Source organism: Lycium barbarum, chromosome 4 (genome assembly GCF_019175385.1).
Source record: "Lycium barbarum isolate Lr01 chromosome 4, ASM1917538v2, whole genome shotgun sequence".
Classification (NCBI taxonomy): domain Eukaryota; kingdom Viridiplantae; phylum Streptophyta; class Magnoliopsida; order Solanales; family Solanaceae; genus Lycium; species Lycium barbarum.
This window is the reverse complement of record NC_083340.1, coordinates 132,314,581-132,386,669: the sequence shown is the minus strand read 5'-3', so window position 1 is coordinate 132,386,669 and position 72,089 is coordinate 132,314,581. Positions and strand designations below refer to the sequence as shown.

Sequence of the window (72,089 nt, the reverse complement as noted above, 5' to 3'; positions counted from 1 at the left end):
TTAGAATGCGGTTCAATGCGCTCAAATTTCAAACTTGCATGAATGTTGACATTCTCACCCAAAAATGCACTAGAGTCTTCAAAAATCATTTCATGAACTTTTTTATGCAATTCTAGTATCATTTCTTCAATCTCGGCATCCTTCATTAAAATTGGGTCGGTTGGTTGGCATTCCACAATTAGCTCTTCAAAATCAATCTTGACATCCTCTTTCATGGAAATCAACTCAAAACTACTATCCATGACCATTTGATATTGAACATTGCATGTCTCAATTTTTGCATTAATTAATTTGGCCTCCAATTCCTGGATAGCAATTTCAAGTAGCTCCACTTCTTGACTTTGCTCAACGTGGATTTTTAGAAATTCTTCCATCATTCGTGAAATGTCTTCACGGCGATCCCCATAGACTCCAAGTTGTTGAGCTTGATTCATCAGCCAATCTTGGCTCACAATTTCCACCTTGTCAAGTTTTTCTTCAAGTTGAGAGTCGTTCAAAGCTTGTAAAAGTCCTCCCATGGTGAAATCCATGTTTTGGATACTTTCACCATCCTCATGTTGGACTTTTTCCCACCATTTGGTCAAGAGTTGCCCACACTTTTCACTCCTTCCCATTATGCTTTTCAACAACTTCTTTAAGAGAATTAGAGATATCTTCATCAAAATTTTGCTCTTCAAGTTCAACCACTTCTTCACTTCCACAACTCTCGTTATGGTCATAAGAATTTTCGGGCTCATCTTTTAAATTTGAAATCTCTTCTTCAACCAATTCATTTTGAGGATTCGACACTTCCATGACAATTGAGGAATTGACATCCTCAAATGAATCATTCATTCTTTTTATAGCTTCTCCATTTTCCAAAATGGATTGTTGGACGAGTTTTCGATCCTCCTCCATTTTAGCTTCCCGATCTTAGTGTGTTTGGAGCATTGCCATGATGCCTTCAAATCCGACACTTTGTCCTTCACTTGCCATGTCATTGTTCTTATCAAACTCAAAAGCACAACTAGCATTTTCGTTAGAACAACTTGGGGGAGGGGGAACAAAATAATTGAGAAAATCACTCCAATGTCCATCTTGACCATCACATATATTACAAATATTCCCATCATAGGATTGAGACGGTGCACACGTCTCTCTCCCAGGAGGATTTTCACAATCTTGCCAAAAATGGGGTCCTCCACAATATGGACATAGGTCATCAAAATAGGGGTTGCAACCATCAAACTCATTTTCATTCCATGATGCCATAGTAACACAAGTAACAAAAACAAATAACAAAAATAAAAACTAACACAAAGAAACTCGAAAAATGTCACAAACACATATTCACAAATTTGGACCAAAGCAAGTAAGTTTAAATACCAAACTAACCCAAATGCGTCAAATTGTTCCCCGACAATGGCGCCAAAATTGATAACGTCCAAATCCACTCCTCAAAGAGAAAGTGTACACGGTCGTCGAAATATAATTTACCCAACTATGAGTCGGGGTCGAATCCCACAGAGAACGATATAAAGGTGATTAATTAAGTAAAGGATTTATCACCAACTAAGCTAAGACAAACAATTATTCAATATTTGATTTTTTTTTTTATTTAAAAACTAACAAAGATAAAACTAACCTAGAAAGCAAGTAAACTGATCAATGGCCACAAGCATGGATACAAGGGAAATTACTCTCAAGTAACGATCCAATGTATTTTATGATTTTACAACTTAGAGCGAATTTATGTTACTAGATAATGGTTTCTAAAATCTCATTCAAAGTCTTTTAACCAAATCAATGAATTTCACTCTAAACTTTTCCAAGCTTTAGAGTGTGATATTAAACACTACTAATTGAATCTCAAGTTAACTTTCCTATTCCTAGCTCAAGTTATTAGATGAGGTTTGAAGCCCCAAATCCTTGTTAGTTAATCTTTCCCAACCTCAATTTTCCTCTTCCGAGCTCAAATCGAAGTAATGGGCGAGTCCTAGGGTTAGCTAATCCCTTAAGAAATATTAAGGAACAAGATTAATTAAAGAAACTAAAACTCACTTCATTAGAAATAAAAATCATTCAATACATAAGCATAACAAGAGTTCTAATCCAAACTTTAACAATGTATATTTCAATAAACAAGTTTCAAGTGATGGAATAATATGCTACACACTTAGATAGTCAATACATAGCAAGGAAAAGAAGAAATGAGTAAATGATTAAGAAATTCTCATGAAAGTCTTCAAATCTTCATTCCGCAAGTGTGAGAGTAAGAACCCTAGCTCTCCGAGACTTGTATGAATGGCCAAAGATGAGAATAATGTCTCCAAGTCTTGTTTTTAAAGTTCCCCCCTTTTTCCAAGTCCAAAAATAACAAAATAAGTCCCAAATTCAAATTTTGCAGATCTGGCCAATTTTCCATTTTTAGTCACTTTTCTCATTTCTTCATTTTGGTATCTTTTTGACTTGTTTTTGACTTGGTTTCTTTCAAAGCTCTTCTCAACCATATAAACCTACAAAATTTAAGCAAACCATAGTAAATGCACTATTTTTTCAATCAAACATAACAAAAATCTAAGCATAAAGAAGATATAAGTTGGTAAAAATACCGACTTATCAGTCATTAAAAATCAAAATCAGGCCCCTTTCTTCTCCGGCCGTGGTTTCACGTCTCTCAATCGTGAAATATTTACAAAACAAGATAGATAACACATCCAGCCTAATACGGCTAAGGCTATGTCTTTTATGGATTTTGAGTTTTGATGTGTGTTTGAAACTTTTTCATTTGAAAATGATGGAAGTTGTAATCAGAGACGGACTCAGGATTTGAAGACAGTGGAGACACCACCAGGGGGAGGATGCATGTTAATCGAAGAGGTATCATGCATCAATGCTTCATCTAATTTTTTTATTTGATACATATAAAACCGATACACTAACGAATAAACATGAGTGAACGACACAAATTAATCAACATTGTTCACTTTAAGGTTTGATGGTTATAAACACCAATACCCATGTTAAGGTCACCAGTACAAAATTCACGAGCTACATATGTATTTTTTGAGTATCTTTGAAAGAACGCTAAAGGATGCCGTTAAGCCCCGAACGATAGCCTGGGCGTAACACGGCACTCGGTGCCTTGCTGCATGTGACCTAGCGAACCACATGGCTTGTTGAATCAACATAGGGCATGAACTGATGTGGAATATAATATAAACATGCATGGTGAAAGTAAAGCATGAGATTAAATAATCACAAGTCTGAAATATATAAAATAAATGTTGAGCCAATACTGGTTATACAACTTTGAACATTTGACATGACATAACTGAACTAGTCTAGTCTATGAAACCTTTGACATGGGTCTGACTGCTAAACTGTTTACCGGGACAAGGCCCCCGGCATACCTTGACTACATAATTGACATGAAATAAATAAAGATAAAACCCCGAATGAGATGGGGCTCGCCAATAGCTGATACGTGCAATGTCCTAACGAGCTGATCCATCGTCCTGTAAATCAGCATCTTGAAATGCATGCCCCAAGCAATATAAAAGGGGACGTCAGTACATTCGAATTGTACTAGTATGTAAAGCAACTGAATGAAATAAGCATGACACATGAAATAATAGAACTGAAACTGAAATAGTATCTGTAAGCTGAACATGAACATGAGTATTATCTGACATGAATATATGTAAAACATGAGTAAAATATTTTAAGTACATATGTACATATCTGTAACTTGTGGGAGAGCCGTAGTATAACCGACAACATGAACTCACAACATGGGTACATGGAGTTTGGTACCTAGCCCGACCAGCAGAGCAGCCTCACACATTGTCAGGGTATGAGATATAAGCATGACATGAAAATGGATCCAATTCAACTGTCTGAAGGTGTCGTCCTAATCTGGGCGGATTGACCCTTTCTTACATTGGCATACGTAGTTTCAGGCTATTTGAGCCTTCTCGGTAAACCTATGCTACTCCCAAAAACATGAACATGAAAATAAGTGGCATTGAGCCAATGGTATGTATAACATGGCTTATAAGCATGACTTGTAAACTTGATTTATAAACATGGCTTGTAAATATGATTCGTGAGTATAGTATAGCATGAATATAAGTATATAGTATAACTTGTATGAAAACATGGAAATCATGTAAATTTTCATGAAAAACAAGCATAATAGTTCATATCTTGCATTTAAGAACCCATGGAAAGCAAAGCATGTGTATTCATGGATTACGGACAGATTCCCAATAACCAAGAATAGAATATTAAGAACACACTAACGAATTATTACTACAAGAATGGTGTATTATGGTACATGTACTTAGGGTTATCATAAATGTGTCTTGAACCCCAGTTGTTTATGGAATTTAGTATAATTATAGGAGAACGTGGCGTGGGGAAAAACAATGATGCTCCCACACGTAGATAGAAACCCTACATACCTTAATCGCTCCAAAACTTGTAAAAAGGTTTGAACTTGAAGAAGAAATCCAAAAGCTTTAATCTTGAATCCTTGTGATGGGTTTTCTTGAAAACCCTAGGTTTAGAGCAATGATCCTTTATTAGAATTCCTGTATGTGTTACGGTTCACTTTTATGTGGGTGCGTAAAAGCTACTAAGAGGTTGTTGGTGCTCTAAATGAATTTTAGTATTTTTAGAGTCGCCACCTAATTTATTTAAGGAAAATTAGAAAATCGGGTTAAAAGTGTTTATCAAGCAAGAGAAAAATCCTTTTAGGACCAGAGTTCGAGGTAAGGGTTCTGATGATCTCCTAAGGAAGGTTTTAAGCACTCTAATATTAAGGATCAGTAGAATATGGTTGACCTACGAGCTTCAATTTGATTAATGTAATTATTTGCTTAAGTGTGTTTACTTTATCGCAAAATGTAAACGTGCGGGAAAACCGACGGACAGGGTCGGTTTTGTCCGTCGGTTTTTCTTTAAAAACAATCCAGACGGGTTTTCATACTCATTTCTTCTCCTCTTCCCAATTAAACTCCCATTCCCCTCAAACCCTAGCTACCCGCCGCCCCCCTCCCCGCTGCCCAGCCCCGCCGCCCACGCAGCCCATCCCCATCAACCCCAGACCCGTTTTGAAGTTAATTAATTGAGGTTAGTTTCCCTTAAATTAGGGCTTTTAAAATTCTTTCAATTTTAGTTTTATTTGTCGATTTTAGGCCTAATGCTAATCTATTTATCTTTGTTAAACATCATTTGCAATGTTATTAATGTTGAATTTGTGAAAAAAATGTAAACTTTATTTGACTAGTTTAGTTGTCTTTTTTTTTTTTTTTGGCTTGAGATTGTGCTATATTTCATGTCTTTGTCAATGTATTTGTGTTAGCTTAGTTATCATTCTTTGTAATATTATTGATGTTGAATATGTGCAAAAATGTATACTTTAATTATTTGACTAGTTTTTTCTTTTTGATGGATTGTGCTTTTTGTTAGAATTCCATAAGTTATTAGAATTCATAAGTTATTAAAGTTAGAATTGGTTGAGATTGTGCTTTTCAAAGTTAGAATTGTTAAGTTATAGTATTTCTATAACCTCAATACTAAAATGTAGATTTTATTTTCTCTAGATTTACTTTTCAATTTTTAGAATTGGTTGGAATTGTGCTTTTCAAAGTTAGAATTATTAAGTTATGTTAGAATTATTAAGTTATAATATTTCTATAACCTCAAAACTATAATGTAGACTTTATTTGACTAGATTTACTTTTCAATTTTTAGAATTAAAGTTAGGATCCATAAGTTATTAAAGTTAGAATTGGTTGAGATTGTGCTTTTCAAAGTTAGAATTGTTAAGTTATAGTATTTCTATAACCTCAATACTAAAATGTAGATTTTATTTCTCTAGATTTACTTTTCAATTTTTAGAATTGGTTGGAATTGTGCTTTTCAAAGTTCGAATTATTAAGTTATGTTAGAATTATTAAGTTATAATATTTTTATAACCTCAAAACTAAAATGTAGACTTTATTTGACTGTATTTACTTTTCAATTTTTAGAATTAAAGTTAGAATCCATAAGTTATTAAAGTTAGAATTGTTATTGAGAATTCAAAGTTAGAATTGGTTGAGATTGTGCTTTTCAAAGTTAGAATTGTTAAGTTATAGTATTTCTATAACCTCAATACTAAAACGTAGATTTTATTTTCTCTAGATTTACTTTTCAATTTTTAGAATTTGTTGGAATTGTGCTTTTCAAAGTTAGAATTATTAAGTTATGTTAGAATTATTAAGTTATAATATTTCTATAACCTCAAAACTAAAATGTAGACTTTATTTGACTAGATTTACTTTTCAATTTTTAGACTTAAAGTTAGGATCCATAAGTTATTAAAGTTAGAATTGGTTGAGATTGTGCTTTTCAAAGTTAGAATTGTTAAGTTATAGTATTTCTATAACCTCAATACTAAAATGTAGATTTTATTTCTCTAGATTTACTTTTCAATTTTTAGAATTGGTTGGAATTGTGCTTTTCAAAGTTCGAATTATTAAGTTATGTTAGAATTATTAAGTTATAATATTTCTATAACCTCAAAACTAAAATGTAGACTTTATTTGACTGTATTTACTTTTCAATTTTTAGAATTAAAGTTAGAATCCATAAGTTATTAAAGTTAGAATTGTTATTGAGAATTCAAAGTTAGAATTGGTTGAGATTGTGCTTTTCAAAGTTAGAATTGTTAAGTTATAGTATTTCTATAACCTCAATACTAAAATGTAGATTTTATTTCTCTAGATTTACTTTTTAATTTTTAGAATTGGTTGGAATCGTGCATTTCAAAGTTAGAATTATTAAGTTATGTTAGAATTATTAAGTTATAATATTTCTATAACCTCAAAACTAAAATGTAGACTTTATTTGACTAGATTTACTTTTCAATTTTTAGAATTAAAGTTAGAATCCATAAGTTATTAAAGTTAGAATTGTTATTGAGAATTCAAAGTTAGAATTGGTTGAGATTGTGCTTTTCAAAGTTAGAATTGTTAAGTTATAGTATTTCTATAACCTCAATACTAAAATGTAGATTTTATTTCTTTAGATTTACTTTTCAATTTTTAGAATTAGTTGGAATTGTGCTTTTCAAAGTTAGAATTATTAAGTTATGCTAGAATTATTAAGTTATAATATTTCTATAACCTCAAAACTAAAATGTAGACTTTATTTGACTAGATTTACTTTTCAATTTTTAGAATTAAAGTTAGAATCCATAAGTTATTAAAGTTAGAATTGTTATTGAGAATTCAAAGTTAGAATTGGTTGAGATTGTGCTTTTCAAAGTTAGAATTGTTAAGTTATAGTATTTCTATAACCTCAATACTAAAATGTAGATTTTATTTCTCTAAATTTACTTTTCAATTTTTAGAATTGGTTGGAATTGTGCTTTTCAAAGTTAGAATTATTAAGTTATGTTAGAACTATTAAGTTATAATATTTCTATAACCTCAAAACTAAAATGTAGACTCTATTTAACTAGATTTACTTTTCAATTTTTAGAATTAAAGTTAGAATCCATAAGTTATTAAAGTTAGAATTGTTATTGAGAATTCAAAGTTAGAATTGGTTGAGATTGTGCTTTTCAAAGTTAGAATTGTTAAGTTATAGTATTTCTATAACCTCAATACTAAAATGTAGATTTTATTTCTCTAGATTTACTTTTCAATTTTTAGAATTGGTTGGAATTGTGCTTTTCAAAGTTAGAATTATTAAGTTATGTTAGAATTATTAAGTTATAATATTTCTATAACCTCAAAACTAAAATGTAGACTTTATTTGACTAGATTTACTTTTCAATTTTTAGAATTAAAGTTAGGATCCATAAGTTATTAAAGTTAGAATTGTTATTGAGAATTCAAAGTTAGAATTGGTTGTCGGTGAAAGTAGTGTGTCGCAGGAATATAGTCATGTCCAATATGATAGAATTAATGATATGGTTAATGATGCTTCTGGCTTACAGTCTGTGTTTGAACCTGGGCAAAATTTTCAGGAACCTCGTAATGAAGAAGCAATACGCTTCTATCAAGAATTAGAAGAAGCTAGTCGTCCACTTTAGGTAGGGAGTCAGCATTCTAAGTTGTCTGTTACAGTTAGAATGATTAACATCAAATCAGATTGGACTGTTGCTGAAGCTGCTATGGACTCAATGATTAACCTTGTAGAGGAACTAGTTAGTCCGAAATTCGACATACCTAAGAGTTACTATGAAGCAAAGAGATTGTGTTAAAACTAGTTAGTGGTACTTTTGATTGGACATTTAAATATTTCTGAACTTTGAAGGTCTATTTAGATCGTATTTGATGTGTTTAAATAGTGTTTGATGTGTTTTATTATTACTTAGGGTGATTTTATGTGTTGTAGCTCTTTTAGAATTGATTTGGAGCATTTTAATGCTAGTTTTGAGCCGCTTTTGGTATTGATTTCTGTGCAGGTGTGGCTGCAGAAAATGCAGGAATTGAATGCAGGAAATTTTCCAGAAAACCGACGGAAAACCGACACTGTCCGTCGGTTTTCTGGAAATTAATTTGGGAAATTTTCCAGAAAACCGACGGAAAACCGACTCAGTCCGTCGATTTTCTGGAAAATCATTCTGAAATTTTGTGAAAAAATCGACGCACTATGTCGGTTTTGTATTTAAAATTAAAAAAAAAAAAAAAAAAAAAACCGACGTCGTGCGTCGATTTTTCCATAAAATATATATTGTTTTTATATAACATAATAAATCAAAAATTAAAAAAACCGACTCTGTCCGTCGGTTTTTTTTTTTTTTTAAAGTATTGTATAAAACCCGACGGACCACGTAACCGACGCAGTCCGTCGGTTTTCGTCGTCAGTTTTTCCCGTTTTTTTAGTAGTGAGGGTTTTTGGTTTCAAAATTCTATATAAGTGTTCAACTCACTTCATTTCCGGACCAAGACACACTTGGGATTTCTCCTAATTAGAGTCACTACTATTTTGGTCCTAATGATATGAGTTTAGTTCTTATAGGTTTTAATTACTTACATATAAGAAAGTATGGAGTATATCTCCTATTGTTTATAGGATAAGTATATAATAAGAAATTAAAGGTTTTATTAAGTCCATTATAGTTCATTGAAGCTCAATTGGGTCAAGTCATATCCACACCAAAGCTATCTTGTCTCAAAATCAGTCCAAGTATACGTCCTCTTATTTTTATCCCTTTAAGTTGGGCTTGTGGCCCAAAAATACCTTTGTTTCTTCTCTGAAAATTTATCCAAGTCCGAAAAAAAAGAGTTCAAATTTCTTGATAAAATTCTGAGTTTTCAATTCCGATTCATTATTCTAAGTCTAACAACCTTAAATTTTTTTATTTTTTTTTTTGCAAATGAATTCTAAGTCATTTTAAGGTTCAGTTCAATCTATTCTAACGTGAGGCCCAAAGGGCAAAACAACTTTATATTTTAACTCTAAAAACAGTTCACTAACGAGCTTAAGGCCAAAAACTATGACTTGGTTCCATTTTGAGATTGTTTAGCATTATCCGAACATCTAAACCAATTTTAAACTTCAAGAAAAACAATCAAGTACTGATTTCATGCATAAGTTAGGATTAGCCAAGTTTGAAAATTGTTTGGGCGACATTCCTAATAATACTAGCGTTTTTCCTAAGTTCTAGCATTCATAGGGGTTTCAATATTCACACGTCTTTTATAAAAACATTTACATCACATGAAATGAATGAAAGAAGAGGAGTTAGGCTGGTGGGCCTACCTAAGCCCACCAATTGCCAATTTTCACCCATAGGTGGGCCTTCAACATATTTGCTTCCCTTATTCTCCATCGGACTCGATCAAATGAGTAGGACCTGAGCCTCAGGCCCAATCGGCTTTGAACAGAAAAGCAGTGGCCCAAGCGTCCCACGATGTTTCTCATGCAACAGGAAAGAGGAGGAGAAAAAGGGGAATTCAAGGTTAGAGGATATCATGGTCTTAAACACATACTTAAGATGAATTTAACATAACCGCAAGCACATATGTACTGATTTATCCATAGTTAATTCACATGACACAAAAGGCCCAATCCGGATTATAAATGCAAAGGAATTTAAACAAGGCTAAACATCAAGGGTAGAAGGCCCAAGTTCAAATCAGACGACCACAAAAGAGGAAAAAGGCCCAAGATACAAAGCAGACAAAGAAAACCAAACTATACATGTATTTTTGAATATATGGGCCCAATTCTGGCCATAACAAGGGATATACCATGTATATACTAGATATACAAGGTCATATATACCATGGGTATACAGAGCTCTTGTATATACTTTATATATCCTCAGCATCCACAACTTGCATTTAAGTAAAACATCTATATAAATTCACAGAAAACCTATTTCTATCTACTTAGCATGTCATGACAGCATTTAGAAAGGACATAGAGGTTGTTTAAGAAACACGATACAAGTGGTATACATGATATTCAGAACCTAGAGGCTAACAAGAAACAGTTACACATAGAGACAATCATCCTTATTTGAACCCTTAAGCCATTTCAAGTGGATCACATGATTACAAGGACATAGCAGGCATGAACCTTACATACAAAGCTAGCAGACAAATGGAATACAAGTTTGGCCAAGTTCAGACTAATTTTTAAAAGGAAAGTGATGCATTGCAAGTTCAGGTACATTGTTTGAAATAAAACGTACATGAATCATAGAGAGGAAGAAGCAGGGGAAGGGCCACATTAAGCATAAAAATATCAGTCCATTATAGTCTAACTTAGGACCTCAGAACAAGCACACCAAACTTTAAACATTGTTTCTAATCCTTTCATATATGCAAGGTTCCCTCAACAGGCTTAAAAGACACAGAAAAGAACTATCATGGGCAAATTTTAAAGAGTCTTATGTCATGAAGAGTATGAAACTATCAATGGGTTGGCAGGTCTAATGCACACTAACACAGATTCAATATGATACTAGACAGACCAAAAACATACACACAACTTGCAAACTATATCAAAAATAGGCAAACTTCACTTTTATTTTTTAAACACTAAGCCACCAACAATTATCATGAAATGAAGCTATCAGAGTTGGAAGAAGTATTCATAGGCTTTAAATACATTCAAACAGACATATGATGTTGCACATGATCGCTTTTCTAGCAAATGGATGTGTTTAAACAAGTGCAGCAAGTGTATGCCACATTCAATCTTAGGTAATCAATCTATCATAGCATATTTAGTCATAGTGTAGGCATATATACTGAAATTCAAATCAACAGTTTCAAGATCTAGGTTAAAACATGCTTATCAAACCATTATATAGCAATTCAAGTGTTCCTTATCTAAATGACACATAAAAAGCACCTATCATGATATCAAAGTCTAGATGGCTTGAGTCTCATTTTTAAACTAAGTCCTTAAACGTTCCACATACAAACTACCAACCACTTATAAGTTATTACCTAGTTTCAAAATCAAACAATAATTTTCTTTCAATCTTGCTGTATTACCCAATCAGTTGACAAATCTCATACTAATCACAGATAACTTATGGTCCATTCAAATAATATTAGGTCCAACTAAATCATGTCTAATGGTCACACCAGCCAAACTGATACATCAATATGTCAAACATAAGCAGGTAAATGGACTATAAAAGCATAAGACTAAGCTTAAACAAGAAATATAATATTTGGACATGGTTTTAAACTGAGTTAACACCAAAAACAGGTCAGTTTTAACATGGCAAAAGGGGTAAACTACCAACTAAAAAGCAATCAAAGCTAAACTGGGGATTGACATTTATAGACATGCTTTAACAGTATTTGTACATGGACCAATGTCCCTAAACTAGCAACTACCAAACATGATTAGACAAGAATGACCAATAACTTAAACTAGCAGCCACATGTACATTAATCAAGCTGAGCTACTCATTTACAGAGAAATATCTAGCAAATATTTAACCATTTGACATGTTTTAAGCTAAGTTAATTAAATAGAGCAGCAACTTAACTAAACAACAACTACACACATATCAATCCTGCCTAAAATAACATTAACACAATTAACTAAAGGCAGCTAAATATACCCTAAACATGTTTAAGCTAAATTAACTAAATAGAACAACAATTAAACACATATCAAGCATACTTAATACTAATACTACCAAGAAGCAATTCAATAGCAATTAAAGAGCATAACGAGTTAACTACTAGAACAAAACAAAAACTTAAGACAACTTAAAGGAGGAAGGATTACCTCTTGTATGAGCAGCCAAATGTCGAGATTGAAGTTGGAAGTCCTTCGCTCCTCCACTCAAAACTCAGCCGCACACAACCTAGGTATTTCGATTTTTGTGAATATGCAAGTGATATTCGGTGTATGCAAAGTGTGAATTGGGGGTTCTATAAATAGAACCCCAAAAATCCTTAAACATAGAACCCCAAAAATCCTTAAACCCTAGTTATAACCGATGTGGGACAAATGCTAATTTCTGAGAATTGGTTCCTCACACAGCATTCAAGGGCTGAGATTCAACTAAGAAAACATGTAAACGGTCCGATTTGACCTAAAAATGGTCAATCCTCCCGGTTCTTCTTGAACCAATGGAGGTTGAGGATTTCAAACGAATAACAACAAAACTAATTAAAGATTTCAGTCCATGAACGTTGTAAGATGTAGAAAAAGCAAAGGAAGGACGAATTAATATCGTGTTTGGGTCGAGGATTGGTGGAGAGCAATAAATGCTCTTGCCATTATCGAACACACAACACCTAAAACAACATGTGGGCCCTTCTTTTTTATCGTTTTCGGCATTGCTGACGTAGGAGAGAGGGAGAGGAGGGGTGCGGCTTGTCACACCCCGATCTTACTAGGGTGTGATGGGCACCCGACCCCATATTCGGAGTCGAGCGAACTCGCTGACTCTTATTACATATATAATCTCTTTAGACTCTTAAATCAAATAAGAAATGAAAAACATCGTAAAACTTTCTGAACCTTTCTTTTCATCGTACTCAATTCAAATAAAATCCATCATCACATGAAACTCGTAACATGAAACATAATAACACATCGGCTGATGGAGCCGCTTACAAAACTGATATTCTATACCCACGACTCTGTCTGCAAAGTCTCTAACTTCAAACAAGACATCATAGCATAGTACTCTGACCCGGCAACACTCCAGGGCAAATGGAGCTTGCCAACTCCGCTGGAACATCTTCTATAATAGCTTCTACTCGTCCGGGTGTACCTGCGCGGCACGAAACGTAGCCCCCGAAGAAAGAGGGGTCAGTACGAGCAATGTACTGAGTATGTAAGGCATGAATAGTAACATAGTAAGGGATGTAAATATGAATAATAACAGAATGGAAATATAGAGCATATCATGGGGTAAAAGAGTAACCTGTACATCTTGGTGCCTTTTAGGCGGGTACCATGCATGCTTATCTTTCCTTTGAAAACATTTCTTTTTCATATATATGGAAAATAGAACATATCATATTGCCGAGGCGTCGGCTCCGATCCATTTAGCCACATATATCCCGCGTCCGGGACGATATTAATCGATGTGGGATTTGCCTGAACCAATGTGGGATTTGCCTAAACCAATGTGGGATTTGCCTAAGGCAAGCCTTACACTCACCCCCCACTTTGGGACTCAGCGTTCTTGCTGAGGTTTGCCACACCATTGGGTTTGCCCCACCATTGGGTTTGCCCCACCACCGGCTCTGATACCAGCTGATCAGGTGGATATGTGTCTATAGCGCCTCGCCTTTTCCCTTACCCCATATACATATACATATATCATATACATATATCATGCAAATAGCATGTCGGAGAGCCCAAAGAATGTTATGTCTTTATCGGAGTGACGTAAGGTCGGTAACCTCCGAATATACTATGGACGACTCGATGGACAAGTATACTTACCGACACCTGAAGGCTCAGAAACAAGTTTCGGGTCAATCCGGTTTAGTATAAGAAAGTTATGAGCGTTTGAAGTACAGAACCTTCTACAAACGTTTCAGAAGCCATTTTTGGAAAATCAAAACAACAATCATGTTAGGTACCCTTCGAATATCGTTGTGGATCAAATCAAATAGAGCTTTTGGAACCATATGTACGTATCAAAAATATATCAAAGACTCAATAGAATAATCAAACGTGCCTTCATTTGAAAATCAAGACATTAGTCATATCAATTATCTCTCGAATGCCATTCGGAAACACATCAACCGAACTTTGGACATCATAGATAGGCATCAAAACCATATGAAACAGCTTATGAAAATCAAGAACGTTAGCCATCCTAGTGGCTCTAAGAATAGGAGTTTCTTGGAAATCATACATACACTTTGTCATGTTGGTTTCACAAGGATCATGCCAAAAGAAAGAAAGGGTAAGCCTTACATACCTGCTCCACGTCCTATTATCTACGCTTAATTGTCCAAGCTCGCTATCGCTAGTCTACATTCAAGAAGATTGACACAATCATTAGACTCATTATCATATACTTGTCTTAATCCTTCAAATGAATTCATTTATAATCTGCCGAAATTTCGGCAGCATCTCCCCTGTAAATACACCATCCCCGAGAATCTAACTCGGCCAATTTATCAACAACAATCCGAGAATTCAACTCGGCCAAATGATCAACAACAATACCAACAATCATGCCAACAACATCAACAATCAATTCAAGATGCATTCTAACATTAACAACCTTTGTCATACAATTCAACGACATTTCATTTATATTCAATTCAATTCACATAATATTCAAAACAACCCAATCAACATACTACTTCACCCGAAACCTTCCAAATTCAACAAGAACAATAACAACCTATTTCCTTCTTTCAAATTCAACCACAACAACCCAACTTACAATCTTCCAAACACAATAAAATCAACACATTTCTTACCTCCAAATTCATGCATTATATCTACGACCACATGTTAACAACATTATCTTCACAATACAAGAAACCATGCTAATGTCATATTAATTCCTTCAATAATCCCACAATGATTCCAACTTCATTTCAATTCATCAAACCTTCATTTTCATCATAGAATCCGCAGCTACAACAATCAAAATACTAAATAAAAATCAATTCATCACATCTACACAACACCACCTCTATTCAGCCACAACCATACACATACATATTTCATGAATTCCATCCATTTCTACATACAACAACATGCATAAACCATCCATAACATATATAAAAGAAGATTGAACCTTACCTTCCCCCACTTGTCTTCTTACTTGGCTAGGGTTTGTAAATCACCCAATAAATGCTTAGCTTGCTCCAACAATCACTCCATGTTGTTAGGGACATTCCACTTGGTTGAATTACTAGGAGAAAATAATTTTTCTTGATCAATTTCCATGGCACCATTTTTCTTAGTTAAGGCCGAATGACCTTGGTGTTTCTTTCCTTCAAGTTTCTTGAATTTTCATGAAAAATATGTCTTGATTGGTAAGCTCTCTCTCTCATATATATATATAATCCACACAAGGGTGGCCACATGTCCCCTTCTCCATTTTTCTTGAAGTTTCTTAAAAATAAACAAAGAAGACTAATTGTCTTCTTATGTAAGCTTTAGTCCACACACACACACACACACACACACACACACACACACACACACACACACACACATATATATATATATATATATATATATATATATATATATATATATATATATATATATATATATATATATATATATATATAATTAGTCCCCATTAAATAAAAAATGTGGACATATGATTATATGCCACACGGCCAACATGGCCCCTTCAAGAACCTTCTTGAATATTTTGTGAAATTCTCATTTTGCCCCTAGCCTTCCACAATATTACCATGAACCACTTTGTGAATTTCCCTTTTTACCCTTATCCTTTCTCAATATCTCCATACTAATAAACGACTTGTGTATTAAAATAATTTCGGAAAATGGTCTTGCCCTTAACTTCTCGCAATTATCTTGATTTATCCGAACGTACAAAATACGGGCTATAACACGGCGCTAGGCTTGAGGAACCCTTAAGGGTCTGCTTGTTGCCTTAAGAAGAGGGGTATCACCCCTTTTACGTTGGATTGGGCCGGGTCAGGTCCTTATTGGACCGGGCCCGGCTAAAACAAAAGAAATTAGGGGCAGTCCTGTATATACATACTCATATACATGGTATACACGTGTATATCTGTGTATATATATGATGAGACTCAAGTGCTGATTAACAAATGGCCATAATTAAGATGATTAATGAATTAAATTCTTTAATTAATGGCCTAATGTGACTTAATTAACCAATTGGCTAAAATAAAGGACATGGTTAATTATGCAAATGGACTCAAATTGCAAACATTGCCTCAATTGACTTAAAACCGTGAAATTTGGTGCTTTCAATTATGGCCATATTTAGCCTAATCAAACAATTAAAGACAAATTTCCAATGATGACCTCAATTGGTTTAAGCCGTGAAGTTGGATATTTCAATTAAGGCCAGATTTAAACTCAACCAAACAATTAAAGGCTAATTTTTCAATAATGACCTTAATCAACTTTAGGCCATGCGAATTAACTATTTCAATTAAGGCCAAAATTAGCCAACAATTGATTATTTCAATAGTAGCCACAATAAGCCACATAATAAATAATTTATGGAATTAACCACAATTAAACACTTAATTAATTATGAGTAACCCTAATAAATTGTAGAAATGCACATTGGATATGTAAAATTAAGAATTGAGGGGTAAAACGCTTTAATTCATTTAATTAATCGGATTGCTTGAATTCAATGGAGTACAATGCTTGCTAATTGATTTCTATAATAATTTTAGCAATTGTTCCATATTAATTATAAAAAATGTGTAAATTAATTTCTAAATGATCTTATAATATCTAAACAATTAAATAGATAATTGTTTTAAATCACCTTCTTGCTTAATTTTAGCAAATGTTCCATATTAATTATAAAAAATGTGTAAATTAATTTCTAAATGATCTTATAATATCATTGAATTTATTTTGCCAAATGAAAATGGCAAAATATTATCTTACTAATTTTATAAAATTATTTTGACTTGTAAAAAATATACATCTCACTCTGTTTGATATCCAAGGACTCTGGGTAATAAAAATAAATTATGTGAGGTCAAAAATTAGGTGTCAACAGTATATATGTTAGAATTTACTTAAAATACTTGGAATAGGCTTACCTTGACGTAGCAGGACGAGGAGAGGAGAAGAACTCCATTCTAGGGCTTGGAGATAATGAAAATATGGAAAAAAAAATGAAAACACATTTATATATTGTTCAGTCGCTGGGACAATTTACAGCCTATGGTCTGTAAAAAGTGATTGTAAATCAGTAACAGAAACTTGGTATTTTTCCCTACATATTTATGGTCCGAAGTACGGCCCGTAAAAATTATACGGACCGTAAAACCCACCGTAAATCAATTACAGTGAGCTGGATTTCCTGAGGTCCATCTATGGTCCAATTTACGGTCCTTAATTCCTGGGGTGAAACTGGGAACACTGAACCGAAGTGAATTTTAATCCTAAAACTCCTCGTTTTGGTTTTGTCACAACCCAATTTCATTAAGTCATGCGGGCACCTACCTTTCACACCTCGGCAGGTGAACCCTTAACCCAACATTCACAAATGGTCGAAAATAGCGAAAGAAGGTAAAATAATGTAAGTCTCACAAATATAATATAAATAAGTGCGGAAGTAAATGAAATCCGCCCCAGTATCTGGTCTGGTCATACAAGAGCATCTAAATTTAAATACTACAAGTCTGAATAATAATACATAAGTGGTCTCAAAATCATGTCTCAGAATGGAAAACAAGACATAATAATAGGAAGAGTCTTCGGGCAACAAACGTCCTCACGCTCACCCTGAAGAGACTCGAATCAGCAATCCTCGAATATCAGCCACGAGGGGTAGAAGAAGATCCAACCCGGTACTCTGCATTCATAAAAGGATGCAACAAGTGCAGGTCAGTACAAACAACAAGTACTGGTAGGTATCATAGGCCGGCTAATACTAGCTAACGTATATAAATACAACAAAGCAAGATAAACACGTAAAACAACAAGGTACAAGTCCACACGAATCCATATCCACAGTACCAATCATCACCTATGTTATAGCATCTAAACCCAACTGTACCAAGTATCAGTCTAACCATTCTGAACCAGTATATCCCATTCATATCACAACAAGTCATCATCTATGTTATAGCAGCTAAACCCAACTGTGCCAAGTCTCATTATAACCATTCCGAACCAGTATATCGCTATCATATCACGGCCATATCACAGAAAACCAAGGGGTACAATACAATGCAATAATGTATGAATGATGAATGCAATGCATATGCAGTCTTTGTACAACATGTCCGGACGGAATACCTCCACGTCTCGGTGATAATGACTCATGGGGGACCCGTGAAGTTCATGTACCACTCGTCCCAGCAACGACCTCGGTGACGAGCACTCTCTCAATCCCGGCAAGCAACCTCGGGCATCGAGCACTCATTCGTTCCCGGCAAGAGACCTCGGGCAACGTACACTCATTCCGCTCCGATAAATGACCTCAGATCACGGACTCTCATCTCTCTTTTACGCTCTCCAGCAAAGATCTCGGAGGCTACACTCTCTAACTTATCATCATCAGTACTATAACAATGCAATATCAATGTATCATGGAAATGAGTATGAATACGGTGCAATGTAATATCAACAACCAATTCAATCCCAAACAGTACCACACATGGCACACAAGTAATATCAATAATAAGGCTACACAATAAGTCACAATGGAATCACAATTCTCATCTCAATATCAATCAAGTTACTGCAATATCATAGCCATGATATATCACCAATATCCAATGTCTCAACGTGGCAATGGGATAATAAGTAAATAGAACAAGATAAATCAACAACACAATAGGGTGGCTAGCCCCTAAATCATTCAACAAGGCCCAACCTAAGGCAATATCCAACCCAACTTCATACACGAAGGTCTACATGCATTCTACGATAATATCATCTAAACATACGTTTCGCTAATCGAAGTCTCAACATAAGGTAAACCGTAACCTACCTGGAAAGCCGAACAACAAAGTCTCCAATAGTCAAACCTTAGTCTTGCCCTTCCTTTGAGCCTCGAGATAATGGAAGTCTATTCATATCCGAATCATGAAATTAGAATCAAGAAGAAACATCATTCAACCTTATGTACTATTTAAGACCCAAATCTCAACCTATGGGATGGGGTTTATGAACTAGAAAGATGAAATTAGGAATCTATAGGTCTCAACATGAAATTAATGTTCTAGGTGATAAACTCCCATCAGTTATAAGCTAGAAGAACTAACAAATCACTTAAATTTGGATTCTAGGCAAAAAACCCCAAATTTGAGTATAAACTCTAACTCTCAATTCCACAAATTAGCAACTAATTAGGAAGGAATCATGCAATAATAGTTTCTAATCATCAAATCCATGCTTAATGAAGCTAACCCAATCAATAATTCAAGATTTAATAGCCTAGAATGAAATACCCACAAACCCTCTTTCAATTCACCATTTCTTAAGGAAACTAGCATGTTTAATGAATTCCTAAGGTGATTAATGGAATATGGAATAGCAATGAAGATGGAAGGACTTACCACAATGATTTTCCCCCAAGAAATGCCTTGAAATGCTCCTAATAGCTCTATTTTCGGAGTGGTATTGAATGAAGGACTTAGGGCTTTTAACACACATTTAATGAATCTAACTGCCCGTCACCCGCGGTCCCTTTACCGCTCTAGCGGTTCCGCTTCCACGATCATTAGATCGCTTCTGCGTTCCTATCCAAAATATACAAGGACGCTACCGCGGTCCTGGTGCCGCTAAAGCTGGACACCAGACACTCGAATTCCCTAAGTTTCATCAACTCAACCCGAAATTTCGACTATCACCCGAGACCATCTACTCACAAATCATACATGCAGACATATATAAAGACACACTACGAATGCATTCGTGGCCTCATAATTCCCAACGGAGGTCTCGTTGACTGAGTCAACCCCCGATACCTTAAAACCAACTTCCCAACCCAAGTCTTAAAATGCACCCGAGTGCATTAGGAACCAAACCGAATACGCAAACAAGTTCTAAAAGACCATCCGGGTATCTCGGAATCGACGGATTCCCGAAAAAGGTCCGTTTACCCAAAAGTCAACTTTGAGTCAACTCTTTTCGCTTTAAGCCCAAATTTCCCACAAAGTCACCCAAATCATATCCAAAGACTTAAAAAGTGTGTCAACGGTCCCCTCGGGTTAAATGTGAGCTAAACAAGCTAGGGAAAGGGTCAAAAGCATCGAAAAAACAATAACGACCAAACGGGTTGTTGTAGGTTTCCTAAATCCTGAATCATGAACGCAGCTTAGTTTAAAGGTATGAGGTGTTACAATATCTTCCCCTTGTGATCATTCGTCCTCGAATGATGGGTCATGGCTAAGAACTTGACTGGACATGGCTTGAGTATGTGGACGTGAGGAATCATGACATAGAACGTGGGGACTGAACTGACATGGCATGGTTTCATGAAATAATGAGCACTGGGACATGAGACATGAATAGTGAATACATGAACGTGAACGTGAGGCATGAATACACAGGGGATATGTCATGGATACTGAAGATATTTACCTTGAAGGCTTTCTGCTTATTCTTCAAACAAATAGGGATATATGGATTTCATGTCCTCTTCGGCTTCCCATGTAGCCTCTTCAACTTTCTGATTCCCCCATAAGACCTTTACTGAGGCTACTTCCTTAATCCTCAACTTGCGAACCTGACGGTCAAGAATAGATACAGAGATCTCCTCATAGGTTAGGCCATCTTTAACTATTAAAGTATCAGCAAAAACAACCAACGATGGATCTCCCACACACTTTCTCAACATGGATACGTGGAATACTGAGTGTACAACAGCCAACTCTTGTGGCAACTCAAGCTCATAAGCTACTTGACCAATCCTTTGCAGGATTCTATATAGTCCAATATATCTGGGACTGAGTTTCCCTTTCCTGCCAAATATCATCACACCTTTCATAGGTGAAACCTTTAAGAACACTCAATCATCAACTTGAAACTCTAAGTCTCTACACCGCACATCTGAATAGGACTTCTGGCGACTCTGAGCCATTCTTAAACGCTCTTGAATCAACTTGACCTTCTCCATAGCCTGATAGACCAAATCTTGTCCCAACAACTCTGCTTCACCGACCTCAAATCAACCAATGGGTGAACTACACCTTCACTCATACAGAGCTTCAAACGGTGCCATCTTGATGCTAACATGATAACTGTTATTATAAGCAACCTCAATAATAGGCAAGTGATTATTCTAATTGCCTTTAAAATCTAGGACACATGATCTCAACATGTCCTCAAGAATTTGAATAGTACGCTCTCCCTGGCCATCTGTCTGACGATGAAAAGTTGTGCTGAGGTTTACCTTGGTACCCAATCCTTTCTGCAATGACTTCCAAAAGTTTGTTGTGAACTGAGCACCACGATCTGAATAATGGACACTGGAGTCCCATGCAATCTGACAACCTCACGGATGTACAACTTGGCATAATCCTCTGCTGAATCTGTGGTTTTGACCAGCAAAAAGTGTGCTACCTTAGTAAGTCGGTCCACAATCACCCAAATATAGTCATGTCTTCGTGATAAGCGAGGTAGACCTGTTATAAAGTCCATATTTATCATCTCCCATTTCCAAACAGGAATGTTAATATTCTGAGCCAACCTACCAGGCCTCTGGTGCTCGGCTTTCAATTGATGACAATTCAAACACTTAGCCACAAAATCTACTACATTCTTTTTCATATCGTTCCACCAATAAATATCCTTAAGGTCATGATACATCTTTGTAGAACCTGGATGGCTAGAATACATGGAACTGTGAGCTTCTTACATAATTCGCTCTCTAAGCTCGTCAATATCTGGGACACATAATCTGCCTTGGTACCTCAAGGTACTATCATCTCCCCCTTGCTTGATGTCACGACCCAACAGGAGGGCCGTGACGGGCACCCGGTGCTAACCCACCCGGACACCTCTTATCGTACTCTCATATTCACATCTAGGTGAGCCATGTAGCTTATTCATAATTTCTAAACATCAATAGTACTAATCTCATTGGGAAACAACACATTTATATCATCATCAAAAACTATGCCCATAGCCATATATACAAGCTGACGAGGCTAATAAAATGATGTACAATATATAAGCCGATAATGCTAAAAGACATCTAACCATACACAACTATCTACGAGCCTCTAAGAAGAGTATGTATCATCATATAGGTGGGACAGGACCCCGCCATGCCCATATGTATGTACGCAAAAGAGTAATACTAAAGCTGTAGCTCCGGATGAAATGGAGCTCCTCTACGCAGTCCCTGAAAAAGAAATCTATGGATCAAGCCTGTCCACCTGCGGGCATGACGCAGCGTCCACAAACAAAAGGACGTCAGTACGAATAATGTAATGAGTATGTAAAGCATAATCAACATCATAGTAGGAGCATAATAGACAACATAAGATATAACATAAGATAGAAGAATCAAGAGGTAATAGAGCCCTTTGTACCTCTAGTGGCCATCATCATATTTACTTACTTCTTTCTCTATTGGAGATCTTCCATTTGATACAATTTTACTTGTAGTAATATCGTACCTAACCATAGAGATTCGGTGTCTCACATACCCGACCATAATAAGGTTCGGTGTTATACATACCTGGCCCTACCAAGGCTCAGTGTTATCCGTACCTAACTGCAGAGGTGCGCGCTCGATAGGTATTATACCCGGCCATATAAGCTCGGTGTCACATAATAGTCATACACACTTAGACACGTATACATAAAAGTCCATAAGTATCATCAACATCATTGCCATCATCGTTTTCGTTACATCTATCCTTAGAGGACCAACTATCCTATAAAGGAGGTACTAGTATCGTGAAAGTATCGAGAATCATGAGCTTTGGTAATCTTAGAGATAGAGTCATTGGAAAACATTATGGATCTCATGAAAGGATATATAGATATAGATATATATAGTAAGGGAACCATGCCTTAATAAAAGAAGGGTTAGCTTTACATACCTCTTAGTCTTCTTAATTACTTAATGTTCACCGTCGATCTTGAACAATCTACATTAGAAGGATTCATACCATAGTTAAGCCTTAATGATACTCTTAAATTCAAACTAGAATAATTCATAATCTAATGAAAATTGAGCAACATTTTCCCTATTTAGTCAACTTCCACCATATTACAAAAAAATTCCCAAACATCCATAATACACCCACAATATCATAATCAAGTAATCACATTCCACAAAGCCTTCAAAATTCATCCTTATGTTCAACTTATACCAACAACCTCATACCCATTTTAGCACATTTTCATACAATGCTTCCTTATCACTATTACTACCTTCCATAACAAGATTATACCCATATTATACTAAGAATCATGACTCAAGTTAGATCACTACTCAAAAATATCATAAAAGTTACATTTAGCCCTCATTTTCTACTTTCTTCTTCTAACCAAGTTGTTCAACAACCAAGCATCCATGATAACATGAAATAAGCATGAAAACTAACCTTTTATCTCATGGGAATGAGATTTAGAGCAGCTATCAACTTAGGTGAAAACCCTAGCTTTAATACTCAAGAATCTCTTGTAGTCTACTAACCCTAGAAGCCTTCTAACACATGAACACTTTGATTCTTGCCTCTTGATCTTTGTTTTCTCTTGGATTAGGGTGGAATATGCTTGGAGAAGGGTTTTGAGCTCTCAAGACTTGTGGAAGATAAAAAAAGAAATAAATGAACATAGACCATCTATTTATACAAAACATAAAAATTCAGCTCGATGGACTTATACAGACCACTTATACAGTCCGTATAACACCACCATGGGAAAGTCCCTTTCTGAAATAGGTCAAGTTATACGGATCGTATAAAGTTATATGGACCGTATAAGTGGTCGTATAACACCACCAAGAAAATGACCCTTTCTGTGAAGGTCATGTTATACGGACCCTCCTTATACGGACCGTATAAGTGGTCGTATAACTCCCAGTTACGCGAAACTTCCTCTCGTTGATTCGTTTGACTTCCAATCCTCGTGGAACCTTTTTGGCACTTACATAATACTTTATTAACCATACAACCGCCCCTCAAGACATCACAAAATAAATATTAGCTCAATCATAGCGCAAACCCTTCCGAACACGACTTATATTTCACTTCCTTCAACAACTAAATTTCACATATTCGTACAACCTCAAAATCTTATGGTATGCACCTTAAGTTATCTAATACTTCCCTTAATATCGTAAGGATTTCATAATCACCTTAAGCTCACATTAGCCTATCCACAAGGCAACAAATCAGAAATTTCCGAGGTGTAACACTTGAAAGTCGTTGTCTTATGCTTGTGAATCCCTTCTTTCAGCTGCAATGAAAAGGGATCATTAAACTATTTCTTCTTCACTTCGGCCAATAGGGAGAAGTCAGCCCTGTTCTGAACAACAACTCCACCATCTTCGGAGTCTGTTACTCCTAAACGCACACGCAAGTATATGCGGTCGTACAAGTAATATAGGATTTTAAAGTCCAGATATCGTACCCACAAGGACTTATGATTAACCATTACTAAATTAAACTAATGCTAATTATCTAAACAAGAAATAAAATCCAAATTATATTTGTAAACTAACTAAAAATAAAAGAAAACAAATAATGAACTTTAACTAACAAAGAACGATTTTTATCGGAGAAGAGATAGATCTAGGGTTATGACTACTAACAATCCAGTTGAGTCTTCCAATTGCTATACCTATTTTATTTCTTGGGTTACTAGTTGATGGGTTAATTATAACTTTATGATATTCTCTCGAACTACTCACAAGCCTATAGATGCTACTATAACGCCTATATCTCTATGGTCGCTAGAGGTAACAAGAATGCATTTATTTCTCCGTAACCAACTAAGTAGGGCTAAAGGGTATATCTCTATCCTCAGTAGCAAAACGATTAAATCGAACAAACTCTATTTATTCTTATTACGTACGTGAATTTCCTCTTTCAAGTCCAACTCACGCACCACAGATGTCTAATTAGTGATCAAGTAATTAAACAATTAAGCATAAGAATAAATAAGCAACCCAAAGATGGAAATTTAATAGATATAAACAATAATCAAACGTCACGTGCCATGTGTAGTGAGTGTTTGTTGAATAATTCTTGTGCTTACTTTTATCATCTAGAACTTGCCCGGTCAGTCTTTCAAAGCTAATTTTGATTATGTTGGTTGGAGAGATGACCTTGGGCAATCTTTGTGATTTTTGAAAAAGCCTCTTTAGCCTTTCTAGCCTACAGTTGCATAAATAATATCACTAGTAACCCCATTTGAGCCTATGATCTTTTCTTTGATTGCCACATTACAAGCCTTTACCTTCCTTGATGAAATTCTCTCTTTTAAACCTTTCCCTCCTTGAACGTTAAATTGTGAATTTGAGGCCAAAAACCTAAGTTGGGGGTGTTAGTGTTGCTTGAGAAGTGGTGAAGATTGATGTTGGGGAAAAGTCAAAAGAAATGAAGAAAATTTGAAAAATACAAAAAGGTTGCAAACTTTTTATGTAAAAAAATATATCTTTGTGAAAAAAGAATTGAAAAAAAAAATAGAAATCAAGAAAATGGTTGCACAAAAAAGAAGTTGGAATAATTGGGGAAACTAGTATGCAAAGGAAGGAGTGATGTTTTGAAATGAAGAGGAAAGTGGACAAAAGGTATTGTGTAGTGTTCAAGGAGGGCGTAGTCACTTGTATCCCAAATACTTATCCTACCTGATACAATAACGGATACGCGGAAACGAGAAATTAAGAAGACAAATAAAAAGGAAAAGAAAAGATAGATAGATTGACACAAAAATAGGCACAATTAGGCAACCAAGGTTCTTCAATAACCAAGACCTCCTAATTACACTCTAGATAGCACCAACCTCTTAGGATGACCTCAAGGGAATTGAATTCCCAAGCAACCAATCCTCTCACAATCAATAATCAACAAGAGCCTACCAAAGGCCTCTCACAAGTTTCTCTCTCTAGAGACAACTCTCAAAATCACTCATCAATTTATCAATTCACCAAAATCCCCCTAATGAAATAAAAGACTAGCTATTTATACTAACTAAATAATAGAAGACCCTATTATTACATAAATGCCATTAATGAGGCAAGGGCCTTGTTTGGCTAGTCTTGTGGAGATGAAAATCTTGAATTTGCGAATGTGGCCTCTTGCAAACATAGCCTTCCTTGCTCGTTGGCCACTTTAATGCTCTTCCATCTCCCATCCGTCCTCTCCATGCTATCATCCAAACTTTGGCTCCATGAGACGGTCCTTTAAGTGCCCTTGAGGCAACTCGTCTTGCATCACTACCCTTCCCTAAGCCTACATTACAAGCTTAAAATGTCCCTATGTGATCTCCAACCGAATGTTCTTGAGTTAGTGATGATTGAAAATAAGGGCAAGCTTATGGTGTGATATTTGTTAGCACTAGAATTTCTTTATTGAGTTTGAGTGACTTTGTGTATATGTCCCTTGTGTTGTTGTTGTTGTGAATATAGTGATTTTGGGACTTTCTTTCTTGTGAGGGCATATGGATTACGATAGAGTGGTGATGTTGAAAAATTCCAAGTTGAGTCAAATGAGCATATCTAGTAAGCTAGTGGTTTTGAGTCACTTATTGAGACTTTGGTGTTGTCGCTTGATTGTTTTGAAACTCCATTGCATTCTTGAAATTGTATTTTGAAATGAGGGAGTTATTTGGTTGAAGTTTCACATGCTTGTAGCCTAATTATTTATACCAGTCAAAGTCGTGTTTTTGTGTTTAAAGTGGACTTTTTTGACTTGGTATGATGTTGGTGCACTTTTGAATTGAGGCCTTTGAAAGAAATTGTAATTTGATTTGCTTGAGGACAAACAATAGTTTAAGTTTGGGGGTTTGATAAGTTGGTGTTTTACCAACTTATTTCTTCTTTAATCTTAGATTGTTGCTATGTTTTGATTGAGAAAATAGTGAATTTAATGTCGTTTACTTCCATTTTATAGGTTTATATGATTGAGAAGAGTGTCGGAAGAAACCAAGTGAAAATAAAGTCAAAAAGAGGCCAAGCTGGACAGTTTTGTAAAAACGGGGCAGAATTGCAAAAAATGAAAATGAGGGGCTGTTTTGGTCTAATTTTGAGTGGGAAAATTTTGGGACTACAAAAGTAAGACTTGAAGGCATTATTTTTCATCTTTGGCCATTTTTACACAAGTTTGGGAGCTAGGGTTCATCACCAACACTTTGGAAGAGAAGATTTGGAGGCACCCAATGAGAAATTCTTTACCCATTTCCTTTACTCTTGCTATATTATGTGTGTGGTATTTCATTCCAATGCTTGAATCTTGTTTATGCAAATATTCATATGTTTAGTTTGGATGAATCTCTTATTTTGCTTATGTATTAAACAATTTTTATTTCTAATTGAGTGGGTTTATTGTTCTATTAACTCTTCAAGCTTTAATGTCATTTAATGGTGTACAACATTATTTGTGCCTAAATACCCTTATTTTGCTTGGAAAAAAAAGTAGAGGTTAGGAAAAGAGTTAATAGCAAGAATTTGAGGCTTAACCCTCATCTAATAACTTGAGCTAGGAATAGGATAGTTAACTTGAGATTCAATTGGTAGTGCTTAATTTCACACTCTAAAGCTTGGTAAAGTTTAGAGTGAAATTCATTGATTTGGTTGGAAGACTTTCAATGAGATTTTTGAAACCATTATCTATTAACATAAACTCGCTCTTAGTTGTAAAATTGTAAAATACATTGGATTGTTACTTGAGAGTAATTTCCCTTGTATCCATGCTTGTGGCCGTTGATCATTTTACTTACTTTCTAGGTTAGTTTACATTTTTGCATTAGTTATAATTTTCTCAAAACCAAAATATTATCAAGTTTTTGGATTAGTGTAGAAAGTGAAAATTCCTTACTTGCTTGATCGCCTAGTATGTTGTTTCTTGTGGGATTCGACCCCGACTCATAGTTGGGTAATTATATTGCATACGACTGTGTACACTTTCTCTCTGAGGAGTGGATGTGGACGTTATCAGGTATTACCATGGTTGCACTAGTCAATAGATGTCGAGTGGTGATACTCGGTGCCCAATTTGTCGTAGAGACTATTATAGTTTAGGTGTTTAGGATAGATATTAGGACAAATTTGACCTATTATGTAATAAGTTTAATTTTAATGTATGTTGGATATTAAAGTTGGGTGCATATGTATGTACTAACTAGTTGCGGAAGGTCCGTGCTAAGTCCGGGCCCAACCTCAAAAAAGTAAAATAACAATTTTAACTGAAATGTAAATTAACAAAATATTTATATAATTTTATTTTAGTCTCTTTACCCAAATCAACTTAATAATCTTATAAGAATATTATTAAATAATAATTCAAGCACACGTATAAAGTAAAAGATTTTTTATATGTGGCTTCAAAGTTGTCTAAATTATACCAACCACAAAAAGTTACTGCTACATTATATTCGTCTCAAATTATCTGTCACGTTATTTTTACACACCCATTAAGAAAATATTAATTTGGAGGAGTAGGAGGAGTTTTACACTTATTTATTTTTAAGATATAATACCTCTTCATTGAATATTTACTCTATTTATGTGTTATATCTCCATAATTGAGATGTTTTGTAATCTTCAAGAACAATTACTATTAAGCGTAAAATTAAAAAGTTGTCATAAAGTTGAAAATGACAAGTAATTTAAAATAACTATTTTACTAATCACGACAAATAATTTGAGACGAAGGAAGTAGCAATTACTAAGATCAAAAATATTTTAAAGGGACTAAAATTTACGTCATTTTTTAAATCCGAATTTTTCAATGACTTTTTCTCTCCATTCCCTAAAAAGTTGCCTATCTATCTCTATCTGATTAAAGACACAATTATCAATGAGCTCTTGGCCAGGCGGGAATGGCATTGAATTTGGGCCTTACAAAACGTCTCAAAATGTGCCTTTATTTACTAAATTAGATAGTGGCAACTGAAGCAATATAGAACTAAACAAGAGGCAAATTAATAAAAGAGGGATTCAAAGTGTAAAAGTTGGATAACACATGTAACTCCTTCAGGGCTACTATATGACAAAACTAGCCCTGTGAGGACTACAAAAAACTCTCATTCCCTCTTATACATAGTTATAATATAATGTCATTATGTATTTATCAAGTAATGCATTTTTTAATTCTCAGTTTAAAGTCATTTATGGTTTGGTTGCCTACGTGGCTTTTACGTGGATCCAACATGGCTATATTTTAAATGTTGTTGGCACCTAGTTACACTTCTTTCCATAAAAAGGGAAAATTTAATAAGTATCTTAACAGAAGGGGCAAATTTGACTCCTTACTTTAACGGAGGACAAATTGAATCTATAAATTATACTTGGAGGATACATTTGACCCATTTCCCATTAAAGATTTGACGTCGAAATTCATTACGCGTACTCGGGTAAAAAAAAAAAAAAAATTCCGGATGGGCAGCAAGTGTAATTAGTTTCAGTGGGGACAAATATATGTAAACATTTTGCTTTTGATGGGTATTTTGTATTGTTTCCCCAAAAAAAAAAAAAAAAAAAACGACAGACTACAGTTGTCATTTTCCAAGAATACAAGGACGCAAATATTAAAAGCAAAAGTTGGTTCTCCATTCCACTTGCAAGTTAACAGTGCAGTACCTCTTTGCTAGTCTTCCTAGCTTCAGAGGTAAGTAATATTTTTCGAGTATTTTATAATAAAATTGATATATTTAAAAATTATAAAAAAATATTATATATTTATATAATTAATAGTAATTCACAATATATGAAAAGGGTTGAAGAAAATCACAGTTAAAGAAAGAGATGTTTGATTCCCAATAGTAAAATTCTCATATAAATTGGGACATAAAGAATATTATTTAGCGATCCAAAGCTATTTGCTCATTTATTTCACAAATCTAAAATTAACCCATTCAATAAATCTCAATTACCGGATTGACTTTACAACAATAACAATATATTCAATGTAATCTCACGAGGTGGAGTTTAGGCAGGGTGAAGTGTACGCAGACCTTACGCTTACAATGGAGATAAAGAGGCTATTTTCAAAAGACCCTCGGCTAAAAAAAAAAAGCAACCACATTAATCCGAAAAAAGAAATAACAGTCTAGAGAAATACCAAATAAAGCATAATAAAATAGTTCGGAGAAAAAGAAAAAAAATAAAACAACTAACACAAAATCACATGTCAATTGGGGAAAAAGACACAACAGAATTAGCGGATTGACTTTACAAAGAAAGAAAAACAAAAAAGAGAGACTATTGTAGCATTTTTCAAGAATACAAGAACTAAAAAAATAAGTTGGTTCTCCTTTTCACTTTTCCACTTAACAGTGCACTACTACTCCCTCCGTCCCGCTTTTCATTTTCCAGAGTTAATTTGATCAAATTTTAAAATTAAATTGAATTAAATTAATTTAATATTTTAAAATTAAAATTTACTCCTTTCATTCTAAAAAGATTGTTCTTTTTTTTTTAATCTGTTCTAAAAAAATTATTTCATTTCTATAAAAATTATCCTTTTTTTTATATTTAGAAACAATTTAACTTTATGAGATAATTTACGATCACGTAAATATATAAGACTTATTTTAAATCACATATTTCAAAAATCTTTTTTTATTTTTTAAATTTTATGTCAAATTAAAAAAAAACAATTTTTTTAAAGCGAAAAAAATAATATATATTTAAAAATTACATAAAAAGTGCTATAGGTTGAAAAAAAAAAATCACAAATTTTGATCAAAATTTATGCTTCGAATCTCGGAAACGAAAAGCGCGTATAAATTGAGTCAGGAGTACCTTTTTTGCTTTTTTTTTTTGGTTTTTTGGTCTTACTAGCTAGTCTTCCGAGGTAAGCAAAGTGAAAAAATGGGAATATGGGACTACATTAATTCCGGCAAAGAAACGGTGAAACAGTACACACCTGATCTAGTAACTCCGGTGACGAAAGTATGCAAAGCTTCTTATTATTACAGCACAACCGCCGTTAAAAAGATGGATAATGTCGTCGTTAGAGTTAACGGCCTGCAGAAGCTGGGTCAGTACATGTCTGATGATGAAGGCAGGGCTAACATGGTCAATTTTAGTACAAAGTTCGTTAAAAATGCTTTTGTTCATGCCGTTAAAGAAGCAGCCAACTACATTCCTGGTAATTTGCTACCTTCTGACCCCCCCCCCCCCCCCCCCACCCAAACAAACACACACACAAAAAAAAAAAATCATAAAAAATGTACATGCACTCGATTTTTATATGGCAGATTAATGATATTTGAGTTAAGAATAAGTGTAGAGTAATATAAGTGGTTTCTTACTTATTTTCTTGTGTTCCATATGTGAGCAAAAAATATTATCCTAAAAGTTTTTGTATATAATCTAGACAGATACTGTGAGGGATGAGGTGGGTGTTTTGGGGGGGGGGGGTGGTGAGGTGTGGAGAGGAGACGATCAATGTGGAATGCCACTCGTGGAACTTGTTTTCCCTACTTCCATTAGGTAAGTTTTCCAAAAATTTTGACCAACCGAACATAAGAAAATTGGAAAACATTTTCTTTACAAGTGAACACACTTGAAATAAAGTAGCTGGCAAACTCTGAAGTAAAATCCGGGAAGTAAACAAATGTGTCGTCATCGAATGAGTTATTACCAATAACTCAGTGAAGTTCTGGAGAAATTAACGTTGTATAATGTTGCATTAAAGTAATGTAAGCTGTATTCTCATGTGCAGGTGTAACGGCATTGTCCAAAATTTTCTCTGAAACAGTTCGTGAAATGGAAAATGAATCTAAAAAGAATCAAGACACGTCGTGCGGCAAGGACAGTATTGACAATTCCAGTATGGATACTGTTGGTACTGGTCCTCCGGGATAGCTCAAAAATAAAATAGCTAGCAAACTCTAAAGTGAAATTGGGGAAGTGAACTAATGTGTCGTCATTAAATGAATTATTACCAATTACTCAGTGAAATTCTGTTATATTGCAAATTAGCCACGAGGTTATGGGAGGATGTCTTTAGATGGTTCGACATTTCTTGGGTAATGCCAAGATCCGTGAAGGAATTGATGTTCAGCTGGAAGAGTGGAGCTAGGAGTAGAAGGCATAAGGCCTGGAATGTTACTCTTGCTTTGATGTGGATCATTTGGAAAGAGAGAAATAGGAGAGCTTTTGAATGGTTGGAGATGAGCTTTGCTCAATTTAGGACTAGTCTCCGATCCCTTATTTTCTTTTGGTGCACCCATGTAGTTCCTAGTTGTATAGAGGGTTGATTGTCTTTTGGAGAGAACCATATTTTGTAGGTTTCTCCTTTTTTGATATAACACTTGTATACAGCCAAGCTGGCCTTGCTATTATCAATGAAATCTTTTACTTGATCAAAAAAAAAAAAAATGCTCGAGAAGCTAACGTAATGTGATGTTGCATAAAAGTGCTGTTCATGTTCAGGTGGAAGGGCAGTCTCCAAAATTTACTCTGAAACAGTCCGTGAAATGGAAATTGAGTTTAAAAAGAATCAAGACATGTCGTGCGACAAGAAAATAATTGGCAATTCATGTAAGAATACCAATGCTACTGGTCCTCCGGGATTGCTCGATGGGGCAGAGATACTGGAAAGCAAAGAGCTTGAGTTGGGTTCTGAAAACAGAGCTCAAGTTGATTCATTCGCACATCAAACACCTGAAGATGTCCTAAGAGTCTTCATGATGAAGGAATTTATGGGCGCTCGTTTTCTCGACAATTAGCTGGTTCCTGATCATCGACAACAGAACAAAGTGTAATTGATTCTAGTATGTATCAGGGCATCTCATGTATGTTTGTCTTACTGGATTGTTGGTAGTGTATGCTTGTAAGTAGATCTTATTTACCTCTTCGTCTTGTTTCTTTTGAAATTCACATGATGGGAAGCAAACTTTAGTTATTGTCTATATGACAGCAATCTAAACTCCAGTATTGAAATGCTTGTAATTGTTTGATCTAAGTTATCTCTTTTGTTTGTTTCCTTTGAAGTTACCTCTTTGTTTTGTTTCCTTTTGAAGTTACCTCTTTATTGTGTTTCCTTTGAACTTCATAGATGCCTCTGCGATAGTGTTGCAATTTGAATTATAGTATCATGAGTTGAATATGCTTGTAATTTGATGTAGGTTACCTCTTTGTATTGCTTCCTTTTGGAAATTTGCATAATCGGAAACAAACTTTATAGACAGAAGACACTGCCATTGTTGTTTTGTATCAATGGTGAAGTACAGGGGAAGAAGCTGTAGAGACTGTAATCTTATCCTTTCGATAAAGAAGGAAGAAGAAGCTGTTGATTTGCACTTTTGTCCCCTATTTTTTGCTGGTCTTTAATTTTTGCCCTTCATAACAAACAACTTTTTCGCGGGGCATATGTTTATATTTTTGCATTGTAATATCCCACAAGTTATGCCTTGCGCCCTTAAATTATGCCCCGCTAGGTATAAGTTTGATTTTGAAGGGCAAAAATTAAAGACCAGTCCATTTGAATGGCAAACCGTGCAATTTCTTGTTAGCTGACTACGCTTTGGGCCTCCTGTCATGAATGTGAACTTGTAAAAATTGGACGGGGCCAAAGTTAGTTTGGGCCTAGGTGTAACTTATCCAATTTACTGGGTAATTCCCATCATGGTTCCCAAATCTTCCTCATTATTTTCTTCCTGTTTTTGGAGATTAAAAAACTTAAAATCAAAAAGATGGAGTCGAAAGAATCAAGAAGAGAAGAATTCTCATCAGCAAAAGCCGTTCTTGTTGGAGCTTTGGCTCCAGGAGTCAATGTCGGTGGAATTTTCTCCGTTATGATTCATTTTTCAGATTTAAATTTATGGATTCAAGTAGTTGATTTTTTTGTTTTTGGCTTCAAGCTCCTACTTGGAATATGCTAAAAATTGCATTTTTGATGCTGGTTGTGTGTCTTGCAGTTATGTTGGGCTTGGCTTTTTCCTCAAGTGACTTCTCTTTGACTCTCCATGTTGCATTCCTCTTTTTAATAACTGGAACTCTCTTCGTACTTCTTAGCAGGTATTTGCGGTTTTTATCATTCGATGCCGGAGATTTAACTTGTATTGTTGTATTAGTTGTTTTAATGTACTCGAAAACTGTTAAATAAGCTTGTATAATTGGATTACTGGATTTGGATAAATAAGTAAAGAATCCTTACTTTGAGTAGATTCGAACTTCAAATAAATCTTTGATTTTGTAGTACCCGGAATAAGTGATAAACTGTAGAATTCCAGGATCATATGACTAGTTTGAGGCATTGTTGAATTATTTCTTTGGAAAGGAAAGTTGATCTCTAGGAAAAAAAGAATTTTGTGGACTCATTAGGACTATTGGACGAATGATCTGCCTTAATGTTTTTCATCTCCCCATGTATCATCTTCTTCTAGTAGATGCAGAGATACAAATATTCCATTTTCCTGGATAGATAAACTGGAAAATGCATGAGTACTGTCGACAAACTAAACATGGGTCAGCTGACATGGTCTTGTTGGCACTTTGCAGTTTATCAGATTGTTCGGTTAATGCGTGTCGGGCCTTCTTGTTGCCTAGTACAGTACTGAAAAAGTTGGACTAGAAAAATTTCTCACTTGATATCCTTTTATAGAAACTTTAAAATTCTGTAATTAAAATTATCAATGGTGAAATGTAAGAGCCTTATGATCAATCCTTTGGTTAATGGTTAGAAGGGAAGATAATTTACTTCGTTAGATATTGTACATCAATTTAATATGTGATTGAGTGTGACATTAAAAGGCGTCATGATCATTGTGAATGAAAGTAAAAGACAAACCTTTAAGGTATAGATCGAATACACGTGTGACTTTCAGCTCTTAGCTTACAACTCTAGGTCAGTAGCTGATCAAGTAGCCAAGTTTACATTCAGCCATCTTGTAGTTTGCTGAATTCAAGTTATTTCATGCTCTCGCAACTCGTCAAAGAAAATAGCTGTGAAGTTTGTGCTAGCCTTATAATCTTTCTGCATGCCAGCGTGAGCAGTCTGAACGCATATATAAAATGTTATTTTGCTTCATTCAGTTCTGGAACTCATTTTTGCCCCTCAAGGCTTTGGTCTAGTGGTAAGAACGCAACATGTGACGTGTGAGTTAGGCGCACATCAGGAATTCAAGCCCTACAACAGACAAGAGCCTGGTATTTAAGTTGAGAAGGGGGAGGGGCATCCTCAACCGAGTTTCGTATCATGCGCCACCAGCTCTTAGGGATTTCTCGGTTATCAAAAACAAGTTATGGAACCCATTTGGTCATTACTTTTTATTTTTTATAAGTAACTCATTGGGTCATTACAGAAAAACTATTTATCACTATGTTATGGTTTTGCCTGTGAATCAACTTTCAACTTTTCATGGTAGTTTGGAGTAAGAAAAACCGCTATCTCTCTCTTCCTCCCGTTTCCCACTGATATTGGGTGGCAGGCCTGCTTTTGTCTGCAATCTGTAAAACTGCTACTTATTCAACATAGAATCTAGCTTTTTACGCTGTTACTCAATTCAAGTTTCACTTGAATCTAGCTTTTTACGCTGTTACTCAATTCAAGTTTCACTTAATCCTATGAACTATTACATTCTTCAATCACATGACAACAGTTGAATTTACTGCAAAGATCCAATGATTTTAAAAGCCTCAACTGGTCTTCTTGCTTGTATCTTCATCTCTAGGTGCCAAGCCTGATTCCTCCATTTGATGTTCAACGGAAACAAACCCAGTCCCTGCTAGAAGCCTAATTCCTTTTGTTCTTTCTCCTTTGACTTCCCTTTTTTCTGCTTAATTAAGCAGAAACACGAACAGCAGGGAAGCTGCAACAAGAATTTCATTTTCCTCTTCTTTTAGTAGTCATCTCAAATGTTATAGAAAATCATTATGTATATATCGGGACTTCCTGCCCTTAATCTATATTTTCTCTTTTATTTATTTGTCTTGTGACATTCTTTTCCCTATTCCCTACAGATAAGAGGATGGTTTTCTTAGGAGCCATAAGCTAACCAAGTTGATGTATGCCTGATGAAAAGTGGTTCCTTTTGCTTTCTTCTTTGAAGGTAAGATTTCCTAATGCTAACCAAAGTTTATTTTTAAACAATGCAAAAAGTTCCACTTGCCTTCTTCCTCTTAGTTACGTTCCTGCTCCAATTTTTTATTCTTTTGTGTCGCCAGAAAAAGCTCCATTTCCATCTAACAACAAAGGAAAAGAGAAAAGGTAAGCCACATTAACGAATGCAAATGTATCCTTTGGTTTTTATGTTGCCGGAAAATCTTTGGGCCTCTACAGTAGTGACGTGGGTCATTTGCAGTTCCTATTTTGTGTTAGTCTTTAACTTTTGCCCCTTAATGCAATCAACTTTTTCGCAGGCATACGTTTATATTTTCGCATCATAATACCCACAAGTTATGCCCCGCGCCCTTAAAGAATTTACGTCCCGTGTGGCATAAGTTCGACTCTGATGGGCAAACCGTGCAGTTTCTTCTAGTCACGTACATGGTTACTTTCCTCATACATTGGGCCTCCAATTTGAGCTATATCAGTAAATCTTTCTATGAAAGCCTCTTTTAGGACTGCTGTTTAAATATAATCAGTATCTGCAATGTATTTAAATTTAGTCACTTCTTTGTTGCGCTTCTGTTGCTGCTTCTTCTTTTCTTCCTTCTCCTCCTCCTCTGCTGGTACCTGTTGCTGGTGATGGGAGGTGGCAGGTATCCCGTGAAATTTATCGAGGTGCGCGCAAGCTGATCCGGACACCACGGTTATAAAAAAAAGAAGGTTTACTTAAATGTCAATAATTGAACAATTGAACTTTAGGACAATGTCACATAATCTGAAGAAGTGGGTTTCTGCTCCTCTTTTTAATTTGTGATTATGTTTTGAGTACTTTGCAGATGTTGGATAAGTTTTAAATAGTAGCCCTAAAGCGGGTACTAACGCAGTTAGCACATCTTTTTTTAATTTAACCATCAACTATCCAGAACTCACTAGCCCAACTATTTCGGGTTCACGCCGGGTAGGCCAACTAACGAGGTAAAACACCCCTTACCAAAATGTTTTCCAAAGGTATAACACTCCCTATTAGGGGTGTACATGGACCGGGTTGGTTCGGATTTTTTAAACACCAAACCAAACCAATTGCGTCGGGTTTTTAAATTTATACACCAAACCAAACCAATAAAATTCGGGTTTTTCAACCTCGGGTTTTCTCGGGTTATTCAGTTTTCTCGGGTTTTTCGGGTTTTTTTTCGGAATAGTCTTGATACAAAACATATAACTTTTACTTTAAATATTTCTTTAGTCCTAGTAAGATACAACTATATAATTAAGGTGTTTCATAAGAAAATAACACAAAATATGAGAAGAGTGATGACATTGTATTAAAATATTCAACAAAAGATAATAAAATGGGTTAAAATAAATACTGCTAATTAATAAGCCATAAAGAAAATGACCATGATCTAAAAATACTAAGTCATGCTAAAATAAATACGGCTAATAAATATTAATTACATGACAAGAAAAAAAAACTTAAGTTATGTATTTTCACTCGGTAAACCAATTATGCAAAACTAAAGAATAGATATCCAATATTATTGTCATTCCTAGTGGTAAATTGAATTTCTTTTGTTAGTATTAGTGTTGAGTTGATTTTGGTTAGGACTTTATATGAGTTACTAACATCTATAGGATATAAAACTTATTGACATTCAAAATTCTAAGTTCAAGCTTGAATAATATGATAATAGATTAAAAACTACCGAAAAAATTTAAGAAATATTTATAAATTACATTACAAATAAATATTTTTTTGTATAAAATATTTTTAAAATTAAATACATGTAATGTCGGGTTGGTTTGGTTCGGTTTGACTTTTTTTAGCTAAAACCAAACCAAACCAAACCAATTATGGTCGGGTTTTTTTTTTCAACACCAAACCAAGTCAAACCAAACCACTAGTCGGGTTTTTTTCTCGGTTTGACTCGGTTTATCGGTTTGGTGCGGTTTATCGGTTTATTTTGTACACCCCTACTCCCTATCAAGAAGTTCTCCATTCCAACGGATCAAATCCAAGTTCTGATTAAGGGTGGATGGATCCCAACCTTGTGACTTCTATGCAAATCTGCGTTATGCTTGATGCTTGTTGTGGTCTCTATGGAAAATAAGATAAAAAATTACGCTTTCCCTCCCGTGTTCAAGTAAACTTCAATTAGAGTCCTACCTAAAAAAATAAAAAATCAAAGATTACTTTGAGTCAAACATATAAACTTCTTCTCTAAATTCAGACAAATTAATGTTTTAGTCTTTAGAAAATAAACTTTTCAGATTTAGAATTTAAATATACTTTCCAAATCATATATATATACGCGTTGGAAAAATATAAAGAATAAATAAAGTAAAATAATTCATGCTGCATGATGGATGTTTTTTACTCCCTCCATTCCAAAATAAGTGTCTCTTTTGGCTCATGCACACCCTTAAGAAATTGCTCACTCCTAGAATATTAGGAGTGTTTTTACTAACTTATCTCTAATTAATGCTTAGAAAAAGAAAAACTATTTAATGATTCTTGATTATAAATAAGAGTAAGTTTGGAAGAATAGGATCAATTTCTTCTTGAAATCCTAAAGCGTTACTTATTTTGAAACAAAATAAAAAGCCTAAAAGGACACTTATTTTGGAATGGAGGGAGTAGTTAGTAAATTGGCCATTTCATTGAGACGGACTAGGAACTAAACCCTTTCGAGTAGTTTGTAATTAAAATAAAAAATAAAAAAATCACAGTACATACTAGTTTTGTTGATTTCTAGTGAAGGTTTGTCACATGTTTACTATTGTGCCACGTCATTAGTTTGCATTTGATTCACGGAGGAATTGATATATTCTATGTTTCTAACTTTGTTGCTATACCAACTAACCAGTCGCATCAGTCTAACAATTTTCCTTCCTGGTAATGAAAAGGGGAAAATACAGTTTGCACTTAAAAAAGAAAATATGCAAGTGACAAAATCATTAGAATTACTTTACAATTACTACTAGCCTAAATGCCTAATAGGGCTTGCCTTCAAAGTCTTTAAGAGGGTCCTTGGACTTGAGAGTCCTCTGACATAAGATTTTGTTTTAAAATCAGCGTTTTATCCAGAGTTACCTAGTTGTTTAATTTAAAAAAATTGCCCTAAGGTAATCCTTTATCTGGTACTTCATTTGATTTTATTTTTATGGCATAGTTTAACGATCAAAAAAGTAGGAATGGAGATGATAGAGATTAGAGTTGGAATCCTAATAGAAGTAAAAAAGTTAAGTAATTTCTTTTCATCTGTGTAAGCTTTGGTGGGCAAGAGTTATCACGTACTTTTACTGATGGGAGGATGCAGGTGTTGGAATAGCCGAGGGACGTGCAAGTCAGTCCTGCATCACCATTACCCAAAAAAAGGGTTGTCCATTCAGGTAAAAATTAAATAGAGGCAAAAAAAAAAAAAAAAACTACAGTCAGCTTCTAGTAGATCAACATTTGTCCAAATTTACGTAGCATGTCCCATGAGTTCAGACTTGGATGAGTGCCCCTATAAGAATGGATCGAACTGATTCATTGTCAAGGATCGAACTGATTAAATCCCATTCATACAAAAATTGGCTGACATGCAACCAAATGGGTTGATTCTTACCTCTATATTTTGAACAAATAGTTTCTCAATTCTTTTACTAAAGCATACAAGAAAAGAGTTAAATAAATTGGGTCATGACATGTACTTTTACTACTTGTACGGCCTAGGAGGTGTGCATGCTTTGGTTAATACCGAATTACCATATGGAAACCAAAATTTTTTGCACTTCGGTCTCCGTATTATGGTATTTGATGCTGTATGTGGTATGCATTTTCAAAAAGTAGATATTCAATATTTATAGAAAAATATCGAAATACAAAATACTTAATTACATATGAAATCCATACGCTATATTATTATATAAAAATAATTTAGTTAATTTAAATATAAATTTATTAAAAGACCTAAAATATTCAGACTAAAAGCTCTTCCATTACTACTAAGTATAAACTAAATACTCAAGCATGTGTGTCTTTTTCAACCAACACTACATAATTTTGATTCACTTCAAGCACGAAAGAGTTCCCTCGATTGTCGAAGGCATAATTCTTCATTGTATGTAATCGAAATCGCACAAAGCCGAACTTAAATATCGAACCAAACTGAACTAATTCAGTATGGTAATGGTAGATCCTTAAAAATCGAAAATTTAAATTACCAAAACGAAATTTTAAAAAATGTACCGTACCAGAAACACCCCTAGTTCGCTCTATCTTTTGACTTACCTAACTTTAAATTACAATTTTAGATCTAAAAATATGAAAAATAGAATACTGTTCATTTATCTTTTTCCAAAAAACATGTTGCTCATTAATCTTTTGACTCTAGCTTTACCATTATTAGAAGTCTTGGATAGTCGATGGTCCTTCAACAGAAATATTCTGTTAAAAGTTGCATAGTTTTTAAATAATCTTACTTATATTATATGTCTAAGTTCATACAGATGATGAAGTTATAATATATGTCTAAGTTCATACAGATGATGAAGTTATAAGTCTTGGGTTATTGTAATTTGACTAGATCATTCTGACAACTATTAAGTCACCATTAGGAATCAATGAATCCCCCAAAAGTTTAGTAGGCAATCCAGTAACTTAACTAAAAATGGTATTTAGTTAGCAGTAATTTAATTTCTTACCTAGGCTATATCATCTTATCAAGTCTTTGCTTTTTTTTTTTTTTTTTTTTTTTTTTAAGTAAGAGTTACATAATCTCAATGCCCCGAGTTTTATTGAAATAGTTCCTTCTGGTAAATATTTTTTTTCCTGAGATTAAATAATAAAACAAATGTTTGACCTTAAAAATGGTTGATAGCAATAATGAAATCAATGTATGGTAAGCAGTTAACGACAATCAAATCCAAATCTAAATTAGATCACATAATCTCAGGTATTTCAAATTTATTCAATACCCTTACACTTTTTTAACTGATTGGTAACTCCTTTTTCTTTCTTTCTTTTTTAAATTTAATTATTTTAATAATAAGATGGCTGGTAGACTAAAAAGGATGGTAAATACTCTATAGGAAGTTAAATACACTGATAATGTATTTTTATGCTGTTAATTTGTATTACCGAAATTAATACAAATACCATTTCGCTTCGAAAGGGAAATGGTATTGCAGAATGTTAATGCGTGATTGTCCAATTGTTGAAAAAGTTTATTAGATTAGCTCAGATTTAAGAAGGTTCACAACTTTTTTCGTCACTTCTTTTGGTTTGAAGCTTTGGAGGTTAAGTATTGCAGTAAAAACTGTTGTCTGTTTATCACCTAAAACACTCTGACTTGTACAAATAATTAATTTCATTTTCTTCTTCTGCTTCCTTTAAATCCAATATATACAATATATTTCATTTTTCTGTTTCTTGACTTTTGCATGGTACTATCACTTACTATACTTCCTTCCCTTACAAAGCTTCCATCTTTCATTTCCACCTCCTCATTCTCAATTCTACACTCTCATTCTCTCAATTCAACTCTCATTCTCAATTCTACACTCTCATTCTATCAATTCAACTCTTTTTCTTATCTCTCTCCCTCGCTTTGTCTCTCTTTGCATTATTCTTTGTGTAATCTAACTGGAATTTTGATTCTTGAGACTCTTTCTTCATCTTTCCCAGTTGTCGCTCAAATCTTCTTTGCCTTCTCTTTTCTGTGGTTAATTAAGGCTTTGCTTTTGGTGATCATGGCCACTTTGGAGGCTCAACGCTTGTAAGTCTTTACATGTTAGATCGCCAGTTATTTTATAGCAAAAGCTACTAGGCTTCAGTGTTTTATACATACATGTTTAATGATTGATACACTTGATAATTTGTGCTTGTCTAATCTTCTTTTGATGCTTGTCGTATGTGATTTGTTCCCTTTGTTTGACCCTTTTTAATAATGCTCTCTGTTTATTTGTTTGTGTTTTCTCAGGCTTGAACATGTCATTATCGATTACATGTGTAAAAGAGGTTTCCATCAGACTGGTGAGGTATTCTTATGCGAAATCTTTGCTAATCAAAATCCAGATGGTAAGTAACTCCTTGTAATGAATTCTTTTCTTTTAATCAAATGCTAAAAACTGAACCTTTAATGTTTTAGTAATGGTTAGTGTTTACCTGAAAGGGTCACAAAATCTTATGCTTAATTCTTACATATAACCATATGTTGGATTGCTGATCATGTTGTTCTTGAAAATTTTGTTGATAAGTTGAGGTCATTCTCTTTGATCGATGTGGTATATTGTAGTTACCTAATGTTGGATGTTTTTACTGTATTAACTGTCCATCGCTATCTTAGAGAGAGATGTTTGATGGAGTTGAAGTAATGACCTTTTATTTTGTGGTTCGTATCAGCTATCAATTCTCTTGATGAAGCATTTCTGCAAGCATGGTGGGGTAATTTTTATGAAGCATACAGCTCTAGGTTCCCTGACTTTCCTGTATTGGCTGCCGAATGCTTTGATAAGGTGTTATCGATTGACATTTCTATGCACTGTTCATGTTTAACTGATTTGGAAAAAATTGCGAACTAAATGCTTGATTTATAAATTGTCAGGTCGCAGAGACTGTGGAAAACGTTGTGGCTAATAACGGTCCAGCAAATCAATTCTATTCTTCTAATCATACGGGAGTAAACATCTCTAATGTGATGCCCGTGATGCCATCACCTCAATTGATGGTATCCTCTCCTTTGATGGAATCCAGCAGTCCTGATCCTATGGACGCTATGATTTCAGATTTGATGTCAAGAGACATACCATCAGACTTACAGTCAGAGATGAATGAAATGTATGGCATGCTTCCATTTGCAAGCAATGTTGGGTAATAGCGTGTTATGTTTATTGCTAAACTGATCATTTTTGCCACATCTTGATCTATTTTACAATGCCAGCCTAGTCACTTCAACGAGGATAAAGCTTGAGCACTTGATGCAATGTGGATTTTGTTCTCTTTATTTTGTCTGATATCATTGTCTTAAGCTGCTAAGGCAACAAAACAAGATTGACCAAAATCACGTTCTTATGTTGTTTGTGTATTGCTATTAATTATGACCTTCTGATATATGAAATGTCAATACTTTCTTGCAAAACTTGGCTATTAAGGCATGCTCTTTATACTAACTGCTTGGCCAGTAATATGTGATATATTTTTCACATTATCTTCGTGATACATGCATGTTTTGTATATGAAACCATTACTTTGGTTGTCGAGTTTGCATATCGGAATCTTCTAATTCTGTATGTTGTATGTTCATGTCCTTCAGCTATCAAATGCCAACTGTTCCTCCAGAGTGGAATGCAAGAGTATGTTTACTTTTCATCACACGTTTGCAAGCTTTTTTATAAATAGTTAGTTGAAAATAATTGAAAAGTTTTTATTCTTTCCAGGATGACAGACCTGACATAAACTTGGGAGGACCTGCGCAAATGGAACTAAATAATCATGCCGCTGCAAATGCTTTGCCTGCTTCACCAGAACTTTCTGATGCGGGTTTGTTTGTAATTTAGCTTTAAATATTGTGCATTTAGTTTATAGAAGTTTTTGTCTTTTGCATTGATAATGTTGGATGTTTGAACATTAAAATAATCTGCAAATACGTTGGATGTTTGAACATTAAAATAATCTGCAAATACTTTTAGCATAAACAATCCATTAGAAGGATAAATGCGCAAAGAGGGCTGGCTCACTTTTAATCCCTTTTATTTTGTATTATTGTATATATCTACCATAAACATCAAAATAGTATTTCTGGGTTTCATTTCATTCTTGAGCTTTAAGGAAATATCCTTATATACTAAGATGAGGCCTGATCAGGAATACTGAATCAATCTCGGTATATATACCTCTATCACTTGGTCATTTTCGAATTGAAAAGAAGAATTGCATTGTTGAAAGATGCACATGTAATCAGATGAAGAAGATGCAGTTTTTGCTGATATATGAAAATGTTGACTAGGTTTTGCTGATCCACTTGTTAGCTATCAGTCCCTCCAGGACAAATTAAACATTCCTTTATTTTAGTAGGAAACTAATAACAGATGTTCTGCCGCTCTTGCTTATCAGGCTCTTCAACCAACAGCTCCTGAATGCATCAAACTGTCCATCCAAATAAAGATTGTTCGATTATTATCGTCCTTTTAAGCATGGAAACTAAGAAGATATTTTGAGAAAGCTACTACTTAGTTACTATATTTGGGAAAGAAAGTCGTGCGAAGAGAGAGGGATCACCTATCATCCTTGAAAATGATGAAGAGGCATGAACAATCTGTTACTTCTTGATAATACTGAATGAGCCTTTGATGCTTTTGTAATACCAGTTTTATCCGTGAGTACACCCTTAGGGTTTGGGTTGAATAACTTGTAATACAAACATTTCAAGAGGTATTAAGAGGAGTATTCAATGATAGTGATTGCTTTCTCCCAAATTATTAAATGCTTGTTGCTATTTTCTAAATCAAATAGAGTTTCGGGATAAAATTATCTTCAGGAAGTTGTTTTTGCTTTTGCTATTGGTGGAAAAAGGACGCAGTACTATTGCAGTGCTCAAGTCAAAGCGTACCATGACCATTTGGATGTGGTCTTGAGTATCTAGCTTTTACCCGTAAAAGTAATGGTACATTGGTGGATTCCAGCATCAGGAGCATTAAACTTAGGTTTGAAGCGATGGACTTAGTTCTAATACAAACATTTCAAGAGGTATTAAAGAGGAGTATTCAATAGTCCTTATCAGCAAACAGAAAACAGAAGGATCCACCTAAATGGGCCGACTCCTCCTAAGCGGCAGCGGCACACAAATAGCCCGTGCGGCGCCTGTAGTCCCACCTGACTACAAGCCAGCCTTCCTTTATCCCAGGTTTCCTGGCACGACCCGGTGCCTATGATGAAGCTTGCCTCAGAGGCTTAGCTTCCCTTGTGTCACCCTTTGTTGTCAAGGCTTCAGCCTTGTCTTGCTATCATACTCTTGTGGTGCATTTCATATGCTGGGTGTCGTCTATGCGCACACCTTGGTTGGCTACAGACGTGCATGTCCCTCACCTGACACTGAGCGTCGCTCCTGCACTCACAGCCCAATCCTCAAGCTTGACACTTGCCCTGTGCCTTGCCTGAGTAGGGCAACTTCCAATCCTTGGCCTTTGTCATATGCGGCTTTCATAATCTGCCTATGGTCATGGCATCGGCAAACATAGCCCTCGCAATATACTTCTATCCCTCTTAGTGCAGCGTCATCCCACGACTGCGCGTCTATGCCGACAGACCCTTGCTTGCAAAGCTGAACCCAAGTCAAGCTCACAAGTCAATACACGAGGCTCTTTAATGTGGTGCCTTGAGTACTCAATTGGCACGGAGGTCTTTAACATCTTTAAGGATAGCCCGCGGGGCATAATCAGTTCACACGTCAAGCCTTCGTTGTGGGCCCAACGCTGGCCCATAGACATGGCGCCGTCCATAGAGTTGCCTAACTCGTATGGATACCTAGGACACTCCTCTGAGATGCCTAGACAGGCCCTTGAGGTCTTCCCTTAAGGTTGCTCACTTGGTGCGACTGGCTGGCAGCAGGCATGGGGGAGGCTAGCTGAGTTTTCAACACCTCTGCCCCCTTTATATATGCTCTTAAGAAATAAACCCAGATTCCTCCACTGGACATGCTTTTGCCATAGAATCATTATGGGCCTTTCTCATTGATCTGAACTCCAAATGAGGCACCGTTTGTTCCTAATTATTCCTCTTGACTTCCTTCACACCTCCATGAAGTTTCATCCCATTCCCACACTCATGGAACGAGGTATAGCCTTCGGAAGCTTCAGCTATTTACGACAGATAGTGCCACTGCTCCTTGGCTAAGTCAAGCCCATAGGTAAACGATCGTCAAATGACGCCAAACTTGGTAAGCACATTCCTTAACATCCTAGGAAGGGTCCTCTAAATCCCAAGATTCCAACCATAGCTCAGAAACGCATGGGACTGACACTCAGGCTCGCATGCGGCCGATCATCAACAAGGCCCTTGGGCTTCTCCCAGAGCCTTGCTAAACTCTCTTGGCACTCTTAGGATATGCAATGCAACATATCTAGATGGCTGTCACCTCCCGCATAGTCCCTTTGCTAGATGCTCCGTCGGAAGCCCATCGTCAGCGCACGTCGCCTGCGCAGCCGACACTGGCTTGGCCCGCTCGGGGCGCGCAGGGTTACGGGCGCCAAGGCACAACGAAGGCAGCCCGTAACAAATCTCATGATATCTCTTAGAGAAGCAAGAATGGTTTAAGAACTGCGGGAGACTTCTCAACTACTTTTTTTTTTTAATAACCGTAGTGTCCGGGCCAGCTTGTGAGCATCTCGACTAATTCCATGGTGTACCGGCTACCTCCCAAGACTTCTCAACCTGGACCTGACTTTTATTTTGTTGATCTAGTAACCATCCAAGCAGAAACTCCTGTCACAAAATCCGTCCTTCGTATCCTCTCATGTACTTCCTCTGTCCCAAAAGGATTGTCTTAGTTACTGTTTGGACAGTCCAAGGATTTTTTTTTTACCATAATTTTTTTGTTTTTTTTTTTTAATAAATATTTTGAATTGTAAACTATTGTGGCTTAATAGTACTTTTTATGTAGTTTCTAAATATGTACTTTTTATTTTTTAAAAAATAAAATAAAGATTCTATGTTTGAATTCACACCGAAAGTTAGTTAATTTGACCCTCTTAATCTGAAACATGACAATCTTTTTGGGCGGAGGGAGTATCTGATCTCTCCTCCAAACAACCTTAGATAATGAAGCTCAGCTCGAAGCCCATCATAAAGTGTCTAAAGCCGTTCTCTTTAACCTTGATCGAGTACTGCATTTTTCTCTAGATACTTTCCACTCAAGGTAACTTATTTCAAGTTTACTCGTCTGCGAGTGGTCAATTATCATTTAATGTAGGTCCTTCGAATTTCACCAAAGTCCAATTAGAAGCTCAAAGTATGTCTACGACTCTGCTAGTTGTGGGTGTGGAAAATACATAAAGTCATAAACGTCCAGTTAGGAATTCTTTATCTTTCCTTTTACAATTTTAAAAATTGTCAGGGCTCGTTTGGTACAAAGGATAAGGATAAATAATCCCTGGATTATATTTGAGATGAGTTTGTCCCACGTTTGGTTGGGATAAAATCGCGGTATAACTAATTCAGGGATTAGTTATTCCGGGATTGTAGTGTTGTTTTATCCCTATGGGAGGGTGGAATAACTAATCCCGGGATAAGTTATCTCGGGATAACTTGTTTCCAACCAAATGACCCCTTAAAAATTAATGAAGTACATACTAAAGCAGAAACCTTTTATATTTTCGTCTTATACAAGTCTTAATAAATTTGCTCAGCCAATAAGGGCTTAAATATAAAGTTATTCTGTATTAGGAAGGTAATTGCATCTTCTCCTACGAATCTTGCGACAACCATTGTATTGGATCAATGAAGAGATAATGGATTTCAAAGTGATCCATTATTTGTAATTAGCATGACCGAGATCATATTTTCAAGAAAATGGTCATAAAATCATGCTCATATAGCACTATGCTCCCTTGTGATATTCATTTGGATTACTTGTGACACCAATTTTTTTCACAAATCTCCAATCGTGCTCTTTAGCATGAATCCAACCTTTTCGAGGATGCAGAGGAGCATCATTAATAAGGAATCCCATTATTGGCGATTTGACAGTTAGATGCAGCACAAGTTGTCTTCCTCATAATTAAAAGATCCCAAACATCGGCATTCACTGCATAGCTTCATAGGATTTTTTCATTCATCTTAGCAAATCGTTTATCCTACTGACCTACCATCAATCTACAACACTAGTCCTAATAAAAGGGATCTTACTTTCTACTTTAGTTTGTTCCAAATGACCTCAACCTGTTGCCTTACATGTAAAGCAAGTTTCTTGTTCTTGTAAAATTGAAGTAAGCTAACAATGCTTCATATTGTTTTTAAAATGATATGGCGTCTTATCTACTTCTTCACATTTCAAATTGTTTTTCCTTTTAACTTTTCTCTAGTGGTTTTAATATGGAATCATTCCAAGTATTTTAGTCTTACTAATCACGCTCTAGTCACTTTCGAACTGAACTACGTAGTTGCGTCAGATTTGTTGAGAATATAATTTAGTAAATAAAAGTTTGATCTCTCTAATAGCTGAAGCTTTTAGATGAGATGGCCACACATTTCAACAAGATTGAATGTGCCTAAATAGCTTTTCTTCTTCTCCTAGGAATCCTATCTTGGAATGCAAGCTCAAGGAAGCAATAAATGTTATGAGGGCTTGGGAATAGGGTTTTTTTTTTGGAGGAGAGAAAGTTTGTAGGTTGGAAATTTATAGGTTATGTATTGATCATAAAGTATAGAATAGAAGTATCTTCCTACCGATAGTTCTTTCTTATAAAAGGATTTATATTGGGAATCAGCTGAAGCGTATCTGAAGTAAGTCATTTTTAGTGGGAAAAAAGATTTATGGCTTAGGTTAGCTCTCATTCCCTCTCCTCACTCATACATATTTTAGAACTAAAACTTCCAATACTTAAGGCTAAGCGATGGACTTCGAAGTTACTATTTATAAAATGAGGTATGTTAAATAGCCAATATTAGGTTGATTCAATCAAGGTGTCATGCTGTAACTATTTTAATATACAAGTTTAAGGAACAGGGTGTTGCTCCAGAATGATAAACTGGTAAGTTGTCGCTTAGAATGATGTATTGGTGAGTCATGCTACCTTGATAAGAGTATTACCTGGACTATATGCGGTAAGAGCTAAATTGTTTCCATTTATTCTTTAAACAGCCTAAGTTTCCAAATTGAGTTTCTTGACCTTGATCAACTGGGCTTATAAGCACTAGCCCAATACGATGAATCACTAGTATGATGTTCACTATGGTTGTTTAACAAGTGCTTCTATTGCACATGTGTGGCACCTGCTTGCCCAATATAAGACAAGTAAGGATGTTCAACCTCCTCAAAGAAGTGATGGCCTTGGTATATCTTTAAATTGCCATTGTTCAAATTCACATCAAAGGAAGTTTCCCCGTGGCATCATCAGCCAGTGTAGTATCAGAAGTAGCAGAACAAGGATGTTTCACTTCATCACTCGATTAACCATATGGATCACATTACTATGGGAAGCTATCGATAATACTCGACTACAGAAGTCTGAATTTTGAAAAAGTGAAGATGAAGGTCTTAATAGATAATAAATGTGGTTTCCCTAAAAGTTCAGATCCTTTACTAGCAGCTGTTCTTAGAAATTGAAGCTCAAAAGATGAGGTAAAATACAGGTATGATGGATAAGTCCAAGTCAGTTATGACTTGTGACGAAAAGGATATACTAAGAAACTGTTCTAAAAAATATATACATGTAAACTAAATTAAACGTTTACCTTCCCCTAGCCAACACCCTCTCCGATCACTCAATTACTTTTTCCTTATTTAGAAAAAGGGTGTTTGTCATGTTACCTGTTTCAAAAAAAAAAAAAAAAAAAAGAAGGGTGTTTGTCGATTATGAGTCGTACTTGTACTTGTCTACATATATTCGAATTTAGCTCTACTCCGATTGATATTTGAGCTTAAGTTTGAGCTCAAGTTTGTAATACTAGCCCAAGGATGAACAACTAAGCCTGGCTTTGATCAAACTACACCTGTGATATCTATTGTTGACTCCCGTGGCCTTAGTGATTATGCCAATGGCTAGTGAGAAATTACATTTAGTAAAATCATTACATCTAAGATTATATATATGACACACTTCCCCATTCGGGTAAGGATGCAAGTTGCAGGTTGAAGCATGAAAAGGATGAACATATGGCAGCTTAGGAATAAGATCCACCAAAGTATGTGGCAGAAGCATTCAGTAAAGTTCTTAAAATAGAACTTTGATACAATGCATTTTCTCTTTGCATCTTTTTATCTTTTTTTGAAGATGATCCTCTGTATGTGCAATTAATTTCCGTTGACTTGTTGCCCAAGATTTAATTACTGTGGTTTCTTAGTTCTTGTTCCAGTTTCATTTTGAAGTTCAATTCATTATCAATTGGAAGTTGTCACAGCAAAAGTCCCTAGGCAAACTAACATGGAAGGAAGTATGAAATGAACAGACACCTGGCATTTTTATGCACTTTTAGATCTTTTTTTTTTTTTTTTTTTTTTAAAATTCTAAGTTTCCTTTTGATCATCTTTTTGCATTGTATCTGTTGATCTCCTTATCTTTCTTTTTAAAATTTTAAATTTTCCTTTGATCTTATTTTTGCATTGTACCTACAGGGTACAACGGATCTCTCCAACAAGGATGGCCATCTGTTGTGAGTACCTTGAACTTTTGCATCAATAGCAATGTATAGTCCGTTATGTTTGGGTCAACTTTTAGTTAATTCATTCCTTTCATATTCAACCCAAGGAGTTGGCTCAATTCCCCGTCATTAGCCATCACGTTGAACATCCCAGTGTAATAGTGCCAACTCAAAAAGGACAGTTTCTGAGAACTACATCCTTTCCCCAACAGGATAATGTAGCAAATCAAACATTAGATATGCTCAAACACCCTGCCTCTGCAAGTTCTGGTGAATTCTTTCATCAGGGGCGGAGCTACAGCCACCTAAGTGTGTTCAGGTGAACACCCTTCGCCGAAAAATTACACGATGCGTGTAGGTTAAATTCAGTATTATACAATGATATAACATAATTTGAATACCCTTGACACAAGTGAGCAAGTTATCTCAGCGGTCAAGGCTGTTCTGAAAGCCTTACTCCTCTGCTCCGCCCAGGTTCGACTCTCTGTGTTGTCTTTTAAAAATGTTGCCCATTTTTTATATTCAAGTCACATGTTTCAGGAGCGTGAATGTATTTAAAGTTTAAATGGATGGCCCTACTTTTTATTTCTAAAAGAATACACAATTTTTTTTTGCCCTTTTAAAACAAATAGTGTCTTTGTCTGTAACTTTTTCTTTTTTCCTATTAAATTTTGTAAATAAACAAATCTAATTAAAATTGCATAGTTTAATATTTGAACACCCTTCCCGAAATTTCTGGCTCCGCCACTGTCTTTCATTTGCTCACTCAAGCTAACTTGAGTGTAAATGTAAGTTGAATACATAGGAAACAATTTGCTCCTAGGGATTAGCATGCTGCAACTATTTTAGACTATGAATGATTTTTCAAAATTTTCTGGTCTTTGAAATCTCTTTGTAAAACATTGTACATCAAGTTATTATTAGTCAAAATAAGAACCGTGAATTCAAACTCAACTTTAAAGGAGGAACCCATGTAGCAGGAAAGACAAAAGAGGCAAAAAATTTCTGAGTATTTGAGGGACAAAATAAATATAGGCTATCCTACTATACCGATGTTGTTGAAATTTACTTTCAGTTACTGTAGTAATTATTTTAGTATAATAAGTTGCTTTAGGATTAGGATGAATCTACTTTTTTTGAATTCTAAATCTCTATTGAATAGATTACGTTTGTTGAGATATTCTAAATCTTTTGAAATTTTGTTATGCAGATTATGTTTCCAAGTTGACTATTTAAACCCTCCTATGCTTATTTTTCCTGCTTTACTTTTTCTTCTTCTGACATTTAACAGATTCTTGGTGATACAAATCAAAGAATCCCGGAGAATTTAACAGCTGACCAGCAAATAATAGCTCCTAGAGGAGGAATTGTTAGAAGTTCTGGAAAGCAACCTGCAGAGCAGAGCAGAAAGAGGAAAACTCCAATGAGTTCTTGGGAATCGGTAAGATCATTTTCTGCATCTACTTCTTAAAGCCCTACATGTGCCGGTGATTCCATCATTGTTTTTGGGGACTGGACTTCCCTTTCTTAGTAAGCTTTTGTCCATGCGATTTGGGAGCCTGATTTCAAATCAGCGTTTGTTTATAAAGTCTGCACAAAATTTCAACTTCATCTAGATCATGACTTGAAATCCCAAATTCTCCGAAAAGTAAGATTTGGAATTCCAAATCATAATTTCAATTTTTTTGGACCAATGAATCTTTGTCAAATTATTTCAATTTGAAAGCTTGTAATAGCATGTAAGTGCAAACATTTATTTGTAAAAACATGGAGATATGCCATCTATAATGCGGCACCTTAGGATATTCCGATACCTTTTTTATGAACTATGGTTTGCTCATTTGATAAGATCTAAGTTGCTCGGACTCGGGTTCGGGACAACGGTGTCTGAGACGATTGCGGATCTAGAGATCGGATCCTTCATGATCTAAATTTTAAGATTCGGTGATACGGATCCAGTTATGGATACCGGTGCGGGGATTTGGCTCAAAATTTCAAATATCTAAACATAGAGTTATAAAACCTTAATTATGAGATATTATGTGGAAAACTTGAGGAGAAAATATTGATCAAAAGGAGAATCCCAGAAGGAGATCTAAGTTGCTCAGACTCTTCACTTTCGGGATTCTCCTCTTGATCTGTATAAGAGTTGGGGAAGTTATAATAGTTTTCACAAATTGTGGGGTTTTGATGTTTATGGGAAAAAATACAACATAAGAAATCCAAATTGCATGTCCAAACAAAATTTTAACTTCAAATCAACATGATTTGAAATCATGCCCAGATGGGCCCTTAGTTTGTTCTTGTCTCTCTATATAGTCTTCATCTACTTTATTCTTGCTCATTTACTATATTCCTGAGCACCTGATTAAAAAAAAAAAAAAAAAAAATCCTGAGCTGTAGGTTGAGAAAGAGATAGCTACTGATGCTGATTTTGCTGCGTTTGCCCGCACTCAAGCTAAACGGAAAGCTAGGTGACAACAAGCTTAATGGTTCCTAAGAAAATAAATATTAAAAAGATGGCTTGTTGACACCCAATTTTGTCCCGCCTCTCCTCCGAAATACCTGTTTACGCTTCTAATATTTTTGGAAAATTATAAAATATATATTGGTATTTTTTACTATAATTATTAGCCTCTTATCAATACCGGCGTTTCATTATTCTATTGCAGTTACTAGCCATCATTATCATTATTATTATTATTATTATTATTATTATTATTATTATTATTATTATTATTATTATAATTCACAATTCTATCATTTCGGCATTTTACCAGCTTACGCACACGCATCACATTTATCTTTGCATAATTAAATAATAGTGTTTATTTCCTGTGAATTTTCGAAATATTATTGCACGGCTATTACAACGCCATTTTTTATTTGAGCACTAATAATTGCATATTTTATATTAAGTAATATTTTAACACAAGTTATTTAAATAGGTCTTTTATTTAGATGTAGTAGCCCAATCAATCATACTATTTTCGGACCAATTCAGAACCAGTCCACATTTTATTTTTACCAGTCCATTTTAATGCCCAATCCATATTTTAATTGCCCAGCCCATTATTTTAACCCAATATTCAGCCCACTACCCGAATTTACTCGACCCGACCCGGATTTTCATTTAACAAAGGAAACCATTTTAGGGTTTCCCTCATATTTTCCCCATCCCTTCCGCCGCGCCTCCCTTTTCCCCTTTCCTCTTTCTTTTCCTTCGCCCCCATCGCCACCCCACTGTTTCTCTCTCCCACGCCTCCACCATACCACTGCTATCCCCCATCCTTTCCTGCCCCCCCACGCCACTATCGTCTCCACCATGTCCTGTCCCCCATGTTGCCACTGCCACCCCACTTCTCCTCTCTGACACCCCCACTCCCCTCTGCCGCCTCCACTCCACCATGTCTTGTCCCCCGTTCCTCTCTCTCTCTTCTCCAAAACACAAAAAACCTAAAGAACCCTATAAATAGTGGTGGAGTGGAATCGTTAAGAAAAAAAAGAGGATTTTCGGGTTCAGGAAATTCCCCAAGAATCAAAGTCCTCGAATCATCAAAATTTCCCTTGAAAATACGAGTCTTTGATTGTTCCAGTTCTTCTTTTAAAACATCGATTTTCAATTTTCTCGATATCGGCACAAAATATCAAATCTGGTTCTGTTCTTGCTTCGAGTGTTCGTTCAAATTTGAGCACACACGATTTTGAATTTCGAAGTGTTTCGAGGTATATCGGAAGCTCGAATCCCACTTCGCTGCACCCGAAGAAGGTAAATCTCCTTCCTTTAAGTTATTTTAGTATTTGTCCGAGTGTTTGAAACCGTTTTTGTTGATTTGTTCGCTTAGTTGTATTTTAGTTTCGTTTGGAATTATTCTGGTTGAATTAAGCATAAGCAGTCCTGTTTAGTTTAATTCTGTGAGTATGTTAGCTTTATAGGCAAGTTTAGATTCACCCGGTGCTTCAAGTTTACATTGTTGATGGGTATGCCATTGCACTGATCAGGTGTTGATTCAGATTGGATGACCTGTTAATCGCGTTTGCATGCATTAATCTTTTTCCATCTCATTTGATTAAGCTCATTTAAACATGTTTGTTTTAGCACTGAATTTGTAATTTATTAGATAAGCTCAACTAGTTGTTGGTTGCTTAATCGTGTATATGCCTAACCTTAGTCACACCTAATGCAAAATGTGCATGTTCATCTCAAGTTAGCTACTGTTCATTTATCTATGTCAAGCCTGATATTATTTGGTAAATTTTCGTACAGATTTGGTTTCCCTGTGATTAGTTGAATTTAGATTAATCCTTGAAGATGATATGCTATCTGCCTATGTCAGCTTCAAGGATCATATTTGCCTACTTGAATGGCTTAATCTTGCATGTTTGAGGCTTACAAATTGCAGAACTATGTCCATATCATTAGCTGTGTAGGAGTCATTAAGTTATGCAACTAATGAACTAATTAATATCACTAGCAAGAGTTTATATGCTTTTTCCCACTATCACAAAAGGATGTCAGATGTTTACCAAGAATCTAAGAGTTAGTGTATGTTTCAGCATAAGGTTCAATTGGCTTACAGATTTGTTGTTTCTTCTTCTTTCTTGACAAATGTGCTATTTTGTTTGCTTAAGATGAGTTTTGAAAGTAATGACTTATTAAACTGGTGATAACATGTTCAAGTACACTTGAAAGATTTGCTTTAAAAAATAAGGATTGGCTTACCAAGGTCAAGTTGAAACCCAGATTCAGAAGCAAAAGCTTGTTTCAAGTGCAAAAATAGAAACTGTTAACTTAAAGAAACATAGTGTGTATGTGAATTGTGGCAAATTCAGGGAATCATTTTAGAATTGAAGTTGACTAGTTAAACAAACCTATGTGATGTTGTGTATAGTTTAACAGGTTTGCTTTGATAAGGAATAAGTATCCAGATTTCTTTTCTTACTTTAAGAATTGATTCTCACTCTGTTTGGTTTATATTACCCTGGGAGGTTTTTCTGGTTATGATGTGGACTGTGCTAACAGAACCAGGATCTTAAATATAATCAAGATTTGAGATGGTTTGTGTGACTAGATGCTGTCTAGGCTTTAATGAATGTTGGAATGATCACTCTCTGTTATGAATAGGCCTGTCTTCATTCATTAATATCCCGTAAGAATATTATGTGGATCAGTTAAGTTCATATCTCTATGTACTATTTGTTGAAATCTAAAAATTGATATTGTCATATTCCATTGAATTATCTGTTGGGATTATTTGGGCTGCTGTTTTAATATTCAGACAATGGTGAGTGGACCATCTTGAATCATAATATGTCATTTGTTCAGCCTTCGTATAGAATAAATACTGATGCTACTGTGGTTGATTAAATGTGGCTATCCGATATTGTTGAGTGTAGTTTAACATATACTTGTTCTGGTTTGACATTTCTCCTTCTGATAACACATTTTATTATAACAATTCAATATGTTAATAAACTCTAGGATGGCATTCTACCTAGCCGCTAGCCTGCTTATGATTCGTTTGAATGTTGACACTGTCCAAGGCCATATATTTATCGAAGCATCACTTACAACCCATTTGCCATCAATCATGTGCTATTAAGACTCATATGCATCTGTTGGCGCCTAAGTCTCTGCCTGATTTGCTTGATTAAGTCTACAACAGTCCCTGTATATGCTTAGTTGCATGTTTTATGTTGCTTTCTACTAAATCTGAACCTATTCTTCATTCTTACATATAGTCGCTATAGTGTCACATGAACATGCCTAATGCGTATTTTCCTCCCGACGTCCTATCTGAAACTAAAATTTGAGTACTTTTTAGTTTGTTATTTGAAATCACCTTTCTTTACTTCTGTGTGAAAAAAAATACTATCTTCTATTTTGTTTGATTTCCAGTAGTATAAAGAGGTAGAACTGGTGATGTATCTTTCCCAGTCAAAGGATGCTGTTACTCTTGCTATTGATTAGACATGCACGAGATTAGGATATACATAATCTGCGAATTTGTTTTGAGATTATATTTCATACGTTTAACATTATTCGTTGATTGCATACTAATCCTTCTTATCTTTCTTTTATGCATGAACCTCGCGTACGAGTCCGAGGACTCGTTCCTCTTCCGCATTCGGTGTTGGGCTAAAAGCCCAACGTAATCTCCTCGGGTCATTTCCCATCAGGCCTATTCGCAGCCAAAGAAATAAAAGTGGAATTCTGGGTCAAAGCCCAAATAAAAAATAGCAGCAGCGGTCTCAAAATGGGCTGGCCCATCTGATATTGTTGGCCTCTTTTATTTTATTTTTGTGCATTTAACTTGTATTTATGCAACTAACCCTTTATCTTGTTTTATTCTCTTAACTTAGATGAGCTTTAGTATATTAGTGGGGTTTAGTTTAGTAATGGGTAATTTAGTTTAAGAAAGACTAACAATTCATTCCATAAGTTTATTTCTCTTCTTTTTCATGTTAAATGTCTAATATTTATTTATTTGGGAATAATTAATTTGCAAAATGGTATGACTATATACTTCAAGTAAAGGGAATCATATTTTTATCACAAACGTTTCAAAACGTTGCTAATATGCAAGTATAAACTCAAGTATATTTTATAGATAACTCTTCAAGTTTGAATCAATCATGCATATTTTTAGCTAAGCATAATTAATAAGAAATAATAAAAGGAGAAAGAAAACTCACTTCCTTTTGAATTCTATTTATAAGCCTAGATTTCTTCCACATTGCTACATTCACATAACATAATTTATCCAAAGTTCAAAATTGCTAAATCTTTTCTCAAAAGCTATTATTTATGGGCAAAGTATCATATTTTCATCAAGTCTCGTCTACGAATAGCATTTACTATATTTTCATTTAAAATCTAAGCGACATTCATAAGTCCTATTCTAAAAATGGCATTTAAAGTTTTCTTTTATATTATATTTTCTGTAAACCTTATTTTCACTAATATTATTTTTCTTTTAAAACTTTAGCAACATTTGTGAACCATTTTAAAATTTAAGCATTATATTTACTCTAAATTAATTAACCTAAGTTTGGTCGGATAACCGTAAGTTAACGGATTCTAAAAGATGCCTAACCCCTTCCCTTTAGGATAATATAGAGCCCTTACCTAGAATCACATTGGTTAAGCAGACTATTAACGGAGGTTTAGTTTTAATTTTACCTTAGTTAACCTCTAGGTGTCCTAATTCACCGTTAAATTAATTAGGTGGCGACTCCTTAAAACAAAATAAACAAGAATCACCAAAATGTTGTACTCCGCTTCAACCCGGTTAAAATGGGGTATAACATGGCTATTTAGATGATTGACAGAAATACTTAATCCTCCATAAGGTAGGTTATGCATCTAATGCTGTTATGTTCAGGAAATAACGTTACCCCAAGAAAACCCAATCGTGCTGGTTTTATTAGCGTTATACCCCGCTTTATTTTTAAGACAAAAAATTCGCTAGATCTTACATTAGTTTCTTAAAACGAAAGAAAGGAAGAAAAAAAGGGGCTGTCTCATCACATCTAGTTCTTAAGATTAAACACTGTAGCTTCTAACTTTGTCAGGCTCTTCCCTGATGGATAAATTGCTAGTTATCGGCACAAAGGATAATTGACTTCATATTGCGTTGCAGGCATCTATTTTGAAGAGATTCGCCACCTTCACACAAAGAGCAAGCTCCTATATTGCCACTTTAATCAGATCATGTGTTGGCCTTGGAAGATGATATGGAAAGTCAAAGTTCCCTATAAAGTATCTTGTTTTACATGGCTACTAGCTAGAGGAAAAGCTCTCACACTGGACAATTTTTGTAAGAGAGGTCATCATCTATGTTCCAGTTGTTCCAGTTGTTTTCTATGTGGTGAGGAACCTGAGACAATTAATCATCTGTTCTTGCACCGTAAACTGACTGAACAACTATGGAGGATGTTCCTCAATTATAGGGGGATTCTCTGGACCATGCCAAGTAAGATAGTTGATGTGCTAGCATGCTGGAACAGAGAAGGGAATGCAATTCAGGAAATGAGATGGAAGGTTATTCCAGGTTGCATTTGGTGGACAATTTGGGAAGAGAGAAACCAAAGATGTTTTGAAGACAAAGCCAACCATTTCCAGAAAATTAAAATGAAGTGTTTAGGGCTGTTCTACTTTTGGTGTAAAGGAATAGGTTTAGAAGATAATGAATCAATCTCTGATGTATTAGAATCCTTGTGAGATGACACAGGATCAGATGCTTACCCTTTTGTAATTTGTAATTAGGGGGACTACACAGCTCTGTGTAGTCTCTCTATATATAAATATACAAATATGTTACCTTCAATAAAATAAAATAAAAAGATCAAAAAAAAAAAAAAAACGGAAAAGGTCCAAAAATACCCTTGACCTATTGAAAAAGGCTCATAAATACCCTTCTTCCACCTTTTGGTCTAAAAATACCCTTCCATCCACCTTTTAGGTCTAAAAATACCCTTAAGGTTTGTTTTTGGCTCAAATATACCCCTCAAACTAACAAGTTAAAATTAACTCTTTTAAAAAGCCAAATGGCAATTTGTAATTGGTCAATAATAAAATTCCGTAATTTAAAAAAAAATCCAGATTTTAAAAAAATGCCAATAATAAATTGCCAGTAATTTAAAATTCCAGATTTTAAAAAAAAAATTGCCAATAATAAAATTCCGTAATTTACATATTTTTTAAAAAAAAAAAAATTGTGTGGCAACTTAAAAATTAAAAATTAAAAAATATGAACGAAACTGATTTTTGTTTTTGCATTTCGTGAATTAATCAACGAAATATGTTTTTTTTTTGCATTTCGTGAATAAAAAAACAAAATAGGAAATTATAATTTTTTTTTTTGCATTTCGTGTATTAAAAAACGAAATAGGATAAAAAAAAATTATTTTCGTTCATATAAAAACGAAATTGGAAAATTGGACAAAATATATTTTCCAATTTCGTTTTTATATGAACAAAATTAATTTTTTTATCCTATTTCATTTTTTAACACACGAAATGCAAAAAAAATTTATAATTTCCTATTTCATTTTTTTATTCACGAAATGCAAAAAAAAAACAAAAAAAAAAACATATTTCGTTGATTAATTCACGAAATGCAAAAAAAAACAGTTTTGTTCATATTTTTTAATTTTTAAATTAAATAATATATGTGTCCAATCACAAAATGCCATTTGGCTTTTTAAAAGAGTTAACTTTAACTTTGTTAGTTTGAGGGGTATATTTGAGCCAAAAACAAACCTTAAGGGTATTTTTAGACCAAAAGGTGAAAGGAGGGTATTTATGAGCCTTTTTCAATAGGCAAGGATATTTTTGGACTTTTCCGAAAAAAAAAAAAAAAAAAAAGGATAGTTGTTGGCTGCTGCTGGAAACGACAGGAAGGTTTGTCTTATTTATCTTCAACAGGATTCTAGTTGGTCAACTGGGAGAGTGCTTATCCCAACTTCTCCTATTAACGAACTTGCACTGCGATCTATGTTTAGGTTCATATTTGGGAGTGGGGAAATAACAATGTTATTAGTGGAGAAGGTCATACTTATCACATTACAGATGTCCGTTTCAAACCAAACTCAACGGTGTTTGCAACATCTTCCTTAGACAGAACTGTGAGATATGGGATATATCCAAGGTACTACCTCTATTTGCCATTGCAGATTCTTGGTCGAATGAGTGTTTCAGTAAATTTTTCTTTTAGGTTGTAATGGCTCATAAATAGCAGTCAGCACAGAGTCAAATCACCAGGATAAATATTCACTAGTTCTACAATTTCGTTGTTCTTGGTCCTCAGTATTTGTTCTGATTTCTGTGCTTTTGCTTGTAGTTAGACGAGAACATATACATTTTCTTTAGTTGCTCAGACAAATGTCAATGTGACATTTATTGCCACATTCCTTACCTCTGGAGTGAGGATACTCGAGGGATCTATCGCAATTATATAAAATATCAGCATTATTATGTTATGTTGTCTGTAATACATTTGAGTCAATATTTGAGGAACTTGTTGTTACCAAAGCTTCTTATGCAGTCTTTAAATATTCAGTATCTTTTTTCTCTTCTTGTGATTATCAGGATTTATCATAATGGTAATTGTTTAATCTCCTGAATTGCTTCCTTTTGTTCTGTGTCTATCATAACCATGACACTGTACATATCTCACCATTTTGTCATAATCCAGCCAAGCAACTGTATCCAAGACCTTGTCGAGCATGATGGGCAGGTGATGTCAATAGATTTTCATCCAACAGAGACGGGTCTCCTCAGTTCTTGTGATAGCAATGATGAGATTAGATTGTGGGATATCAATAGGGGTGATTGCAGACTCATTCTTAAGGTTGATGTCTCTATTTCCTTCCTTTCTTGTTTTTAGATGTTGATAAGGAGGTATCTCTATTTGACGGGCGAAGGCTCCCTAATTTGATAGTTAGCTGCTTTTTCTGTTTCCATTTTGGAGATTACTTAATTACCTGATTCTAAATCATTGTTAAATATGTTTTTTCATGAATTCCTTCATTTGATTGTATAACTATTAAATAATAATGAAATGTTAATAGCCTGTTTGGTCAAGCTTCTAAAATTAGCTTATTTTAGAAAATATTTATTTTTAAAAGTAATTTTTGTGAAAAACAGTTTGTGTTTGATCAATTAATTTTAAAAGTACTTTTGAGCAGCAATTAGTGTTTGACCAAACTTTTAAAAAGTGCTTCTAAGTGTATTTTTCTCAAAAGTGTTTTGGGGCAAAAATTATTTTTTTAGCTTTTGAAAAACTGCTTCTGTTACTTCGTAGAAGCACTTATTTTTTTCTCTCAAAAGCTTGATCAAAATCCTCACTTTCTTAAAAATAAGCACTTATTGGTAAAATAAGCTTGGCCGAACAGATTATAAATCACTTACCAAAGAGTTCTATTTTTTCATTTATTGTCACGAATTTAAATTAGTTGTATCAACAAATTTTAATTATGGAATGACATTTAAAAAGGAAAATCGAGAACAACTGTTGCAAGTTTCCAAGAAAACAAGCAGATCAGGACTAAAAGCACTAGTTTGGTTCTCCTTTCCAGTGACAGTGAAGTACCTTTTTTCTAGTCTTCCTAAACAAAGGGAAAAATGGGAATTTGGGACTTCATTAATTCCGACGAAGAAATGGTGAAATTAAGGGGTCAAATGAGCGGGTTGGATTGAATTTGGGTGCATCAAAATGAGGCAAGTTAATAAATAGGGAAAACTACGTATATATACATGTTAAGGAGAAATATTTTCGAAACGTGACGATAGTTTTTCTTATTTACAAACATAACGATATTTTACGAAACATGACGGATTTTCATATATTTTTCGTTTTTTAATTTTATTTTCAGAAAATAATTTTTTTTTTTTTTTTTTTTTTTTTAAAATATTTTTAACTTTAAAAAAAAAACATTGTATGAAAAATGTATGAAATGTGTATGTGTAAGCGAAATTTTTAATATGGTTTTTCATATACAAAATGTGAATGAAATTTTAAGTCTTGAGTGAGATATACACATTTTATACCATTCTCATACATAAAATTTTGAGCGTAATGTTTAAGTTTTGATCGAGATATACACATTTCATACGTTTTTCATACACAAAATTTGAGCGAATTTTTTAAGCTTTGAGCAAGATATACACATTTCATACACAAAAATTTAAGCGATTATTTTAAGTCTTGAATGTTGTATCAAAGTTGTATACAATGTTGTTGTAGTTGTATTAATTTTAGAGAAATCTAACATGAACTTTATACACGAAAATGTGAGCGAAATTCCAAGCCTTGAGCGAGACAAACTTCATACCGTTTTCATACATACAATTTTGAGGTGATTTTTTAAGCCTTGAACGAGATATACACATTTTATACAATTGTCATACACTAAAATTTGAGCGAACTTTTTAAGCCTTGAGCGAGATATACAAAATTTCATACATAAATTTTTGAAAGAAAAAAAATAATAAAAAAATAATTTTTTTAAAAAAATAATATTTTTAAAAAAAAGTATGTTTGTTATAAGGTTTGTAATGTTATGTTTTGTAAATAGAAAACAATCGTCACGTTTCGTAAATATTTCTCCTTAATATGTATATATACGTAATTTACCCTAATAAATAATGGACAATTCGCAGGAATGCCCTTATTTTGGCGTGGTCTTTAATTTTTGTCCATTGAATTGGTGGTCTTTAATTTTTGCTCTTTGTTAGAATCCCTTGGTTTCTGGTTCGAATTCCCACTCAGTCAAAAAAAATTTTAAAAAAAAATTGCAAGACAGAGTTTTGAGCAAAATTCTGCCTTAATTTTTGCCTTAAAATTCTGTCTTGCGAAATTCCTTCTTTTTTTGACTGAGCTGGGATTCGAACCTAGAACCTTGGAGTATTAGGCGAAAGACAAAAATTTAAGACCACCAATTTGAGAGACAAAAATTACAGACCACCCCAGAAGAAGGGAAATTTGCGCAAAACAATGATAAATAATCCATTCAAAAGCTACTTGATAAATTGGGATAAAAAGCGAGTTATAACCTACCGACCCAAGTATTACTAAGTTTTAACTTCTTAGTTTGATCTTTTATAGTAATTTTTTAAATACCTAATAAAATTATGGGCAAAAAATATATATGTAAATAGTAAGTGGGTATATTTACAGAACATGACGATACTTTTTAGTTCACAAAATATATCAATAGATTTGTTACAAAATCTAGACGAATCAGGTAAATTAAAAGAAGCAAATAAAACACTTTAAATAAGTTGTTTTCCTTATTTTATCCACTTTTCTCTCTCCATTATAAATTAAGAGATATTGTTCCCTGATTTTCTCCAACTTTTGCTCTTTTATTTCATCCACTTTTCTCTCCCCATTCAAAATTAAGAGATATTGTTCCCTAATTAGCTCCAACTTTTACTCAAAATGTCCATTCTAATCGGTAATTTTTATGTACAAAGTTCATACACCAGAAAGCATATATGTATAATTTTTGTATGCAATATGTATAACTGTATAAATTCGTTATAATTTTTATATATGAAACATGTATAAAAATCGTATGTGTATTTTGATTATGATAAAGTACATTTAAATTGTATAAAATATAATCAAAGTATGCATAAATTTTGAGAAAATATGTATAATGATAAAAACCAGATTCCATACAAAGTTCATCCACCAGAAAATAAATATGTATAAATTTTTGTACGCAATATGTATAACTGTATAAATTCATTATAATTTTTATGTATGAAATATGTGTAAAAGTTGTATGTATATTTTGATTATGATGAAGTACATATAAATTGTATAAAATCTTATCAAAGTATGTATAGATTATGAGAAAGTATACATGTATAATAAGTTTTCTGATCGATACAAACCAGATTCTATACACATTTCATACACTAATTCATATCGAATTTATTCGCATTTCATACACGTTATACCGCATACATCTAAATGATATATAACAAATTTCATACACATTTCATACATATATTAGTTTTCAACATTTTTGAAAACTACAGTTTATATAATATATAAAGATTTCAAACACACAATGATCACACATATTTCAAAACGATACAAACCAATTTTTATATACAATTAATACACAGGTCAGTAATAAAAAATACTTTGTAATATTGGTTTGAAAATTTATTCTAGGAGAGAAGATGAATTTTAGATCTGGAAATGGTGTCTATCATAGAAGGAGAGAGAGAGAGAGAGAGAGAGAGATCTTTTAAAAAAGTAGAAGAAGTTGATTGATAACTATCCTAAAATTAAGCCACATTTAAAATCAGATTCTTTTCCTTAGAAAAAGGCCTAAAATCGTGGGATCCCATTAAACCAAAATCTGGTATACTTTGTAATTTTGTTGATATGTTTTATAAATAAGGAAAAGTATCCTTATGTTTTGTAATATAGAGTCTTAAGTAGTATTATTAGGTCATTTTCCCTAAAATTATATTTTTTCTTTAATATGACTAAATATAACATGACAAATGAAAAAAATATATTTTTATATTTTAACAAAAATTGCATAGTAGCCAACTTTTTATGAGCTGGAATAATAATTGGACGGATTATCTTTTCATGGTCTGATTTTGCCTCCCCAACAGGTCGTTAGAGTTAGCGGCATGCAGAAGCTTGGTCAGTACATTTAGGAGTTGGGACATACTTAATCCCATTTAATTACTACTAGAAACTTAATCCTATTTCTTTTCACGTTTTCTATACCAATTTATTTCCTTATGTTTTTTAACATACATTTTTCATAATAATTTGAGTAAATTGATCTCCTTTTCTTTTTCTATTTGAACTATATTCCTAATTTAATTAAATTTTGGGAGTAACACTTGTATACTTTTTACATCCACAGTGTGTATGTATGTGTGTAAATATTTACAAATGGCACTCAGTTTAGGAAAATTGTGTAGTAAAGTCACTTGTCTTATTTTTATATCAATAAAATCAATCAACTTATATCTTGTTCTCTACAAGGTAACTCTAATCGGAAGAGACACTTTTTCTTTCGGAAAACTAATTTAGATGAACCCCCGAGGATATTTTTTTTTTTCTTACCCAAACCACGACCCACCCCTTCCAATACCAAATAATATCTTATGCCAAACTATATAAACTTATCATGGTTAAGTAATTTAATATAATGAAAGTATGTATTAATTAACCATGATTAAGTGAAATTAGTCTATTAACAATAGGGGTGGGTGTTCGGGTGATGTGCCGCGGATTTGTGGCACATTCGACGCCTTTTTACTATGAATTTTGATTGTTATCAAGTAAGTCTGGTTCTTGTTAATATATTTTGTTATGTTTTAGGAAAACAATGGCCCAAAAGCAAAAACAAAGAACAAAGGAATAATTGGCCAGAAATGAAGAATCGACGTCCCGTCGATCAGCCGACGGACCGTCCTTTGAAGCGTCAATAAGCTCGATTTTCCAGTGATGACATTAGTTGAAGATGACAAAGGACGGAGACATCGACGAAGCGTCGAACTGTTCGACGCTTCGTCGTTTGTGTCGTCAATCAAGATCTGTCAATAAGAAGAGAGAAAGACGGAATACTCGACGGAGCATCGAATTGGTCGACGACACCGTCGAATGGATCACATTGCTGAAGACACAAAGGACGGCGAAATCGACGGATCATCGAACGATCGACGATCCATCGATCTTGCTATCGGGGGCAATTTTGTCAGTCGCTGTTGTGCGTTTTTTGGAACCTATTTAAAGAACATTTTAGGTTATTTTTAGCTGAAAATTTTCATTTTATGCACGTGAACAAAGTTTCATTGGTGGGTGAGCATTGATTACTCCACTTTTGGAGCTTAGTGAAGACAACAAGATTCCATTTTTCATCATTTTTATCACACTTTATAAGCTTTATGTCTCATTTATTACTTACTACTTTTGAGACCATCATGTGTGAGTAGTTTCTTTAATCAAAGTTGTAGACCCAAATGATGGGTGTTATGTAATGGGTGTCTAACATTGTATATATATATATATATATATATATATATATATATATATATATATATATATATATATATATATATATATATATATATAATGGGTTGTGATGTGTTTTATTATTTCTCGCATCCATTGCTCGTTAGTGGTTGCAAACACTTGCTTATGCACAAACCCTAGTTTATTTGGAAAGATGAACTAGGGTATGATTTGAAATAATATAACAAGGACTCGGGGAACCCTCATTTAATGAACTCACTTAGGGATAAGATGAGTTCTACTTGGCATATTTAATCGATCTTACCTACAACTTTTCTACATTTGGGAAAATCATGAAAAGAAATACTTTCTAACTATTGGAAATATTAGAAAGTGCATTAGAGATTAAGTGCATACAAAACCCCGACTCATTAGAAATATATCATATTGATACCCACAGCATAACATTTAATCACCGCGGGGACACAACTTTGGTTCTCCCAATCCAAACAAATTTCAAATACTTCAAATAGCGAATACAAACCAAATCTCTTCTCTATACTATTCGGAATAAAATTAAAGTTTCTAGAGATTAGTTACATAAATGACTAATACATTTTTCTCTCCAGATTCTCTGTGGGATTCGACTCCAACCTTGTTTGGGTTACTATATTTGACAACGTCCGCTTTACGCCATTAATAGGTGTAATTTGAGCGTATCATCGGGCCATCGGATTGGATATAAAATTTTCGGTTTGGATATTTGATTTCGGATGGAAGAAATTACAATCCAAATAAGTTCGGATTGATTGGATATTTTAAGTTCGGTTTCGGATTATTCGGTTTTGATATTTCAGATTTTCGGATTTGATTTTGAGATTTAAGGCAAACTTATTAGGAGCGAAATTCATGTGTTAGTTCCACATAGGTAAATCTAAATCTTAATTGCTCAGTAAAAAAAACCTTCCAGTTCAAATTAGGATTAGCAAATCCAAGTCATGTCCAACATAGTAAATCCATACCAAATAAAAGCTTTCTGGAAAAGTGAAAATGAACAAAATAAAATCTAAGTAGTCATCTGGAAAAATAACAAAGACTCAGCGGTTGATGACACTAACATGAGGCTTTTGAGACTTGAGAAGTAAGAAAACCCTATATTATATTTGATTTAGTAGAGAATTGCATATTAGACTTAATACTTTAACGAGTAGGGCCTTAGGTACTAATCTATTGGACCTTTAGAAATTAGACTTATTAGTACTGGGCACATATGATATAGGTAGGGCTATATAAGGCATAAAAATTTCAAATTTTTGGACATCTAAAAATTCGTAGTACTAAATCCATATCCATATCCAATCCGAAATCCATAAATTTTAAAAATAAAATCCGAAGTCCAATCCATAATCCAAATATCCAAACCAAATATTTAAAAAGTTTGGATTTCAAGTTGGCCCAAACTGTGCCTGATAACATCTAAATCCACTCTTCAAAGAGAAACTGTACACGGTCGTATGCAATATAATTTACCCAACTATGAGTCGGGGTCGATCCCACAGGGAACAATATACTAGGCGATTTAAACAAGTAAGGAATTATCACCAACTACGCTAAGCTAAACACTTTTTCAATATTTGATTTTTTGTTTTAACAACTAACAAAGATAAAACTAACTAGAAAGCGGCTAAAATGATCAATGGCCACAAGTATGGATACAAGGGAAATTACGCTCAAGTAACGATCCAATGTATTTCATGATTTTACAAACTATGAGTGAGTTTATGCTAATTAGATAATGATCTCTAAAATCTCATCAAAAGTCTCTCGACCAAATCAATGAATTTCACTCTAAGCTTTCTCAAGCCTTAGAGTGTGATATTAAGCACAATCAATATAATCTCAAGTAACTTTCCTATTTCTAGCTCAACTTATTAGATGGGATTTAATGACCCAAATTCTTGTTAATTAATTTTTTCCAACCTCAATCTTCCTCTCTCAAGCTCAAATTGAAGTAAATGGGCGGGTCTTAGGGTTAACTAATCCCTTAAGAAACATTAAAGAACAAGATTAATTAAAACAACAAAGACCCACTTCAATAGAAATAAAAATCATTCAATACATAAGCATAACAAGAGTTTCAATCCAACCTTTAACAATGTATATTTTCATAAACAAGTTTCAAGCATTGAAATGAAAAACTACACACTTAAATATTCATTACAAAGCAAGGAATCAAAAAAATGGAGAAAAGTTTCAGAAAGTTCTCAACTCAATCTTCAAATCTTCAACCCCAAAGTGTGGTGCAAAAACCCTAAGCTCTCCAAGACTTGTATGAAATGACCAAAGATGACAATATTTTCTCTCTTATCTTCTTTTTATAGTCCCACAATTTTCCCAATCAAAATTAGAACAAAATAACCACTGATTTTCAGAATTGCAGATCTGTCCCGTTTTTGCAGATTTAGCCACTTTTTTCGTTTTCTTCAATTTGACCTCCTTTTGACTTGTTTTCACTTGGTTTCTTTTCCGATCACTTCTAAATCATATAAACCTGTAAAATAGGAGTAAACGACATTAAATGCACTATTTTTTCAATCAAACATTGCAAAAGTCTTAAACTTAAAGAAGAAATAAGTTGGTAAAATACCAACTTATCAGTGCCTACCCCTAATTAACAAACACATATCATGCATATATTTGTGTGATATATATAGCAAATAAGTTTTTGCCATCTATTCATTACTCCTCCGTCCAGCTTATGTGACACACTTCCCTTTTTATCTATCAAAAAAAGAATGTCACTTTTATATAATTGGAAATAATTTAACTTTAAAATTCCTCTTTTACCTTTAATGAAATGATTTATAGTCACACAAATGTCTAATGTTTGTTTTAGACTACTATTTCAAAAGTCTTTCTTTCATAAACTTTATGTCAAGTCAAATGATGCTACATAAATTAGGACGGACGGAGTACCCAAAATAAGTGTCACTTTAGCAAAAATCACGCCCATTAAAAAAATCAATAAATACAATGTGGAGTTTACTAAATTACCCTATTTCTTAGATGATTTTTTTTAGAATTGAACAATATTAAAGAGGACTACTTTTTTAATGCTAGAACGTAGTTGGAAACACTAGCTAATTTTTGTCTTGAACTTCTAAGATAACATTTATTTTGGGATAATTTTATTTTGCTAAAATGACAGTTATTTTAAAATGAAGTAAGTATAACTTGTGTAAGAGAAATCATAAAGGTAAAGTAATAAGCAGAAAAGAGTTATTAATCAAATATTAAATGTAATCCGATTCACCCTTCTTTCTACAGCGTTGATTAACTATCCCATCAAACGGCTCAAACTCACAATCCGCGTCATCCCAACTAACCAATTAACACCTAATCCCAAACCCCTATATAATAAAAAAACATCTTCATCCCAGTTACTTCACACAAAATTCAAACTCAAAAACTCCCCCCAATTTTACAACACACACACACACACACTTTACTAATATCTAAAAAATGGCACCAAAGGCAGATAAAAAACCCACAGAAAAGAAGGCCGCTCACATGACATACTTAGAGCCCGTTTGGCTTAGCTTATAAGTTGCTGAAAACAACTTATAAGATGTTTTTAGCTTTTTTGAATATTTGACTGACCAGCTTATAAGTCATTTTGTACTTAAAATAAGCCCCAGAAAATAATTGAGCTCGTTTGGCTTTATCTAAAGTAACTTATAAGTTATTTTTTTTAAGCCCATCCAAACAGGCTCTTAAAAATTTTGAGATTCAAATTTCTATACCTTAATGGTGAATTCAGACATTGAACTATGTAAAAAATACTACAAATCACAATTAATTAATAAAATATTGAAAAGATATAAAAATATTTCGGTAATAGAAAGACTCTTGAAATCTGAAAAGTGTCACGTCTTCCTCACATTGCTCCTTCTGCAACTAGCAGTTGAATGAACCGGTTGACTTATGGTTGAGGAGATAAAGAGACTATCTATATATTTATAGGCATCAAGCTTTGACCTAATGAGTCTTCTTATAAGATGCTTTATTAGGTATTTAACATGGTCTACACTATTATCAGTCTACATCAATATATGAAGTGATTCAGGACCAAGAAAGAATACAATATATATAGCGCAAGTCATGTCCACCAACTATATTTATTTAGAGAGTTACTAAATGACCACACCTATTTGGCTCAAATGTGGCCACACTTGTGAAAATACTACCATAACCTTATTTGGATTTTGCGATGTGTCCCCCAACAATTTTCCCTCTAAAACACACTAGTAAATACAATAACTTATTCCTGTTCCCAAAACACATTGAGCAACTAAAATTGATCCATATTTCCATATATATGAAGATGAAAAGTCTCTACATTGTGTATTTTATGTGTTTAGCAAATTATACGATTCATTTAATTAAAAAAAATTATACGCTTTACTTATTAAAAAAACAGTCTACTAAAATAAAAATTCCACCTTACAACTTGTTTACTAATCTAAATTGTGTATAATTAGTGATCAATGTAGATAAATACAACATATTGGTTTTTAAAATTTGATATAATCAAATATTCAATTTGATTAAATATAATTAAATATCTATTTAAATTACAATGTGAAACTTATAAGTAATACTTATAACTCAAAATGCTCTCCAATTATCCAAATAGCTCAAAAATACCCTTCCTACTAACAATTGTTCCAAAACAAGATAAAAGGAACCAATTTTGCCCTTGTTCTTTTACTTTTTACTTTTTATTTTTCAGAGGAGAGGAGAGTGGGGTTGAATGTGTGAGAAATATAATAACAGGAAAAATGAACAATATTATTCACCAGTGTGTAATATAATATTGTTAACAAATGTGTAATATAAACATTATTATTCACCAGTTCAACCATGTCCACCTGTTGTTAGGCAAAAATTGTCATAATTCGTCTACAACTAAAAATTACACCTTAGAATTGATAACTGTTTCAAAAGACTTTGTTGTACCCTATTTTAACCAGAATCAAAATAGTTAACAACATTCCGATAATTCCGGAATTAATTAAAGTCAAGGAGTCGCCACCTAATTATTCATGGTGAATTAGAACACCTAAAGTTAATTAAGGTCATTGTCTGAAGTTACTCCGTATTAATGTCTACGAAATTTAAAATTCTAGAGGTAAGGGTTCAATTAATCCAAAGGAAATGTATTAAGCATCCTTTAAGATCCATTAAAAATAATTAACCGACCGGACTTAAATAATTAGGACTAAAGCTCGATACGAAAATGTGAACATTTTATAAATCACGATAAGTGATAGTAGTCTGAGTATATGCGTATAAATATAATATAGAGTATAAAGTTGGCAAGTATAATGTTTAGGAAAACATATTTGTTTTTCAAGAAAAAGAACTTTAATTTGGCAGAACATTTTTATCCAATGAAAAAAAAGTTACGAACCAATGTCATTTGGTTCAAATTCTAATTCAAAGCTTAAACTCCCATGTTTACTAACATCTTAAGAAATCAGTTTTACCATGCGACATTTACAAGTTTAAAACTCTTACTACGAAAGTCAGAAAAACAACTATTTATTAGCTAAAGGTCAAAATACTAAGAAGTCTCTGTTTTATGCAGCTAAAGTCACGACCAAAATAAACAATGATAATTTAGTCAAACAACAAGCAACAAGTCATATAAAAAGACAAGATGGAGATGGGATAAAATAATCGACTCGAATCCGACTCCTGCGAAAGGAGGAAGGTGATGTATGACTTCGTGTGGCAGCGGTGTCGTGGAGTCTCAAAGTGAGACTCTTCGGCTCCGGTGTTCATGCAAGCAAAGAAAAGAAAGCAAATATGAGTTAGGGAGGAATATACGATTCTTAGCGAATATTAAAATTAGAGGAG

General features: G+C 34.2%; 2 protein-coding genes and 1 long non-coding RNA gene across 9 annotated transcripts in view; 2 read left to right on the top strand and 1 right to left on the bottom strand.

The window, feature by feature from the left end:
* The first annotated feature begins 31,024 nt into the window (after window positions 1-31,024).
* On the top strand, window positions 31,025-33,208 carry LOC132636515 (uncharacterized). The gene is made up of 2 exons (XM_060353430.1): window positions 31,025-31,418; window positions 32,708-33,208. The coding sequence occupies exons 1-2, from the start codon at window positions 31,139-31,141 to the stop codon at window positions 33,001-33,003; spliced, it is 576 nt and encodes a 191-aa protein (XP_060209413.1). The 5' UTR covers window positions 31,025-31,138; the 3' UTR covers window positions 33,004-33,208.
* On the top strand, window positions 33,005-61,014 carry LOC132636514 (uncharacterized). 7 transcript variants are annotated; one of them, XM_060353427.1, is made up of 9 exons: window positions 33,005-33,048; window positions 34,195-34,294; window positions 36,239-36,327; window positions 42,290-42,387; window positions 42,712-42,824; window positions 42,914-43,179; window positions 43,622-43,661; window positions 43,746-43,848; window positions 58,308-59,160. In XM_060353427.1, the coding sequence occupies exons 4-9, from the start codon at window positions 42,315-42,317 to the stop codon at window positions 58,886-58,888; spliced, it is 1,176 nt and encodes a 391-aa protein (XP_060209410.1). In that variant the 5' UTR covers window positions 33,005-33,048; window positions 34,195-34,294; window positions 36,239-36,327; window positions 42,290-42,314; the 3' UTR covers window positions 58,889-59,160. The 7 variants fall into 7 exon arrangements, with proteins under 7 accessions (XP_060209410.1, XP_060209411.1, XP_060209409.1 ...); XM_060353428.1 differs by lacking the exon at window positions 33,005-33,048 and adding an exon at window positions 33,064-33,107; XM_060353426.1 differs by lacking the exon at window positions 33,005-33,048 and adding an exon at window positions 33,338-34,050.
* A 7,315-nt stretch (window positions 61,015-68,329) lies between these two features.
* The window catches only part of LOC132636513 (uncharacterized), a 9,352-nt gene continuing 5,592 nt past the window's right edge, over window positions 68,330-72,089 (bottom strand). The window contains exon 2 of the long non-coding RNA XR_009581300.1: window positions 68,330-68,718. This is a non-coding gene — a long non-coding RNA (uncharacterized LOC132636513). The remainder of the gene's footprint in view (window positions 68,719-72,089) is intronic.

Excerpts from the sequence above, each read along its gene's own strand:
- LOC132636514 (XM_060353423.1), top strand. The coding sequence starts at position 41,751 with ATGGTACTATCACTTACTATACTTCCTTCCCTTACAAAGCTTCCATCT. Across the intron at positions 43,180-43,621 it reads CCATTTGCAAGCAATGTTGG|CTATCAAATGCCAACTGTTC; the intron begins GTAATAGCGTGT and ends CATGTCCTTCAG. Across the intron at positions 43,849-58,307 it reads ACCAGAACTTTCTGATGCGG|GCATCTATTTTGAAGAGATT; the intron begins GTTTGTTTGTAA and ends ATTGCGTTGCAG.
- LOC132636515 (XM_060353430.1), top strand. The coding sequence starts at position 31,139 with ATGGGAATATGGGACTACATTAATTCCGGCAAAGAAACGGTGAAACAG. Across the intron at positions 31,419-32,707 it reads AGCAGCCAACTACATTCCTG|GTGGAAGGGCAGTCTCCAAA; the intron begins GTAATTTGCTAC and ends GTTCATGTTCAG.